General features: G+C 47.5%; 1 protein-coding gene across 1 annotated transcript; it reads right to left on the minus strand.

The window, feature by feature from the left end:
* Positions 1-26,623: 26,623 nt before the first annotated feature.
* Positions 26,624-37,374, minus strand: SOX7 (SRY-box transcription factor 7). Its single transcript, XM_069605724.1, has 2 exons — positions 36,973-37,374; positions 26,624-28,593 (listed from the first exon to the last, which is right to left on the minus strand). Exons 1-2 carry the CDS (start codon positions 37,211-37,213, stop codon positions 27,761-27,763), a joined length of 1,074 nt encoding a protein of 357 aa, XP_069461825.1. The 5' UTR covers positions 37,214-37,374; the 3' UTR covers positions 26,624-27,760.
* Positions 37,375-72,089: the final 34,715 nt, after the last annotated feature.

The following is a 72,089-nucleotide window of genomic DNA, read 5'->3' on the forward strand; positions in this document are numbered from 1 at the left end:
GCTACAATAATGCCGTATATGTACGAGCCCGAGTACACCGAGGAAGAACTACTGGAAAGGCAAGCACGCGAAAACGATGGGGATTCGGACGGCAGTTGGGAGGACCAGTCAACGGATGAAGAGCCTGGACCATGTCGCATGGACGGCGTCTCCACCTGGTGCACGTGCAATCGGTGCGAGCTAATGCCAACTGAGGAGGAGAACTGCTGCTGCCGAGAAAACGCGGGATGCCTGGCCTACATTTCGGAAGGCGAGCCAAGTCCGCAATGCATCACCGAGCTGCCAGAGTTCAGGGAAGCCTGCCTCTCACGGACCGTGTTGAGGATGATGATGGTGCTTATGCACGAACTTCGCGGCACTGTTCGTCCGCGTAATCCGAGTAACGAGTAAGTATACTCTGGTTGTGATGTCAGTGATGCCACTACTATGTCATGGTCGTCTCCCACATATAAAATTACATCTACATATCATTCGAATGCATGTAAATTGGTTCCATATTGTGCATTTTCTAGATAGAATTTTTTTCAAAGCAGAATGACATTTTTTACCTGAATCGACAGTGATAAGAAAGTTTTGTCATTTTAATACAGTTTGCATCTTTCATTTTCACAGGTGGTACAGGCTGGTGGCCTATCGTTGCTTCACTTGGTGGCTTCACGGGAGGCTCGGACACCGCGTTCGGAGAGTAATACCTGCCTGTGCGGTACTTGCCATTAGACAACATTTCCCCAGCGACAGTGGACAATACCGCGGATTTTCCCTGGATGTGCTGCAACCGCAAATTTACAATGTGTAATGTTTATTATTTATGTTCAATTGAAATTAAGATCCAAAATAAAACCCAATATATATTTTAACAATGGTTGTTTTGATTTGTTCAAGCGTTGGCAATAAAAGGAAGGCTGTTGTATTTTATTGATACAAAACATGGTTATAGGTAAATATGGTTGATCATAATAAATCATCCTTTTGGTCACCGGGTACAGAGATGACCACCTCTGGCCCGTGCCGCCTTGCCACCACAGGCCAGCCTGCTGCTGACTAACTGCCTAGGCATCCAGGGTCTCCAGGGTGAACTGCACCCATATATTCTCCTGGGAGGGTGAGGTATTTATAAACTCACCCCCCTGCCTTCCATGTACTAGATTCTGCAGCCAGCCTCTTACATGCAGTTAGATGGCCTCTCCTTGGTGAGGCCCTGCGGCAAACGAGTCTTGTCTGCACGACCACCGCCCCAATCCACCCCCCGCCCTATCAAAGGCAGTTCGCACCGGGGTACTTGTGCTGGTAACTGGAGCAGTCAGGGAGCGATAAAGGCCAAGACGTGCCAAAGACCATGTACACTTCAAAGTGGTCTACAGAGCATGGGTTGTTGTTCCCATGTCTACCTCCAGACCCCGTGTCTCCTGCCAAGCATCCCCCCTCACGCTGGACGGCCCCCTGCAATCCACATAAGTGTGTCTCCATTCACGAGTCTTCCTGTGTCTTGTCTGCACGACCACCGCCCCAATCCACCCCCCGCCCTATCAAAGGCAGTTCGCACCAGGCTACTTGTGCTGGTAACTGGAGCAGTCAGGGAGCGATAAAGGCCAAGACGTGCCAAAGACCATGTACACTTCAAAGTGGTCTACAGAGCATGGGTTGTTGTTCCCATGTCTACCTCCAGACCCCGTGTCTCCTGCCAAGCATCCCCCCTCATGCTGGACGGCCCCCTGCAATCCACATAATGCCACGTCATATACACGTCATTCATTCACAAACACACCCCTGTTTCGAATTCTTTATAACCCACTTCATATTTCTAATGAGCACTTCTTTGCGCTTTGCTAGTCAACCCGTGAAGGTGCTGGTTATCTGCTCTTCGTCTCTGTGAACTTCCGTGACCACTTCGAGGAAACTCGTCAGTTTGCAACCTGTGAACTGCTCCCTGTTCTACGACAAGAAACTACTCTGATCCCTGCATCTAACTGTTTGTTCGTCAAGGTAAGGCCATGTACCATAATCATTTTGCGTCCAATTTCTTTTCGTTCAAGACAGTACATGCAAGGAACTAGTCACATGTTCTGAGTTTACATTGGTATTCATAGAGAATTGTTGATCTTTTCTTTTCAGAACTTTCCACAATGCCTGCCTGTTCCATTGGCGGTTGTCCTTCGAAGACCCATAATAAATCAGAAGGTACTATAATGCATGTTTTCCCTAAGACAATAGATCAGATAAGAGAATGGGTCCGATATTGCGGATATCCACCGTCTGAGCTTGAAAGTAGAGTCCTAGAGGTCTTTGCGGACAAGAGGGGTGATCGATACCGCATCTGCAGCAGGCACTTTACCTCTGACATGTACTCCACATCATTGCTAATAAAGAAGAACACACCGCGAGCGAGGCGAAAATTGCTCTCAACCGCTATTCCCACTCTATTCGTCCACATCCCTCCACTGGTGAGTCAAGTTTACGTATTTATCTCTTGGCCTTGCGGTAGTGTGTAGCATTAGCTAACAATAATTTCCCCATTTATGTATCCACTCAATATGAAGGCGGAAGATTCTCCATCCGTGTCATTATTGCAGTCATCAGCCACTTCAAGCGCCTATCGGGTAATCTTACTTGGCTATTCTGCCACTGACTTGTTTTAGGCATGTAAATCAATAGTTTTAATTTATCGTGTAATTATGTTACCTAATGGTACACCCTTGTACTCGTCCTCTAGTCTTTGTTTTCAGTTATAATTATTGTTATCCAAAATAACGCAAGTACTGTCTTTCAGGGAGATGCTGAGGAGTCCAACGTATTGACGACTACCGTTGATGTCACTCAGATGCTCGAGGTACGTTTCAGGACAGTTCCGTCGCCCTCCTATGTGTCTTCTTTTTTCAATTTTGTGTTCATTACTAATGAAAGTCCTATGTTTCAGGGAGTCGATGGAGCATTAGTCCAAGAAGAAGGGGGAGCATGCAGTTACGGGTCGGCGCAACAGCTTGCAGAAGTGTGCACCGCAGTTACATCGTCCCTTGATGTTCTTATGCATTTCGAGGTATGGATACTGACAGTTCGATCAAGCGAAATCATATGACGTGATTACATCCGCTATACTTCCTTCTTTATTAACGCTAGTACTATGTTTCAGGGAGATGACGGAGCTTCTTCTACAAGAACATCACCCCTAGTAGTTGATGCAGATCTCTGGGTGGTGACACTTCCAACGATCAAGCAAATCGAATCATATTTACATATCCATTATTTATTTTAGACAACTGATCATTTGTGCAGGTCTATTTAGATGAGCCGTTCACGCCTGCACAAACTTTCTGTTCTTTTTATCAAAATAGAAAACCATACTAATGCAATTACTGTGTTTCAGGGAGTCACTGAAGCATCATCTTCAATAATATCATCAATGGAAGTCTATGAGGAGCCCGAGGTATGGATCTTGACAGTTCCATCTAACTAGATCAACAATGCGTGAATAATTGTCGTTTGAATGTTCTACACAAAGCGTTCATTCGTGTTTTGCTATTGAGATGTACGTGGGTATTGGTCCCCAAGTACATTTTGTGTTTTCAATATTATTATACATACTAATGAAAGTTCTATGTTTCAGGGAGTCGATGGAGCGTCAGTGCGTGATGGATGTGCTTATCATGAAAATGTAGTCGTTGCAGCGCAAGAGGAAGTGGAGACATGCACACACGAGTCGGAGCAACAGCGTCCTGATGTTGAAGTTCGAGGCAAGAAAGTTTCAAAGAAAAGAAAGCAAAAGAAGGTTAGTGTCCTGGTCACTATATTATGTTGTTTGTCACTGTTAATAGTTCAATACTGTAAGTTGTGTTTAAACTGAACATCCCTTTTCCAATCTGTCCTCTAGTTGCGAGTGGGTGTACGAACTAGATCTACACAGACAGTGAAGCGAACGAGAGATGTTGCTTGTCAAACCTTTTGGCAGGGACTTGAGACTGGAGATGCATCGTGCCAATGGGAAGAATATGAAGTGATTGACAACGGAGCTATACCACCACCAGCCATTGATAGTGAATGTCCTCCTGGTAGTTCGGATGCAGTTGGAGATAAATTCACAGAATCCACACCCGCAAAAACTAAGACCGCGAGAAAGTTGAAGAAATTGTCCTATTCACCCATTGCCGGAGAAGGAACAGATGTTGCAATGGAAGAGAATGAAGTGGACTACAATGAAACACCTTCAATATCACTGAACATAGCGGAAGACGATATCAGAGATTCTACCTTTCATGTGAGTGACATGTCCTCAACGTTACAGGCCGAACCAGCTGGGATGCAGAGTGACACTATAAGGAAAGAGGCCAAATTCATTGTATTCGATAGTTGTTTGATTGATATAATTATTCGGTTGAAATGTGGGCATTCGGTAGGTGGGGAAGTATGTGGGGAGCCATTGATTAATGTGACTCGTGCAATTCGAGGCACTAACCTTAAAATACATGCCACCTGTACAAAATATCATCCTTTCTCATGGTCTGCACAACCCATGCTGGGACAACTGCCAGCAGGCAATCTACTTTGTGCAGCGGCTGCACTTTTTAGTGGTTCAAGTTTTAAAAAATTAGAGTCTTTCTTTCAGTTTGTGGGAATCCGTTTCATTGCGAAAACTCAGTTCTACAAATACCAAACCGATTATCTATTTCCAGCCATTAGCGAAGCTTGGAGAATGGAAAAAATGTCTATTGATAGTACATTCGCGGGCAAACGGTTCAGGCTAGCCGGTGATGGACAGTGCGACAGCCCAGGATTTTCAGCCAAGTACTGCACCTACCACTTTCAGGACATGGAAAGTAAGAAAATTGTGAGTTCGGTGGTTGTGCAGGTGTCACAAAGTACATCCTCAGTGGCCATGGAGAAAGTTGGCTTTGTAGCATCATTGCAAGAACTACAATCGCGGGGAATGGTGATCGACCTGATAGCCACGGACAGACACGTTTCAATTGCCAAGACAATGAGAGAAGAGTACAAAAATATAAATCACCAATTTGACGTTTGGCATCTTGCAAAAACAATCAATAAAAAAATGTCTGCTGCAGGTAAAAAAAAAGAAACGCAAGGTATTTCACAGTGGTCCAAGTCAATCAGCAACCATCTTTGGTGGAGCTCAAAAACATGTGGAGGGTCGTTGGAAATTCTACTGGAAAAATGGCGGTCAGTAATGCCACACTGCACAAACGTTCATCGTTGGAACACAAACCGACATTTCCACAATTGTGAACATGGCCATTTGTCCACAGAGGAGGCACGGAAGAAGAAGTGGTTGATTCCTTCATCACCCACTCACAAAGCCATTGAAAAGATTGTATTTGATAAAACTATAACAAGAGATTTGAGGGGACTCACGGAATTCTGCCACACAGGAGATTTGGAGGTGTTCCACAATATGTGCCTAAAGTACAGGCCAAAACGATTGCATTTTGGCATGGAGGGCATGATAAATCGGACTCTTCTAGCGGTCTTGGCACATAACCATAACGTTGGACGTCAACAAAGTAGGACGACCGGAACTTTAGGGACGCTTCGCTACAATAAGGCCTTCACTAAAAGAAGTAAACAATGGGTGATCAAACCAGTGTTTGAGGATATGCAATATGAGTTTATTGAGAGACTTATTGTTGACGTCCTAGATAGGCACATAAATGGAGTTGTGAACGAACCTGTGCAGGTGACAACTGCATTGCCACCCAACATTGCCTCTGTTCCATGTCCACCTAAAGAAGAGCTCATTGAGAAATACACATCACGGTTTAAATGATTGTAATTTGATTGTCTGTTCTCTCGAGTTTCCTCATGTCGCAGGCCCATTGAATATGTTTATATATCGAACCTTGTTCATTTGCGCATTAAATTAAACCAAACAGTAATATAAATTATTTTTCCAAAAATATAGAATGTCTCCATATTTATGGTTCTGTGGGGCAGCAAAGCAAGCAGACAAAATGCAAAGATGGAGTGTAAATTTCAAGTCCTGTAAAACGGCCGTACACTGAATTTAGCTAACTAGGAATGTGTGTTCGTTCAAAGTGAAGGTCAGCTGCTTTGATTTTTTCTCGAGTGCCAGAATGGCCCACGACTCAGTATAAGGTTCTATTGTTATTTGACCTTGACAGGCCGGGACCACGTAAGAAACGATAATGAATATAATTTCAGAAACGAAAGCCATTTCATGTTCGTTCATTAGAAGAAATAAAACGTCGGCATAGAAGGAGTGGTATTTCGGGGCTGCCCTACGCACAGACACAATGGAAAATGCAAATATAATGTAAGTAACTCTTTAGATGAGTTTATACCGCAATTTAATTACTATACAGTAGCTTTAAAGACGGGTTAAGTTGTACTTGTTCATTCTATGTGGCATATTGTTTTGTACCGCGCACTATCTTGGGGAGAACCGTCTCCTTTTACGGAAGCACCTCCAAACCTTCCTCTTTGCTTCTGCTTTCTCTCTCCCTCTCCCCTGCTACAACTTGTCCACTGTCTGCGACCTCGGTCCTGGGCCCTTCCACTCTCCACCTGCACTCCCTGTCAACCCCTGCACTGGGGGACTGTCTCAGTATCCTACAGCCCCCCTTGACGTATAAAACCCAGTTGCACTGTCCTAGCTATGAAATAATTTCCAGACCTAATATATAAAATGAATAATTTTAATGAAGATCTGATGGTGAGACTAATTTCCTTTTTTTATGTTTTTCAAATAGATACATCGTGCATTACTGCATGTGTCACGAGTACCAGACACCGGCGGATGGCTTTTTCAATCGCCAGTTGCTTCTCCGCGTGAACAACGTTAGCACCCTGACCATTTTGTGGGACGATCGCCAAGTACAAGTATGCCCTTACGCGGTACTAGCGGCTAGATGCAACATACAGACCGTTGTGGTGCCCTAGTGCCTCGTTGTTGGAATAGCCATGCGATTATCAGTGCGACCGAAGAGCTTATTTTATCGTAAACCAACACCCTGTCTACTGCACACGAACATCGCTTGCCTCAAGACGAAATATTTTGGATCGAGAGCAAATAAAAATGCAAATCGCTGAATATTCTCAAAACATTTGATGTCAAATAAATGTACTTTGCCAAATGTACAATCTTGCCGTTTGCTTTTAAACCACTGTTTCATATTCCGAATTGTGGCGCTGTATTGTGAGATGATCTAAGACCCTGTGTACAGCAAAGGAACATTGTGTGCCTCGAAACGAACTTTTTGGAACGTGAGCAAATAAAAATGCAAATCGCTGAATATTCTCAAAACATTTTATGTCAAATAAATGTACTTTACCAAATTTACAATCTTGCGGTTTAATTTAAAAGTACAGTTTCATATTCCCAATTGTGGCGCACTGTGTTGTTTGAGCTCATCTGTGTTGATTTCCTGGTTCTGTGTGGAGTCGCGTAGAAGACGCCTGGGAGCGTTTGCCTACGCAGCTCAGTCACTTCACGGATAGAGGCGGGGAATATGAATGTTTTGATCAAGTCTGTTTCAGGGGCGGGGGATTTGATTTAGTGCCGCAAAAGCAGGTGAGCCAGGGCGATGCGGCAAGTGAGAGGATTATCATAAAATGGCGGATGTTTTCGAGTGCGTTAATGGACGAAAGGTCGGGTAAGGTCCATAGGAAAGTTTTCTACGATCTACCGATTTATGCTTAAAAACACATGGCCGAACCATAGGAACAATAAAAAAAAAGTCCCGGAACTATCCTTTAATGCAAATAGACAGATGGTGCTCTCTTCCCTCGAACCAATCATGACAGAGGGCGGAGAGAGGAATGGTAAACTGTCCTATCCGAGCGATAGGGAGTCATTACCGAGTACTCCGCCTAGTTTGTCAATTTGGTGATGTCATTTGGGCTATATAGGGGGGACTGTACTAAGTCAGAGGACAAAACAAATCCAGGGAAACAGGAGAAGGGGGACAGAGAGGAGGCGGCTAAACCATACCATCTTTGAGAGTGCAGAGACCAGACCCCTTGCCTAGCTGTCAGAGTGTCCTGAGATCAAGTTGGCTGTCCAGAATCCCAAACCAAGGCAGAGTGCAGTGACCAGACCCCTTGCCTAGCTGTCCAGAGTGTCCTGAGATCCAGCTGGCTTTCCAGAATCCCAAACCAAGGCTTACTTTATAAGTAGCAAATAATCCCAGCCCTAAGTAAGCACTTCCTTTTTGTAGCATTGCACCCAATGAAAACCCCATTGAAAACCTAATTGAAACCCTGATTGAAAACCCTGAATTGCCAGTGTAATTCAGTCACCTTCCCATAGAAAAATCTGTGTTTAGCCTGTGTAGGTTAGCATATTCCCTTTGGTAAACCTCTCCGTTTCTGTGTACATCCTTAGCATATTTTAAGTAAATCAATGAATTCCCCCATTGAAATTCACAGTATAAGTTGGTTGAAATTTGAAATTAACCACCTTGTCCCTGGTGTCTTTCTTTAATTATTATAGTCATTACCGTGTTGTCTCAAAAGAATGAGTTTCCTTGTAACTGAAAACCGAGCTTGTCCGTGTATTGTGTGAATCACCCCACAAATTCCTATTTGCATCTATCCTATTAAAACCACAAACCGTAGTCCCATTGAGAGGAATCCCTTTTGCCTACAAGTCTATCTGTTATGTGTCCCTGTCCTTGTCATTGAAAACCAATTTTCCTATTCTGACCTAAACCCCTTCCTTGCGCTGCCTGTCATTGTAAATCCTGTGTAAAACAAATTTCCATTTCCCATTGTATCTTTCCTTTTGCATTTGCTTCCTTCCAAAACCGATTTTCCTACTTTATTTCTATTGTTGCCCTGGTGTGCTGAATAGTAGTCTCTAAGCTTCTCTGTCTCTTCAAGTGTAAGCAACACAAATTTCCTTTCATTCTGTCCCCTAGCTGTTGTGAGTAATAATCAAAATCCAATTCTGCCATTTTGCTCCAAAAATGGGTTTTCACTTTCTTTGCTGGCCTCCCATCTTGGCTTTACTCAGAATCCGGTTTTCTCTTTCTATCCCTACTCCTTGCCAGTGCCTTTAATTCAAAGGAATCAAGTTAGCTGATGTTTGGCGGTGAGTGTTGCAGGGGGGGGAGTGCTAAACCGTTGGTGTTATCTCTTTCTAAAATTGCTCTTTTTGTTGTGTTGTCATTAAAGATTGTGAGAATTGTAACAGGATATCTTAACTTAATTGTTTTGGAGAGATAAGTGCAATTGTGTACAACAACATTTATGGCTGTAAAATTGTTTGATTTTCCTTTTTCATTAAGTAATAAATTAATAAATATTTTATTGATACACACCACCCTGATTCCTGGTCCATTGTGACACAGGGTGTTTGTGGAGGTTGGGTGCGAGACGGGTTGGAGGTCTACTCAAAAGAATCTGTAACATATTAAAGATAAAAGCACTTTATTGTACGCCACATTCATTGACGAGGAAGGTGTCCCTGGCTGGAGTGTGCTGTGTAATAAAACCGTGACAGGTTCATTAAGGTAGGCTTAGCCTACACCAATCACCGTGGCCAATTTGGCTTGAAAAGACTGTCAGGACCCTCTTTTGGGCAGGTCATCTGAAGACTTTGCAAGAAGTAGCAAGAACTCAGCACTGGACCCTGACTGAAGGTGCAGTCTGCCTTACAACTTCCGCTAGTGAAGGAAGGCAGGACCTTCAAGAGGAAATCAAGATCACTCCCCTAAACATCTCCCAAGGGAACAGGAGATATTGAATCCAGAGGACCCTCCAGCAGCTCCAGACTCCGGTACCCAGCCAGCACATCTTGTGCCCTGCTAGGTTCTGCAAGCAAGCTTCCTAGGTGGGAAGTGCGAGAGAGTCTCTGAAACAAAGCAAGGACAAGGCTGTTGCCTGCAACACTCTCCTCACCTTTGGACCGTCCGCCTTAAAGGACGACACAAGCACAGTGAAGAAGCTAGGAGGCGTGCATTGACAAGCATCAACCAGAGCCCCTCAAGCTGCAACCGACTGCACTGATGACTATTGCCACGCCGCAGTCGCTCATGCCGTCTGAGACGCCTCAACCAGTGCTTCAGACCCACAAACCAGCACTGAGATAACAATTCCTGACCCCGAGCCACCATGTGGGCCAGCCTGCAGCCGTCCGTCCAGCCTTGCTTGCTGAACTTCCTGCCGCCTCATACCCAAAGCTGTCTCCCATCTTGAACTATGTCGTAGAAACTGCAAAGCACCCTGAAACCAACTCGGCTCTGTCGGGCACCAAGAACTTCTACAAGCACAAGGTACATTGTGGTTCTGTCCCCCTCGTCCTTCTCCGAAGGCCCCTAGTGCTATTTTACGACCCATTGCTCCCGTTGTGCTGAAACCAAGTATCCTTGAACTATTGGGATTCATTACTTTACCGACTACTCTGCTGTCAGTATCCAGAGTGCATCCCCTTCCCGCTTGAATCTGTCTGTCCTCTGCATTCCTTTAAAGGGTGGGTTGTATTTTGCAGTGTGCTAGAACTGTCTGTTGTGATAATAATAAAGTAGATATTTGTATACAACCTTGACTGAACGGTTATCATTCCCTTTTATCATTGGGTAATAATTGTATTTTCGCTGTGTTGCAACTAACCAACGATCCACAACCTTGCGGAGATAAGCCTACCGTTCGGTCCATGTTACCAAAATTGAACAAGGAGATTTATAATTTGCTTGTGTTTAAAATCTGTTTGGACCCTTTCTGGTGTACTTGATGTGTGGGGACTGATTGATGGTTTGGAAACCGATATTCATCCATGGACCACTGGTGCCCTGAAAGCTGATTCACCACACTTCCCCAACACAGACCAAAAGTAGGGGGGGGGTTCTAAAAAATCCACTGCTAATACACCCTGTGTTTATTTATTGCTAGCCTTTCAAGCGCACAAGAAAATCGAAATTGCACAGTACTATATTTCTAATTGATTTGGTTCACTGACCAGCACTAATAACTTTTTTTATTGAAATTGAGATAAAGTACTGTGATTTGTGTTTTTCACAATTAATTTGTGTGATTTATTTGTGGAACAAGAAGTAAATTGTGAGCCACAAAGAAGGTGGCGTGTGTAGTTTAGTGTGATTTCTATTACTTCTAATTTAAATAAATACAAAAATATTGTACACCGGCCTGGTTCTTGGCTAAGAGAACCAACGGGCATGATATGAGGCTGAGATAGAGCTAAATAAAAGAACTGACATTAACTGTTTATTGTGTGACATTTGGGGAGGGAAGGAACTCCCTGTGTTGAGGGCAGCCTCTCAATCAACGGTTATAGCAGCCAGGGTCCCAGGTGCAACTAGCTAGCTCAGTGGGCAAGCAGGCATGCACATGTATATATACCAGCGTCAGCGTTGCTGTGTTTCTACAAGCAGGGGCACGTAGGACGGCACATGCAAGGCCTTTTCAAGCTGGGCACTTCCCCCTTTTCCTTCTGGTGTTCTGACAGAATGGTCTGTGCCAATGCACAGGGTGTACCAGGCCTCCACAAGCCTTGGGGCCCGATTCATGGAATTACCTGCACGGAAAATAGGGTACTTCCGCCTTTGTCGATTCATGGAATAGAATGCGTGATACTTTTCCTGGCCTTGCGTGGAGTTCGCGTTGGCGCCGCACGACTGTGCCAGCCGTCAAGGGCCTTGTGCGAGACTCCAAGCAGAACACGGGTGTGGCTTGCGCAGAGGGCTGGGAGGGGGGCGCAGTACCAAAAATGGGGAAGAACTTGTGGCAGTCCCTGGCACACCCACAATTGCACGAGACGTATTCATTGATTTGAACGTGCAACGTCTCAGGTGGGAAATGGCCACCCAAGTCCATCATACGATCCGCCACCTGAAGGCAGGCGTAGGTACACTTGTGTGTAGGATTTGCAGCGTGCAGGTGGGGTTGCATGGCGGATTTCGGGGTGCGTGTACTCAACCGGGCTTCCGATGTAACTTAGGATTGCGCGTAAGCAGTGTAGTGGGGTGCAGGAATGTTTTATGGGGTTTGCACCCAGATTTCCTGAGTTATTGCTGAGTTACGATTTCTTATACGCATGATGTTGGGGTGCTGGATATAATTACGGGGGTCCCCGAGTCACAGGCCTGCTTATGGGGGACCCCAGGAACTGTTTGAAGGGTGCGTGAATTTGCACCCAGGGGAGCCCGCAAAGGTAGCTGTTCTGGCTGTTTATGCTTTGCGTGTGGACGTGTCAGGGGTGTTCCGGGCATGACTTGCGAATACAGTTACTTTGCGCTATAAATTCCATGAATACGTGGGGCGCGCATTATTCTTTCTGTGTGCAAGCTCGTGCAATGTCCTTCTCAGCACGTGGCCCTTGCAGGATTTCTATGCAAATTTCCATGAATCGGGCACTACGTCTTAAACACACACTTGCACATGACTGAAAACTGTGCCATACCGTCACCAGGACCATAGAGGGGCACCTGGAATAGATAAGCCAAAAGGACAGTCATCACCCAACAGCCCTAGCAGTGAGACAAGCCCAGGGAAAAGGCCACATCCGAGCGTGAGCACCTGTGCTAAGGTTGCATGGCTTCTTCCTGTGCTGGGTGCTTATCTACAAAGGATATTTCTGGTGTTTGTCTGGTCAGTATTGATTTTATCTGGATGTGTCCATCCCCTCACTATACTATACAATTTTCTGTGGATAGATGGTCAACATGTTCATTCTGCCACGTATAGAATTAAGTGGATAACGGAGCAATTAAATATTTGGTGTCTCATTCCAATACACAACTACTATCTTATGTTATTTTGATTGGTATTTGTAAACCACACATCTGCCATGGCTAGTGCACACATCACACCCAATGAGCCAGTGGGAGTTGCAGCAGCAGCTCCAAATATATTGACACTGGGGGGGGCAGCAGCGGATGAGGGAAGCAGTGGTTGGCAAATTGCCCCCAACATGGCACAGGCAACCTCAAAAATATTTGGACCCTGGCACTTATTTATGTTATGTTAAAGGATATTTATACCATGAACTATCACCACTGTAGTGGTCCCCTGGCGCTATGGCGGATCTGAAAAGAAAAAAAAGGGCGGGAACTGTTAGTGAGGTTGAGCGGGCAAAGACCAAGAGAGCTGTGATGTGCTGTTGGCAGCCTCAGTTCGGTTAGCACCATTCGCTTAGCTTAGGTGTGCTTTTCGTTCGGTAGCCATCATGTGTTGTTGTGTGAGGCTATGTGTGTTGTGTTTTGTCGTTGCGATGTAGTGAAGTGCATGCAGTTTGCATAATTTTTTAGGTGTGGTTGCGTATGTTTTGAGTGTGAGAGGTGCATGCAGAGGGTTGAGATTGATTAGTGTGGTTGGTTAGTGGCATCGCTTTTTAGACACGCTGCATGCTAATCTTCATAATCCTGTCCAGATGTGGCGCAATGCCAATCTTTACAAATCTATCTAGATGCGACGCAGGCTGACATTCACAATTCTGTCTAGGTGTGACGCGAGCTAATCTTTACAGTTCTATCTGGATGTGACACAAGCTGATAGTGCAATTCTGTCTAGACGTGACGCAATGCTGATTTTCAGAATTCTGTCAAGATATGAAATCTGTCTAGAAATGACGCAATGCTATCTTCACAATTCTGTCTAGATGTGACACGTGCTAATCTTGACAATTCTATCTAGTTGTGATGCAATGCTATTCTACACGCTTCTGTATAGATTTGACACGGGCTAATATTACAATTATGTCTAGATATGAAGCAATGGCTGGCTTCACAATTCTATCTTCGCAGTTTTGTCTAGACGTGATGCAATGTTAATATTCATAATTGTGTCTAGATTTGACGCAATGCCAATCTTCACAATTCTGTCCAGATGTGACGCAATGCTATTCTTTACAATTCTGTCTGGATGTGACGTAATACTAATCTTCACAATTATGTTTGGGTGTGGCGCAAGCTAGTATAACAACTCTCTCTAGATCGGGAGTAGGTTCATCTTTACAATTCAGTCTGGGGATGACGCAGGCTAGTACTGCTTTTCTGCCTAGATGTGACGCAGTGTTAAATCTTCACAGTTCTGTCCAGATGTGGGTGCAAGCTGACATTCACAAATCAGGCTAGACGCAACGCAAGCTAATCTTTCCAGTCCTGTCTAGGTGTGGTGCAAGCGGTATTCGCAATTCTGTCTAGGTGTGAAGCAAGCTGACATTCACAGTTTGTCTAGATATGACTCAAGCTAGTGTTATATCTCTGGCTATCTATGACGCTGGCGAAGCATCACAATTCTGTCTGGATATGACGCAAGCTAGTGTTATAGTTATGTCAAGTTATGACACTAGTTAATCTTCACAATTTTGTGTAGATATGATGCAAGCTAGTATTACTGTTCTTTCTAGATATTGCGCAGGCTACTGCATAATTGTGTTCTGTCTAGCATTGTCTCCCTTTGTTCCTAGGGGAGGTCCTTCCACTATGGTTTCTGAGCGCTCCCTCTCATGTCGGGTGTTAGTGTTAACAGCTCCTTCGTCTCAAGCAATGGTCCCTATCCCTTGGGATTAGCCTAGCGAGGGGGCTTGGCTTGGAGGTGCTGGATTAATTCTAGTTCTGTGGCAAAGAGGCAGGTTTTGATTCGTTTCATGAATTTCTGGTGGTCCTGTTTGATATTTTGACCCATTCCAATGTGCCCCACTACATCACTTTACTGCAATGGTGAAGGAAACAGCCCAGAATGGATGTGCTGACTCCTGTGTGTGCCAGAATCTTGAAACTGCATTTTGTAATAACCAGAAAATGGCTGCACCACCCTACCAACCCGATTTCAGGTGGGGTAAAACAGAGTTCTCACTGCAGGAGCATGCCAGTGAGCTCTGCCACAATCAACATGGAGCAAAGTGGATGAAACAGCATCATTGTGCTGAAAACCCACAAATGCCTTTGAAAATGAAATTTTCCTAAACTTAAAAAGTGCTGTTTTTGGTATATTTCACCCGTTATTCTCAAAAACCGTTTAGTGAATTTTAGGTGGGAATTCACATATCTGCAAAAGTTTACACGTGTAGTTTTCAATTTCAATTATTTCCAAACTTCCATTATGATTCAAAGTGTGTACTGTTGCTCATACTAAAGCTTATGATTGTAAGCACCTTTTCGGTGTTGCTCCCATTGGAATTTATATTGATTTTGCTCAGCCATTTTCGAATGTCATTTTAAAAGTGTAAGATTTTCAAACTGTTTTTCTCTCTTGTTTGGGGAGGGAAGGTTGTATTCAAACCCTGTACACTGTTCTTTATTCCTGAATACCTGCTGCTCCCTTACATCTGTGTAGAATTCCTTATTTGTGAGTTGAGATATTTGCAGGGGGAAATCTTAACTTAAATGCTATCTTTAAAACAAGCCAAAACCGTTCTTTTCTCTTTGTTTTATATTCTGTGTTGCTATAAGTGAACTTAACTGCCTTACCTGCCTTTCTATCTGTTATTGTCACCACATTGGTGATTGCTGCCCCATATATTAAAGCATATGTTTGATTTGAATTTTAATAAATAAATAAATAAATATTACCTTTACCAACCAGCCTGATTCCTGGTCCATTGTGACATGGGGGTATTTTGAGAAGGGTGTGATATGAGTGGTATATCACTCAGAATATTGAACCTATAGACACAATCAAATAAGTATTTCATTTGCGCACTGCATGTTAGGCTGAGAACCGGGTGTATTGCCTGATTGAAATACTTAAAGGAATGGTTCACCCAAAAATGTTTAGCCTGAGAAACTTAGAAAGAAAAACCAATGAAGGAAAAGCCACCCAGTCGTAGCTTTTGTTTACTACAGCCGGCTGGCTTTTCCTACATTAGTGCCTCAAAAGCAAAAGCGAGCACAGGCGGGCATCGATTTCACAAAATGGATGCCCCCATGTGCTTGCTTTTGTAAATTTTGAGCTTCAATTGCTCAAAATTTTACATAGGAACTTAAAATAAATAAAGTGTGAGCATATTTGTTTTATTATTGCCCATCTTTTTGGGCAATAAACATTTTTGGGCAAACCATTCCTTTAAGAATTTGTGCTTAGATTGGAAATAGCCCTTTCTGGAGGGCCAGGGTTGGGATGGAGGTCGTGGACGATATGTGGGGAAAATGGAACATGACTGGAAAAGGTGGCGACTCGGTCTAATGCCCCAGGCCTCGGACCGTATGAAATACGGGACGATAGAGGGCCTGGGAGTTTAGGCGCAGCGTGGGGGGGAAACGGCGCGGAAGCAGTAGGGAGGGGCGTCCAAATGGCGCCCTGCAACACAAAAGGAGCAGGAAGGGCAGGAAATGGCACCTGGGGAAGGTGCAAGAAGTAACGGCAGGGGGCCGGGGTAAGCCCGGCCCCCAGGGGCGGAACAAAAGGGCTCAGGGGTATAAGTAACCCCAGGAAAGGAGAAACAGGACAAAACCAGGTAAGGAGCTCACCTCTCTCGGGCAAGCTCCTAGGACCTGGACAAGGGGAAAGAAGGAACATTTACTCTTGGGGGTGATCGTTCAAATTTCCCTTTTTCCTTCTGTTTTGCAAGCAAGGGCGGCCAAACTCCCGTTAGTCGTACAACTTGTACAACTCGTGGAGCAGCCTTAACTCGATACTGGTCAGCGTCGTCCAGGAGGCTCCGGCCGGAGCAGGGGGAGCAGCGGATCATCGTGGGAGGCAGTCGGAGGAACGCCGTGCAGAAGGAGCCGCAGCAGGACCAGCCAAATCAGGAAGACCGCCGTCAGCAAAGCCGCCAGAAGAAAAGCAAGGCGGCGGCCCGCTTCGGAGCACAGCTTTGTCATAACGGGTGCAGGGTGAGAGGCCGTGCACTGAAGAAAGCCCGCGAAACGGTGGACGAGCAGAAGGGCGGGCCTTGTGCTGGCACGAAGGATTCGGAGGGAGCAGCAATGCTTTTGCGCGGCCGCGAGAAAACCTGTTTCCTTCTTAAAGGGACAGGCGAACAGCACGCGCAAACAGGGCTTGGCTGGGAAGGGCATAACATTTCTTAAAGGGGCAGAGCGCACTGTGCCCGAATAGCTCACGTCAGTAGAGCATCAGTATTGGCAGCAACATTATTGACAAGGCACGGCCAGGAGGAGACTTGTAGGGCAAAGGAGCAAGAAAAAATCTAACACAGGGTGGAATCACAACTGGCAGCCAGCCAGGAGGAGAAAGCAAAGAGCAGAGCGCAGAAGAGAAAAAGCTCGAGTTCAAAGGAGCAGCAAGAAAGAAGTGCAGAAGACAACACCAGCACTTAGAAAACATTCAAACAAGGAGAATGGTAGAAGAGAGGGCAAAGAGGGCGCAAGAATTCAGTGAATGGGCAAAGAAGGCAGAAAAGGAGTTTGGGGCACAATGGGTGTTGGAAGTAATGCAAAAAGTGGAAAGGGCAAAGGCAATGTCACCTTTGTTGTTTGTGGAACCCAGCAGCAGCGAAGGAGAGGACGAAGCGCCCCAAGGACAGAAGAGGAGCAGAGAAGAGCCAAGGAAATCGCAGGACCAGACAGAGACACCCAGGAAGAAGAAGAACAAGAAAAACAAAGGTACTGTGAATGTTGATGTGGGTAGAAAAATTGTGAAAATGTTGAAAACGTGTCATGGGTAAGGGTAAGTCGCCCAGAACCAATGGCAGAAGGGGCAGAGGCAATAGGGGACCCAGGGAGGAGCAGGGGTATTCGTCATCAGCGGAAGGGAGTAGCGAGGATGAGGAGAGGGATCATCTGAAGGCATGGGTAAAATGGAAGGGGGTGGTGAGAAAGGAGAAGCAGAAAGGGGCAGGGGGGGCAGGGGCGGAACCTGCAGAAATCCCGGTCCCAACGCCACAGGGGGCACCGGCAGTACCAAAAGCAGGAGAGGTGCCTCAGGGTACCAATCCACAACCAGTTGCACCAGTGGCAGGCAGCCAACCGCAGGGAGTGGCACCACCAGTGGCACCATTAGCACCAAACCCCGGAGAGATACCACAGGGTACCAATCCAGTTCTGGCAGCATCGCAAGGGGTACCACCACCAACAGGAGCAGCAGCAGCTGCATTAGACAAAGAGGTGGTCCCGGTCATGACAAAATATGGGAGACGTACAACAGCTAAGGATGCCCAAGGCAGGTCCATGAAGGCGATGGATTGGTACATCAATGACAAAGTAAAGGAAAAGATATGGAGAAAGGAGTTTATCGACATTTTTTCTCTATTAGGCTGCCAGAAAAGGGGGATGGATGTGTCTATAGAGGACATAAAAGAAGATGAGAAATGGCTGCTAAGGATGGCTACCTTCCAGATAATGTCAACAATCATATTACAAAAATTCCCCGAGGATGGGGTATCATTGGTGGCCTATCAGCAGAGGGTACTAAAGGTATATAAGGCATTCGGGGGGGATGCATGGCAAGAATATGACCACAAGTTCAGAAAAGAAATAGATTGTTTTCCAGACATGGGATGAGGAAAATTTCAACCTCTACAAATTTAATGTATTGAAAGAAAAATGGGAGAACAGGGAGCGGAACTCAGGAGGCCAACAGAAGAGGCAGTATTGGCAGAATGATTACAGATCAGAGTATAGATACAACAACAGAAGATACGAAAGCAGTTATGACAGATCTAGGGATCAAAGCTTTCGGAGTAGGCAATATGGTTCACAGAGAGGTTGGCAGAACAATTTGCCATGACACGGCACAGGGATGTGGCAGCGGGAGCACGTGGGCAGCACGGGCAGAGCCAGGGAAATGTCAACATTTTGAAAAAGGGGTACCATGCAGTTGGGGCTGGAAGTGTAAGTTCAGCCACAAGTGTGGGATTTGTAAGGGAGACCATAGCAGCTCCAATTGCACAAGGGCGACAGCACCCAACATCAGAAACAACGAGAAGCGGATATAGGGGCTGGGGAGGGAAGGGGGCTACACCGGTAAGAATTGATAGAATGGAAGGGTGGCTTCAAATATTCCCAGACCAGGAAGTGGCAAAAATGATCAGACAAGGTTTTCAAGGTTTTAACATCCCATTTTCAGGGCAAGGATCACAAATTATCCCCGGAAACCTAAAATCCGCTATAGAAAACAAAGAGATAGTAACCAGAAAAATCCAGAAAGAGGTGGAACTAGGTAGGATCGGGGGCCCTTTTCAGTATTACCATATGACAATTTCATATGCTCACCACTGGAGTTAGTCCCGAAAAAGGAGGAGGGGGAATACGGACTGATTCACCATTTATCATATCCCCCGGGGGCGTCAGTCAATGACGGCATTCCACAGGAGGAAACTGCAGTAACCTACTCAGACTTCCAGGAAGCAGTGGAATTAGTCAGGAAAGCCGGATAAGGGGCATGGATGGCAAAAGCGGACATTAAGTTAGCATTCCGGCTGTTGCCAGTCAACAGCAAATCTCAGAAGTGGTTGTGCATGCATTGGGAGGGGCAGTACTTCATAGACAAATGTCTGCCGATGGGTTGCGCCATATCATGCGCATACTTTGAGAGGGTAAGCTCATTTTTGCATTGGGCAGTCACAAAAAAAATGGGGGAGGCCAAGATCGTGCACTACCTGGATGATTTTTTGTTCGTAGGGCCCACCGGGTCAAAACTATGCAAAACAACGCTGGACAAATTTGTAGAGATAACAAATGAGTGGGGTTTTCCATTGGCAGGGGAAAAAACAATGGGCCCAACACAGGTTATCCAATTCCTTGGAATGGAAATTGACTCAAGAAAGGGGGTATGCCGGATCCCTCAGGACAAGGTAACAGACCTGCTGGAAACAATAAAAGGGCTAAAAGGGAGGAAAAAGGCTACGTTGAAAGAACTGCAAGCACTAGCAGGGAAACGTAATTTCGCGGGACGGGTCATACCGCAAGGAAAAGTATTCCAAAGAAGCATCGAGCTGAGGACAAGAGGGGAAAAGATGGAGCACCACAGGGTGAGGATAGGGGGAGGAATTAAGAGGGACATCGAAATTTTGGCAGAATTCCTGAGGTCTTTCAATGGGGCAGTCATCTGGCGATCACCTATAAACAATGAAGAGAAAAGGGTGCTGTTCACCGATGCGGCGGGGGGTTTCGGTTTTGGCGCAATACTGGGGAAAAGTTGGTGCACGGAAAAATGGCCAGAAACATGGCAGGAGGAAGAATGGACAAAGACCATAACGCTGCTGGAACTCTTTCCAATCTGGGTAGCATTATGCGCATGGGGGAAGAGCTAAAGGACAAAGAGCTGGCAATATGGTCGGATAATATGGCAGTAGTGCATGTGTTAAACAAAGGTAGCGCATCTTGTCCGATAGTATTGGAATTGATGAAAGCCATCACACTGGAATGTCTAAAAATGAATGCCTGCATAAGGGCGAGGCACATCGCCGGAGAAGCAAATATGGTAGCTGATGCATTATCTCGTTTTCAGTGGGGAAGATTCAGGGAACTGAGACCGGACGCCGACAGGGAACAAACGCCCACGCCACGGAAGGCATGGGTCCCGCTAAAAGCATTGGAAAGGAAAGAACGGTTGGCCTCAAGGTCTACCCTAAAGAAATTGGAGAACCACAGAGAACAGAGCGGGTCATAGACAAGCTGACCAGGAACGCCCTAACGTACAAAACGGGTAAGCAGTACGAAAAGCATGTGGAAGGTGTGTTGTTGGAAACAAAGGTGCAAGATGTGGGGGATATTTCATCAGAGAAAATGTGTGAATTTTTGGAAAAAGCATTTGCCAAGGGAAAAAAGAAAAGCTGGGCGGCAGCACACCTGGCCGCAGTGGCATACACAGCAAAGATAACCGGGGTACCAGATCCAACCAACAGCCCAAGAATAAAGTTTGCAATGAAAGGTTGGGCTAAGTTGGAGGGGAAGAAACCAGACAGCAGAAGGCCGCTAAACTTTGGGAAGCTAGTGATCTTATTAAAAGTATTACAAAGTACATGCAGTAGCATATATGAGACAGCCCTGTTCAGGGCAGCATTTGCAGTGGCATACTACGGGGCCTTCAGGGTGGGGGAACTAGTAGTCCGGAACACGGTAGCAGGCGACGGCCTGGCAAAAAGAGATATTAGTATGGGAAGCAAGGGTATGACCATAATGTTGAGGAAATCTAAAACAGACCAAGCAGGGAAAGGGAGAGCAATAGACCTCAATTACATCAAAGAGAAGGACCACTGTCCCAGATATATCACTGAAGAATTCCTAGATATACGACCGGAGGGCGGAGGGCAACTGTTAATACATAGGGACGGTAGTGCACTCAGCAGATACCAATTTCAGGCGGTACTGAAACAAGCAGTGGCCAAAGCGGGATGGGATCCAGCTGAGTTTGGAACACACTCATGCAGGATAGGAGCAGCAACCTCGGTATGGGCAGGGGGCTTGTGGGCAAAAAGGGTATAATACATAAGAGAGGATCTGATATGAAACACCCCATTTCCCCTTTTTTCAACAGAGACATGCCCCTACAAATCAGCATGGTTAGTAGGGCACTCCCTCGTGACACGGACAGGCAGATGGATTGAGGAGGTAAAGCAAAGTCTCCACTTCAAGGACACCATTACGTCATGGTGGGGCCTCCCGGGGATGCATTGGGAGGACATCCACGACAGGTTGTCAGACCTGATCGGCTTCAGGGAGCCCCCTGAGTACCTGGTTATACACCTTGGTGGGAATGATTTGGTCAGCACGAATAGGGGAGAGTTACAAAGGAGCATCTGCGAGTCCCTGCATAGCATAGCACACTGCTGGTGGAAAACTGAACTCTTTATGTCCGAGGTAATTACACGGAGAGTCTGGTATGGGGCGCATCGGAGGTAGGCAATTGAGACAGCGAGAAGGAAGTTGAATAAGGCAGTAGAGAAATACTGTAAGAGCACAGGGCTTAATTTCATAAAGCATGGTCTCTCACAAAACAATCTGGACATGTTTCATCACGACGGGGTACACCTGCCAACCAGGGGGATGGGGGGTTTTGTAGACAACATTTTCAGGGCGCTGCAGGAACGGGGGTGCAGGTAGAAGCGCTTTTGGGGGGACCTGAGCGGGCGTGGCAACGCCCTCTCAGGTGTGGCGGCATGTGCCCAGGAACGGAGGCCCAAGGGTAACAATGGCTCAGGAGGAGCCTTGGGCAACTCCAAAACTAGACACAAGGTGCCCAAAAGCTAATGACGGTGTTATGGTTTTTTGTTATTTATTTTCTGTAAGAAAATAAAAAATGCCTACGGCCTATAATTTTTGCACAACAAAACTGGTATGCTATGTTATTTACTTAGGTAGGGGTCAGGTAGAGGGAGCAAAGGGAGCCCAGACTACTCAGCCTATGCCCCAGGCCCCGGACCGTATGAAATACGGGACGATAGAGGGCCTGGGAGTTTAGGCGCAGGGTGGGGGGGAAACGGCGCGGAAGCAGTAGGGAGGGGCGTCCAAATGGCGCCCCGCAACACAAAAGGAGCAGGAAGGGCAGGAAATGGCACCTGGGGAAGGTGCGAGAAGTAACGGAAGGGGGCCGGGTAAGCCCGGCCCCCAAGGGCGGAACAAAAGGGCTCAGGGGTATAAGTAACCCCAGGAAAGGAGAAACAGGACAAAACCAGGTAAGGAGCTCACCTCTCTCGGGCAAGCTCTTAGGACCTGGACAAGGGGAAAGAAGGAACATTTACCACCCAACCCACCCTACAAGGATAAGGGACGAAGGAGGAAGCAGGCAGGAGCCAGAACGCTGAGTACTTTCTTTCGGTACATGGTCCAAATAAGTCATAGGCGGCATGTGCCCAGGAACGGAGGCCCAAGGGTAGCAAAGGCTCGGGAGGAGCCTTGGCCAACTCCAAAACTGGACACAAGGTGCCCAAAAGCTAATGATGGTGTTATTGTTTTTTGTTATGTATTTTCTGTAAGAAAATAAAAAATGCCTACGGCCTATAATTTTTCCACAACAAAACTGGTCTGCTATGTTATTTACTCAGGTAGGGGTCAGATAGAGGGAGCAAAGGGAGCCCACACTACTCAGCCTAAAGACAAGTGACTGACTGCTCCCCCACTCCACTGGCTCCACCTGGCACGCGAGCATGCTCGGAGCAGCTGTCCGCGCAGTCCTCTGGCTGCGACTGAGACTGACTCTACCCCGCTCCCCGGGTACCCCAGTATGCGAAGGACCCGAGCTATCCCGTGCTCCATATTATCGAGGTGCCACATCGTCCCCAGCCACTGGTGACGAGGAGCACGCACATCCCGCGCACCTGCCCCGCATGCTTGCATGTTAAACACTGCGGAACTGCGAGTATTCATAATTATGGGGTATTGAGCGCTGTGCCTGTACTCGGGACAAGCCTCGTGAATGCGACCTGGACGCGCTACAGACAAAGCAAACAGCCGTTCTTTTATTTTCTAGCACGTTTACAAATTCTATCAATTGAGTTGCCGTGGACGGTACGTATTAACCTATCATACATTGAAATGATTGCATTACTGTTCAAAGCAAATCAAATAGAATTGCAATCGTATTTTTCTACATGCACATGTGACGACGTTGAGCCATTGGGAACGTTAGATAGCAGCGCAGTCATTCCTTCAAGCAGAATATTTCAAAATATACATACATACCCCTTTACAATATATTCTTTATTTTAACAGTGCCCACGGTCTGCACGTGAATAGTGTTCAGCACATATACATCTTTCTTATCAATTTTATTTCCAGGCACATATCCTCTACCATCTGTAAACATAAAGAGAATGGCTCAGGGGGTTGAGTGGCTGCTGCTTAGATCCGCGCAACTAGTGCATAGATTGAGTTAAGGTTCGCAGAGCCTATATAAAATGCGATTTTGAGTTAGGATAATAAAAAAAAACTGGGTATTTCCAGCGCGCTGGCACTGCAATCAAGAACCTCTAAATGCTGGTTAGAATGTTTGCTGCACTGCTACTTCTGCAGCGCACAGAACCCGAATCACTGGCAGGAGACTCCACGCACACCCCAGAAGCAAGACTCGGTCGCTGGCTGTAGGCGTGGGTGGTTCCCATTGTATAGCACCCAGTTGCTTCTCAGATAGGTTGGCGCTTTGTAAATCCCACATATAATGATGCCTAAGTGATTCCAAGCAAAAGCCGTGAACTATGTTATAATGTAAAGACAGGGGGCCCAATTCAAGTATTTTACAAAGGTACTGCGCCATTGTAAGACGCTTTTGTAAATCAGGACCAGTGTTGCTGAAGGAGACAAGGTATGCTTCTGGGAAATTTGAAATCCATAAAAAATGTTTCTTTGCTACTCCAAGGGGCTTAAAAAGGCAGCACATGAGATAATTAATGTGGGCCTATGGAAACATGCTTTGAGATCCCGAAAGCTTGAGGTGGGATAATACAATTCCCCCTCAAGAATATGGTGAATTAAAAAAAAAACACCCCGACCCTCTTACTGCAGCACACATGTTCACTCCCACGCCCGCCCCCCCCCCCCACACACACCACACGCCCACATATACTCTCACCACACTCCGACATTAATCAAGGAATTCACCCCAGGTTCAAGAAACAGACAAGCACACCTCCAGCTACCAGGAGCAGGTCTCAACGGCCTACTTTATTATTTGTTTTATTTGCATTCTGGGACTTGTAGTCCACCATTTGTTATAGAAATACATATGCACCATCGCAAATTAACAAAACAGGGCTGGATGGCATATCCACACCTGTGGCAGAGCGTATGGACAGTCAAAAGTCTCGGAACGTAAGCTGAATCCATCATTGATCGCCCATGTTGTCTCTGCCTCCTGTGTGCATCTCCTGGGTGTCTGACACTCCCAGGATCCTACCCCTTGGTCTCTACTAAATCCCACACCTCCACCCTCATTCTTTTCCAAACCACCTGACTTACCTGCTTGCCTCCCATCAACTTTGGGCCGAGGTCGTCCGTCCACCAGCATCCTAGCTATGGAAACAGTAAAGCTACAAAGTCACTTTACTAATTCCATGTCGGCCTTCTTTTTTTAGGAAAATTGGGCACACACAGGGCATTAATCATAAATTGTGAATGCTGTTATTTGCAGGTCTCCTTATTTGAACATTCTGGGCGTGTTTCCAAAAAAACGTTTTACAAAGGCGCATCACATTGAAAAAGGTTTTGTAAATGAGGCCCCCTGTGTACAATTTTAAATCATGTCTTTTTTAATCTAAATTATCTTGTTTTCTGTCCAGAATGCACCGTTTTAGTGAGGTGTCTTTCAGGAGGACAGGAACTCTTTTTTTTATTAGGAAAGATATTTAACACTAATCAAAGTAGGATTAATTGTTTAGAAATTAAAATGAAAACGATGTTTTAATATATGGGGCCTGTGTTGCCTAATATGGACATTCTTGTACTGCATATGTATCACCTACACACCTTTCCTTTTTCCGTTTCACAGGCTGGAACATTTTGTTAAATACAATCACCAGTGTGTGCTTATAGTTTGCGATCGCTTCTAAGCGCTGTAATAATGGCTGTTTATGGTATCTCAGTCAGTGTATTGGTAGGATGAAGTGCTGATCTGGTGTCCTACGAAGGTGCACGTCTGGAGATAGCGCTTAAACCCTCTTTGATGTAACCATTGCTTGCGATTGTTTCGTGGCAGTCCTCTGCTTTTAATGCAGCCTTGTGGTGGAATGCTTTGCAATTCTTGGTAAATAGGAGTCCAAAGTAAGGGCCTGGATCATGGAATTTCTTGCACGAAGCAAAGTGACTTTTCACTTTTGCAAAATGACTTTGCAGTACCAACAAATCCTGATTCATGGAACTGTGCAAAGTGTATTTTTGCAGTCCAAAGTCAGTGCAAAGTCAGTTTTGCAGTACAAATCACTTTGAATGGACTTTGCACTGCAACAATACGCTTTGTACAATTCTATTAATCGGGTTTTGTGTCGGCAAAGTCACTTTGAACCGTGCAAAACATTCTATGAATCGTGGCCGAAGTTTACTGAAATCAGTTTTTGCATTCAACGTGGACGGGCGGAGGGGCGGGAGAGGCGAGAGGAAAAGGGGGACGGGTGCTGAGAGGGCGCAGAAAGAGCGAGGGGGGAGAACAAGAGGGGGACACCACTGAGTGGATGTGAAGCAGACGGATAGATGGGTATGCAGGCCCTGTGAGGAAGCGAGGCAAGGAGACGTGTGGGGGCAGATGGTGAGTGGGGGTGGAGGGAAACAGAAAAGAACTGGGAGCTTGGAAGAGTGGGGTGAGACCGCCAGCAGTGGAGAGGGGGCGAGAGAGAAGATTGACTAATGGATGGAGGGACAGACTCAGGATGGTGGGTGGGTGGAGGGTCGGGCAGGCAGTCAAGCAGAGAGGCGAACACAGAGAGACAGGTGCAAAGGCTGAAGTCCAAAGGAAGTCACCCCAACCGGACGACTGACCACCGGAGCCGTACTCAGTCGCTTCATATCTTTCTTATTATCGGACTATGACCCCAGGCCCTCTGGCTATTTCGTTGTTGATGTTCGTGATTGGGTAGCTTTCTTTCTGTATGGTTTGCCCGAGATATGCTAATCGCCATCGGGTTCTTGCTGGACCCATTCGCGACATCATCTCAGAATGTGCGGAAATGTCACGACATTTTTCAATTGCGCCGTAAATCCGCCCAAGTAACTGGACTTGACTTCCTTTACGTCGCTCCCTGGTCGCCGACGGCTGGTGTAAAAGTAGTCGTTCAAAAGGATATTGCACCATGAAAAAAAAGTCACTCTGCTTATTTACAAAAGACATATTTATTTAAATTAAATATTTTAGGCAACGTCATATGTACAGCCATTCAAAATGAACAAAAGGGGGAAGCGTTGAATGTATGGAATTGTGCCAGACCTGGAAAAAGTTGTATTCTAAAAGAGGCTCTTGCAATCATTGTTTCTATTATTATTTTCGTGGCGTTTAGGATGGTGCAAGTCACTGTTCGCCGACCTCACGCTTTTCCAGTAATCCCAGGGTAGAGCCAGCGTTAATCAGGTTTTATAACTGATTTCAATAAGACTTCATCCTTATTCATACAAGACTTTTAGCATAACATAATGCGGAGCGCCGGGGTTCGCGAACATCACTTCCGCGAGGCGGTTCCAGGCTGGTACATGCACGGGTGTCAGGTGGGAGCGTGTACCGCTGTGTGCTCTGGCGGCCGCATCCTCATTCGCCCATGGCAATGCCCTGTCAGTTCATCGTAGGCAACGCAGTTCGTGTTAAGTATATTTTACATTCCTTCTGCACAGCTGACAAAAGTACACTTAAGAAAATGAAATTTGTAAAGATGACATGAGATGTTCTTTCCTGATTCAGAATTGTACGTTTAGGAAGACATGGTATGTGTGTGTGTAGTATGTGTTTGCTTGGAGGTGTATACCTTTATGTGCAGGAGGGGTGTGTGACTGAGTGACTGTAGTGTATATGTCGATAGGTGGGGGAGAGTGTGTGTGGATACACATCCACGCCTGTGTATGGGGGTCTGATGCGAGGTCTTGCAAACTACGCTCATAGGCCAGACCCCATTTAACACTCATGCATTCCGTTTTAAGTGCTCACTGGGGCATCCCTTGTCAGACGTGCTCGTTGTGCCACGCTTTGGCATCCACAATATATTCTGCATTTGTTGCCTCTTAAACAACAGGTAATGCATGTTGCCCTGTTGGGATTAAAAAAGCCATGGGCTATCGAATAGTCTATCTTTTTCTCAGCTCCATTCCAAAGTTGTAGGCCCCATCTCTTTTAAATCACACATATCTCAGTCATAGTGCGAGAAGTGTGTTCCGGCCCATTTCCAGCCAGGTCGCCTACATGTCCGTGGCTCCGTGTGCCCTTAATACTACTCGGTAGCTGTCCTTGGGGGCCGGGGCCTGGACTACGACACACTGTAGCTGTTGTAGTATGCGGCTGTGGCGTCTGCTAAGACCGAGATGAGGCTTCCCTCTGAGGGTCTGGCCTCGTGCTGGAGCTGCATGTGGGCGCTGATTGTCAGCGGCCCGGTCTGCTCTAGGTCGTGGTGCTGCTGCTGATGTCCTGCAGAGTTCAGGTACTGGTCGAACTCGTTCCTGTCCATCTCTAGCAGCTCGGCATGGCTCAGCTGTTCCATGGCGTCGTAGTGCTGGTGGTCGGGAGGCGGGGAGAGCTGGCCCAAGGGGGTGTGCATGGAGGGGAATCCTGCAGGGGTGTAGTACGGGGGAGGGCAGCCGGGAACGTGCTGCATCAGGTGCGGCTGTGGCGACAGGCCCATGTGGCCGCGGTGCATGGCGTACTCCGAGGGGTATGAGGCGCTCATGTGCGGGCGCTGCTCCTCCTGGCACGGGGGCTGGTAGAAGCCCTGCTCCGAGTCCAGTGGGGACAGCTCGGGCGGGGTGGGCAGCCCGTACGGGTAGGAGTCCAGGTGGGTGACGGCGGCGGCCTGCTGGTCCCTGTAGTCCCGCTGGGCCTGGTAGGCTGCGCGCTTGTCCTTCTCTGCCGCCGAGGCCCGGCTGCAGCTGCGAGCCTCGTGTCCGAGTTGGTTCTGGTCCTGCGAGGGCAGGCCGCCCAGCATGAAGCCGGGCTCTACCCGCTTGCAGAGCCGCTTGACTTGCTTCTTGCGTCGGGGCCTGTACTTGTAATTGGGGTAGTCTTGCATGTGCTGCACCCGCAGCCGCTCGGCCTCCTCCACGTAGGGCCGCTTCTGGAGAGGAGAGAGAGCCTTCCACGACTTCCCTGTGAGGGGGCGACAAAAGCAAAACTTTAGACACGTCCTGCAGTCACCCCTCTGAACAGCAGCCAGTAACCCACAACTGACGACTTAAACTGTTGGGAAAACTGAACATAATATGACAAAGGGGTACACGACCACCATGCTTGCTTCTCGTGGTTTATAGTATATATAGTTATAGGTATATATTCTACCGGATCCCATTGCTAACACATCATTTTGGTTTATCTACTCAACGACGATTAAAACAGTTCTCTTAATTCTAGTTGCATTATTAGAATTGTCTATTGTGTGAGGGGTTGAGACTGGTACTAGCTATACGTTTCAGATGGTATTTATATATGACTGGATCCAGTAGAAACGATTTAAAACTGACAAACGGCAATTTCCCCCACGGTCAACGTTTGGTAATGAGCAGATCACAGTGGGCATAGGTGAGAACGTGCCTGGCATAGCATAGTGCCGCCTTTGCAATCTCACCTTTTACACATATTGAAGACACATGTAGGTATAATCTGTGAATATAAAATCTTAATACGGGTTTAAGATTGCCTCAAACCTCTTCATTTTGCAGTACTTTTATTTAAGAAATGTGTCATGTTCTAGCTCCGTTTATCTCGGACAACCAAATTATTATCATTGAGTGAGAGAGATTGAAGGGTTTCTCAGTGAGTGGGCAGGGATTGGTAGGTGAGAAGTTTGGAGGGTGTCTAGTGAGTTTAGGAGGTTGATGAGTGAGTGGGTTGAGAGGGTTAGTACCCGAGTCAAATGAGAGGGTTGGTGAGTGGGATGAGGGTGCTAGTAAGCAAGTGAATGGAGAGGTTTGGACAGTGACTTTGGGGGGTTAATAAATACACGAGTGAGTGTTGTGAGGAGTGCATTGTGAGGGTTTGCAAGTTCAGAGGGTTGTCTGGGTGAACGAGTTACAACATATAAAACGTGTTCACTACCACATCATGCTAGGTCAAATTCACTTGTATAGTGCCAAGTTTCCCCTCAGGAAGATATCTTGGCACAAGAGAAATGTGTCACCCTAACTCAGAAGTATTGAAACTTTTTACTATTTAAAAACATTTTTTTAAAAGGGGAGGAAAGAAAAAGCAGGGCAGTGGCGGCTTATTCATAATGGGCGAGCGGGCGTTGACTCAGTGACCCCCTCACCCATTAGCCGAGGAGCCAGCCCAGTGAAACACTGAGCGCTCCCCCTGTTGCTTTTTCCAGCTGGGGAAGCACTCCTGGGCTGGCTGAACTGTCAAAGGGAAATATTGTTTCCCTTTGACAGTTCAGTTCCCCAGCTGCACATGCTCAATGAACCATGAAAGGCTGGGGGCGTTTTGCTTTGTCAGCCTTGCATATCTCATTGGAAATGCTGGCTGGGGAACTGCATGTCTGTATGTGCGAGGGGGAGCTCCTGCACATCCTCGCACACACACAGACAGAGCAAGCTGGAGCAGGGTGTTTCAGCAACCACACTCAGGCCCCTGCATGCATGTGCAGGAACCAGGAAGCTCTTGCTTCCCGATTCCTGTTCATGATGCAGGAGTTGGAGGGCTGGGGAGGTAACTTCAGGACCGGGGCAGAAGGTACGTTTATGTACATTTAGTTTTTCTTTAAACATGTTTATGGATGCGTGTACACTTGTGTCATGAGTGAGTGTATGATGATGGGTGCTTGTATGAATGATAGATGCATGCTGTGTGAATGTGAGTGTGTGTGTTTGCGTTGGTCCGTGGAGCTGATTTTGGCAGGTGAGGGGAGGGTTGTACAACAAAGGCATTTTAAAAATGCCTTTGTTGCACAATCCTCCTACCCACCTGCCAAAAGCTGCTCTCCTTCTGAGGTGCGGTGGAGCCCAGGGAACAGGGATGGTATATTTTTTACTGGACATTTATCATAGATGCCGTAAAAAGGACCATGCCTGCCACCTGGACCCCCAGCGCCTCGCATACACACACAATCACGTTGATTGTTTGAGTGTGTTAGAGCCTTTGGGGCCCAGAGGATAGGGATGATATTTTTTTACTGGACATCTGTGACAGATGTCCAGTAACAAAATATAACATGCCTACCCCCATGGGCCCCGATGGGCAATTGTAAACTGTTTAGCTTTTTACTCCATTTTTTTTAAGTATGCTCTAAAATGCAGTATTTTAACCCAGTATTTTAAAAAAAATCCTGGGGGAGACCCCCTGAAGCCCCCTTCATTCATTCGGGCTCCCTCGCTATGCTCGGTTGCTATGGCGTATCTGTGAGAAATATGTATGCCCCTCCACTTAAAAAATTCACCAGCCGCCACTTGCCCAGGGACTGTGCTGGGAGCTTGGTGGGGGAGCTCAGAGACTGTGGTGGGAGCGGGATGGGGAGAGCCATGGGATAGTGGTGGGAGCAGGGTGTGGAGATGCCAGGGACATTTAGTGGGACCAGAGTGGGGAGAGCCCAGTGTCTGTGGTGGGGAGAGCCCAGTGACAGGGTTAGGAGTGGGATGAGGGAGCCTAGAGACTGGGATGGGAACAGGTGGGGAGCCCAGGGACTTTACAGGAAGTAGTGTGAGGTGACGGCACGCAAAAGTTTATAGCCATTTGGACTTACTGTCCATTCGGCATTTTTGGGGGGCCCAGTTTGAAGACCACTGCCCTAACTGGTCTGAAGTATGATTATGGGTCAGGGAAAAGATGAGTTTTCAACTTCTGTCTGAACTGCAAACGGCGAACCATGTGTCTGTGCTCAGTAAAATAATGCTCTGTAAGATGCCGACTGCGCTGAACGCAGTGCCCGCAGCCCCCATAGCTGGCCACTATGATAATGTTTTCTGTGTTTTTTTTATGCAACGTCTTTTGCACAATGCATAGTGCTAGAAGTGATGCTTTTGGATACAAGCAGCACTTGGCGCTTGAGTAACACCTTCTCTAAAGCTGTATACCATGAAGAGCCCGGGCACTTTTCCGTCACCCCGCCATCTTTAATTTAGCACTCCCTCCATTTCTTCTGTTCTCGTCTATGGTTTATGTTCCCACCTTCCCCTGCAACATCTGGTCTTCAAGTCACATTCTCTCGCCCCATTGTCAGGGACCCATGTCCCCTGCGCTGTTATCAATGTTAAATTATGTACGCGTTTTTGTTCCAAAAATGTATTGCTTTCCCTGTGATTTCTATGAATAAATAAATGAACGTAATTTTTGGATGATGGTTTGGAAGAGAGGGTAGATGGGGTTACAAGAATGTAGGCGACTTGAGCTGTGAAATAAGCCTGCAAGTCTCCGAAGAGACCTCAATTAATTGTAAGTATGTTGCAAGTTGTGCCTTTACCAGTGCCCCTGCAGTTGGAAGTTTTAACCCCTTAAGTGCCAAGGACGAGTATGCTCGTATTTTTTGCATAGACTTGCATAATAGCCTGGCACTTACAAAGAAACGTATGGGACCTTTGAAGGCACTGGTGCAAGTGTCCCATGTAATTGACCAGCAGTGAAGCAATGAGCAGTTATTCAGGGACGTGTATAAGGCGCCAACTATGAGCAAAGTCACTGTGTGGCATCTAAAAAGAGAGTGACAACAAAATAAAACGTCTTGATCCCGGGAAAAAAGGGGAACGCGTAACATTTAAAGGACTCTACATTGGAACGTTCGCTTGGTCAGCGCTTATGACTGGGCTTCTCGGGGCTGGCGTAAGTGGGGGAAACATCCTGTTAACCAAGAAATGGCCACGCCTAGTGACGGGAACAGGACGGCCCTGCAGTGCGCAGTCACCGTGGCTTTGCAGTCATACGCGTGAAGGCCCTGCCCCTCCCGTGCGTGATCTCAGGCGCACCTAGCACGGTGCCTGGGGCGCGTACACGCTGGTACCTTTGGAACGCGCACGAGCACGAGATAAACCGATCCCACACTTTCTCCATTTCAGAAGAATGTATACTGAGAATGTTTTTTTAATCTACTTTTAACATTGAATGATTTAAAGAAGAGAACCGTGATATAATATATATATATATATATATATATATATATATATATATATATATATATATCATCAAGAAAGTAATGGTGGGATATATATTATATATACATATGGAACCCAGAATTAAATATGGCATCAAATGACGCTTCCGTTAACAGAGGGTAGATGGGCCGCCCTGGGTTTCAGTCACTGTCGGGGGTGGGATTAACAGTGGCGCAGGAGTCAGGGCACAGCCATTGTCAGGCCCTTGCACCATGTCACCCCTCACCCACTCCGGGCCTCCGGGAGGGGAAACCAAACCTGGGGCGTTACACCAACCACGCAGAGCTGACCTCTTACAAACACGAGTGCAGGATGTGTTCCGTTGCCCATTACATCCCCAAATCCGTCATTCCGGGGAATTAGAGAAAGCCACTTCCATAATTGACGGGCCCTTTCCTTTGAAATTTCTACTTGTTTTACAAAATAGGAGGGGAGGAGGGAGTTGTTTCGACAACCAGATGGAAAAAAATACTTTCCAATACCAACGAGACCAGGGTTCTATTCCCAGCTTCACGACTATCTGTGATCTTGGACAAATCAACCAACTAGTGTAACTAGTAAAATGATAAGCTCTTTACAAACTAAATGCAGGTAGGAAGCGCTACACAAATAACTAAACAACGTATCAGGATAGCGGATGTTTGTGGTTTTCCCTTTAAATGTACATCATGAAACTCAGCAAAAGTACCAGTTATCCGAATGAAGTATCGTCCGCGTGCTGTTACGTGTTCTTTTATAGGAGGATTCCATAAACCTGTCTCTGTGGGGGTTCATATACGTGAGTTTAAAGTATAGGGGCATTTCTACTTACTGCTTTCCGATATGCCCTCCTTACACATCATGTACTGCAAATTTACTACAGCAGAAATGCTGCCATGTCGTCGCCGCTCTTAGCGTGTTAATAATATATCATCTTGTACACCCCAACGTACCAAACTATATAAAGAACGGGGCATTGGCACATTTCACTTGCGGTTTCTCTATTGGCCGTTTTATATATCAGTCTCCCGAATGCTTGAGTATTTTGTATAATAATAATCATTTGCGTGAGGGTTTGCGTTATGGGCATTCGATTGTGTGTGCAGACTCCATTTGCTGTTGTCAATACATGTTCGCTTAAAGAGAAAAATAAAACCACTGCATGATGTCCTAATTCAGACGATACTGGATTGTGGGAAGTTATTCCCCGGCAGCATTTAACGCCTGGCGAGGCCATACATTGTGGCCGGGCTCTTACGTTCCATTGCCATAGGAAGCGCTTTCAGTGTGAGCGCATTTTCTGGCGTGTTCTGTTTGTCAGAACGGTAACACATTCTCCCACCAAACTTGCAAGTTGTGGACGTTTTGTCTGGAGCAGACGCCGTCTGCATCGCGCACTGGCGGACCAATACAAGGGCTCGTGTGGGGATTGCAACGAGAGGTTTGTGGAGGCTGGGTGCGGTGCCTTTGCCAGCTCAGTGTGCAGCAAAGCGCCGTAAACAGAAAAGAAAGAAATACCGCTACTTCATTGAGGGTTTTTTCTGCACTGGCTTCCCAAAATGTGCATGGCTCAAAAGTTGGAGAAAAAAAAGGTTGGAGGTGAACTAGAAGTTACGCGATATTTTCAGGATAGGATAAAAGGATTAGGATAGACCAGTGGTAGCCGCGTGAGGGGTGGGGGGATGATGGGGGGTTATGTGTGGAGAAACGTTTTGAGGCTCTTTCTGACAGTGATAATGGAGGGTGCAGTGCATATTTGCAGAGGTAGGGTGTGCCATGCCCTGGGTGCCCAGTGGGCAAATGCTTGCGTTTGTGTGCATGTGAGTCTGCAGAGTGTAATGTGTAGGGCATGCTGGCTTGCTTGTCTGGTGTTTGTATGGGTGATGGATTTGAGTTTGTCGTGAAGATAAGACATGGTTTTGTAGTGTAGCTATGTTTTATAGGTAGGGGTGGGCGGCCGCATAACACAAGCAGATGTGTAATGTACACTGTACTGTGCTTCGTGAATAAGGCAAGTACGTGTGAAAAAGTGTGCGCGCGCGTAAAGGAGGCACAGGTGCGTCAGATAATATCGCAGAATCAGTGCACTTTAGCACAGTCCGCAGTGCCATTTTGCATGTGGAGCAGGTGCAGAGTAAGCAATGATGTGGTGCTTAAGTAAGACACACTCACAGGGCAAGTGATGCCACTGGCCTGGCCTCTGGCTGTCCACTCAACAGTTCATTGGGCCTCGGCATCATGGGCCTCTTAGGTGGTGGCTCCCCTGGTTTTCTGCCCCTCTTGCCCTTTCTCCCATGCACCTTGCCCCTTCCTGCCTTGTCTCCGCCTTACCACATTCCTTTGAGGAAAACTTGTTATACAGCTTCCCGTGCGTTGTTCCTCACTCTTAACTCGTTTTTTTGTGTGTTCAATTTTTTTGTATGTTAGGTACATTTTAATCTCCAACATCTGCTTTAAAATTCACTATTTCGACACATTTTTGTTTCAAATTGTCTTGCGGGGCAACACTCATCCCTTCTTGGGTTGGGCTCACTCAAAAGGTGCAATATTGGGCCATTTTCAAAAACATTTGCTGAACCACTTTTGGTTGCCAGTGCACCCCTGTGTCCACGGAACTATGAGGGTGCAGGGGGTAGGGGCCACGTTGTTTTCCCGGGAGACTAGACATCGAAACACTTGTTTCTGGAAACTTTCGGGTGAGGGAGACTCCGAGAAAACCGCAGCTCCCGAAGTAGACAATATTTGATCCTGGGTAGTTGTGTGTTGGGGGTGGGGAGGGGGCAAAAAGGGGGAGTGGCAGGACTAATGAGGGCATACACTGTGAGCAGAGTTCTGCACAAAGCGACCAACGTGAAGGCTTGGGCCTCATTCATAGAGCGTTTTCCAATGGGGTTTTGTTATTATAAAACGCTTCTGTGAATTAGGCCCTCAAAATATAAATGGTTTCAGCATTCGAGTGCGTGCATGTGTACGTGTTTAGTAGGTCAAGTGGAGCGATGCATGTGCGCGCGTTTGTATCTGTGTGGAATTTGTCTGTGCGTGCATCTTGTTTTTATCTCTACATCCCTCTTCGCATCTGCGTCTAGCGGGTACAAACATCACACACACGCGCGCGTTCTCCTTGACTACACGTACGATGCAGATCGGTGGAGGACGCCTGCGTGGGGGGTGCGTGATTTGACTTGCCCTCAATCGCAGGTGTGGGACTGGGAGGACACTATCCTTCCTGCCCATCACTCAGGTCAGGTAGTGCGGCGTCACTTCGTGTACTTGTCACTAACTGGCGCCTGAAGTGTACACAGCAGCTACCAAACGTGTACTATCCAGTACCTGGAAACTTCTAGAATCCAATACCCATGAAGATCCCTGGCCTGGAAATAGTTCTTGAGCAAAGTGGTCAAGATATAACTGTGTACTGAGCATTGCCCTAGCCCTGGAAAGCAAGGGGGCTGTGCATCAGTGGGGGTTACAGCTTACAGGTACTCGATAGATGGTCGGGCCGGTGGGTTTGGTGGTCTTACAGGGTGCGGAGAAAGTGGACCTTGAATATAATAATGTCTGGTTTTTAAAGTGCTTTCTGGCGAAATCCCCTCTTCAGAGCACTGTAACAATAAGTGGTGTTACATTTATCAGTGGTAGAAGTAATCACACCGATAGCAATCTCTGCTGCAATAGTGTTAACATTATTAATCTACAATGATTCTAGTCTCATTACTTATTTTGTTACTTTTAATTATCATCAACGTTCTTGTAAACTGCCATTCTTAGTCCTTCCACATAACATACAAATTGTGTCTCAACTAAAATAAGTAAACCTCGAACCACAAAAGTAGCACAACTGGTATTCCGGCCCTATTAATTTGACGGTGTTGTGGAAGAAGACCACAGATTTGTAAAACCACATTAACACAAGTGTGTTTTGATACAACTCGTTTTGTCACTGGAAGTGCGGTGCTGGTAAAACAGGCCTGACGATTGCTAAACTCATTGGTACTCACCCCAAGAAGAGGAGTTAAGAGTTCAGCAGCAGGTGCACTAACCACCTGAGCTAGCCCATCCGTTGAAATAGTAAAAGTAATATAGAGCTGGGGAACAACAAACTGCTCAAATGCGGTGGGCAGGTTACTGACACGATGGAGATTTAACAAACCGTGACGATCCTTTAAAGCAGTTGGCTGTTTCGGCGCATAGCTCCCAGCGGCAGAAGACAATAAGCCACTGAGCTACCACAGAGGCACAAAACTAGGATGCGATTTAAACTGCCTGAGAGAGGTGGTTAAGTTACTGGCACGACCCGAGGTCTGGACAAGACGATCATTGTCGCTGCCCCCCTCAACCCCCGACCCCCGTCGGAACGAGTTTAATACTTTCCACATAGGGCAATAACTAGTGACAGTGGCCCCGGCGCGCTTACCAAGCATCTTGCTGAGCTCGGCGTTGTGCAGGTCTGGGTTCTGCACGGCCAGCCGCTTCCTCTCGTCCTTGGCCCACACCATGAAGGCGTTCATGGGTCTCCGGATGCGAGTCTCCGCCGCTTTGTCGCCACCCGGAGCGGGGGACCGATGAGGCGAGAGGCCGTCCGATAACTCGCCGTCCAGGGAGGAGCAGTCCAGGCCCTCGGGGGGCCAGGGGTAGGAGCCCAGGAGGGAGGCCATGGAGGGATCAGCTGCGGCAATAAGTCCAAGGAAGGTCCCTCTTAGAGCCTGCACCTCTACAGCGGTCGCTCTGCACCTCCTTTCTTCACCCCCTGTCTGCCTATTTGTCTGTCTGTGAAGTCTCCGGGCAGGGTAGCAGCAGCACGCGCTCCTGAGCCGGTCTGCCTCGCAGTTCCTGTTACCCGTCTGTATTTATCAGCTCCTTAGAGCAGGTTCCTCCAATGACACCAGAGGCGCCTCAGCCCTGCAGCTCCTCCTAGTTTCTCTAACTTGGGAGGATCCCGTGCAAGGACTCGCGAGCGCTTCCTGTAAGGACGGCTCAGCTCCTGCCCCAGGCGGCAGACTAGCCCCCAAGCTGCCTCTCACCGACAAGTGCCCTAAACGCACTGCTTTTCTCTGACACCCCACCCAAACCCGGGTGTCACCCTTTGTTCACTACCCTTCAATGTGTTCGTTTGTTTTTCTATTCCTATACCACCATCTCCATTCTTATTCCGTTTTTTTCGTTAAAAAGTTTTTAATTTCATATTTTTGTATCTCACTGTTTATTGCCCATCCCCATGTTAATCAACTTCTTGTTCACATACCCCCTTAAACCACTGTCGCGCCTCGTCACGCTTTTGCTTTGTATTTCTTTACTTTGATACTGTTGCCGTAGCAGTGGGCGGATGTGGCCGAGGCAGACATTTGCATGGAATCTCCTGGGCGCGACCGGTTCAGCCTTTCATCCTTCCTCGTTTGATAAAATGAGTACCATTGAGTTGAAATAATAATCCAACGTGTATTAAAGCATCAACAACCTATTCAGTTGCTGCAGATAAATGGCCATAGTCGTTTCTAAATTCCCCCATATTTATCTAAGGAGACATAGATGCTGCTCGGATGTCGTGCAATCAGTTATTTGTTGTCTTCAATATGAGTTTTTATTTCATTTGTACCCGCGTTCTTTTTGCCCAGCAAGCTTTTATTGGCATCCCCCCTTCTGCATACGAAAGAACGTATACTTGGCTCCATGAGAGCACCGCAGCAGAATCCACAGGATCATACCAGATTTCGTGAGCTAGTAAAGAACACTGTTGCAAACGGATATACACGAGGAGTGCAGACGCCACTTTCCTGCGTTTTAGTAGCAAAAGCGGGTCGAGTACATGCTGCCGCATTGCTGTAAATAACAGGTGTTTCTCGCGTTCATGTTTGCATTCGTCTTTTCATCAACTCCTGCAGGGTACAACTTATGTAAGTGTCACGCACTCAGCTCTATGCAGCAGGCACGTTTACCCCATAAGCTAGGCGAACGTCTACCGTTGGGGCTGTGCAGCAAACTGCCTCTAGAAGCCGGGCAGAGCCACTTTGCCTCTCCATTTCCACCCCTCGCAGCACAGGGCTGTACAGACAGGGAAGGTGGGCGCCGTGTTTATATAACGTTAAACCAATACTGTTGATTTAGTGGACGTCGTGGTGCAGAAGGCACAGCGTCACCTCACATAAACAAATTCCATGAATCGGGCCGAGTCCTTGTAGCCTTCACCCAGTGCCGTTTACCCCGCCGCCGTGGGTTCACAGGGGGTCCTCTCTCCTTGCAATTTTCCAGTCGATTTCAAGTAATTTCTGCCACCCAAACACCACAACAACACCACTGTTTATTGCCACGCCCACAAGGCCCTGCTGAATGCACCTGTAATGTACGGTATATATGGGTGTTCTCAAGACACCAGTGCTGCCGCAGTCTCGCTGCCAACAGCTTTTGTTTGTATAATTTTGTTTCCCTTTTTCTTTTCCGTGTGTAAATTGCCAAGTAAAGGGGCGGTCACGATTTCTGCAGCCACTAAATGACAACGAGGGATCTCACCTAAGAGTAAATCTGTATATTATTTCATGTTGTTGGGCAGGCGGCACAGTTCCCAGGTGGGATAAGACAATAAAACGCGAGGCCGCGGGGCGCAAAAGGCAAGATGGGAAGAGGGGAAGTTAACTGGGTCTAACCGAGCTTAGCAAGTTCACGGCTGAACGTCACGTGTAAATGCTTGTATACCTCCCTCCCCCCATTCCATCGTTGAAAGGGGACTAAGTGGAATGGCAGCGGCTGCATCACAGTTAAGATTACCTCATTTTTATTTATTTATTTATTCGCATTTGTAGAGCGCACATCAGCCCTTAGGCATCGTGGTGCTTGTTACATAGGTGAGCAAAGCTTAGTTACAGTAGCAGCATGTATACATTTTGAACACATTTTTTTTCAAATTATTTTTGCATGTCATTTGGAGGCTGCATTCCAGCCCTTGGTAGCCTTTTACACTTGAAGATATACATAATTAAAAATGGTTTGCTCTCCAATATACACTTGTGAACAGTGCTCAGCCTGAGCTGTAAATGTGAGTTATTTACATTTGAGGGTCTGGTTCAGAAAGGCTACATATTATCTCTGGGCTTTATGCGGTCAGGTGTATCAGAGTGGGGGTCTGAGGTTGTGGACATCCCGGTCAACGAGATCCGGGCGTTCTCCACAGGAAGGGCGAGTTTCTGGTGCTTAAGGCCAATACGCTCGAAACTAAAACTACCAGAGTGCAATCGGGTAAATAAATGGGTGGACGACTGTGCAACGATTAGGGCATGGAGTCATCGGATCTCAGTGGACGCGTTCCGTCTCTTCTTGACTTCCCTATCACTCGTGTGATTTGGGCACAAGAACAACAGTAACATGATGCCAATGGCCGAGTCTCTTCCTGGAGTGTAGGTGTGGTCACATGCCCTTTCCCAGTGGTCTCCGTCTGTCCCATGTCATGCCAGCGGGCCAGTCCTGAACTCCCAACGAGGAAGACCAACATACAAGTGCCAGGCTGCTTGTGGAAAACAAGAATGGGCGAGCCACTCAAAGAGGACATAGGGCCAAGTAACGTCTTTACTTCACCCGTACCCACGCTCTCTCCCCTCCGCTCATTTTCATCTACCCCACTGTCCAGGTTGTCAACGAAATGTTGTGAACGCCCCTTTCATCGAACAGAGATTCCTGCGTGAAGGTGGGAGTGACCGCCCCTTTGAGTTCTAGGGTTTTCAGAGTACCTTTTCCTCATTCCAACAGGTGGCTCGGAACGTGCTCACTCGTAGGAATGCAGCCGGCGCCCACCCACTAAGAAAGAGGGACATTTGCCCATACCCACTCCAAGTGGCACAGGTGCATTGTGTCTGCTAACACGCTTAGTGCGTTTGGCATTTCGTTGGATGGATCTAAGTTTGATGCCAAAGGGCTTTGTCTGAGGACTATTTCTAACCAACGCCATATAATGGAAAGAGGTCTTGTGCAAATCGACCCCAACCCTTTTGGCGGGCTGTATGCAAGCACTGTCCTTTTTACTGTCACTGAAACCAGGGGCTGGGTGTCTTCTTATCACGATCCCCACACTGACGACACAGTGTGATCCTGGGCAAATAGCACCCATCACATTTACCTCGTCCTATCATCGCGGATACTTGGAAGCAGCAAACCGGCCAGGATTTTGCTTTCTGAATGCCCTCTCAACTAGTATGTGGTGATACGCAGGGAGGTCACTTACACGCATTTGCGGGGTTAAAAGGTCACCGGGTTTAGCCTTGCCCATGATTGCTGCTAGGCACTGGGCCTTTCCCTAACTGTACCCGCGGCACCCTGAGTCACCCAGAGTGAGAACATGCCATGCACACCTGCCCAGTGAGATCAGTCTTTCAGTGTGCCAGCAAATCCACTGTCAAAACAATGTCAACATCCACAGGTTGTAAACAGAGAATTCAGATTCAGGCCAAGTGCGGATTAGGGGAAGCAGAGAGATGCAGTGTGCATTGCCACGTGAGTATAAATGGCACTACGGACAGCAATGCTGCTTGTAGCCACCTCCAGGGCACTAGAGCCAGCGTGCAGTACCACCGGAGCATAAATAACACAAAAAGCAATTCTGCCTGGTAACCTGAGGCATCAGACCTAGAGTGAAATGCCAGGAGTATAAATACCACAAATAACACGGATGGCAAGTGAGCCCAGGCAGCAGGACCAGTGTGCAATGGCACTGGAGTATAAATAACACCACAAACGGCACTGCTGCAAGTGACCCCAAGCAACGGGACCAGTGTGAAATGGTACTGGAGTATAAATAACATCACAAACGGAACCTCTGCAAGTGACCCCAAGCAACAGGACCAGTGTGCAATGGCACTGGAGTATAAATAACACCACAAACGGCACCGCTGCAAGTGGCTCCAGGCAAAAGAACCAGTGTTTAATGGCACGGGAGTATAAATAGCACCACAAACGGCACCGCTGCAAGTGACCCCAAGCAACAGGACCAGTGTGCAATGGCACTGGAGTATAAATAACACCACAAACGGCGGCACCGCACCAAGTGACCCCAAGCAACAGGACCAGTGTGCAATGGCACTGGAGTATACATAACACCACAAACGGCACCGCTGCAAGTGACCCCAAGCAACAGGACCAGTGTGCAATGGCCCCGGAGTATAAATAACATCAAAAACGGCACTGCTGCAAGTGACCCCAAGCAACAGGACCAGTGTGCAATGGCACTGGAGTATAAATAACACCACAAACAGCGCCGCTGCAAGTGGCCCCAGGCAGCAGGACCAGTGTGCAATGGCACTGGAGTATAAATAACACCACAACCAGCACTGCAGTAAAACTAACACCACAAACAGCACTGCTGTCAAGTGAGCCCAGGCAACAGGACCAGTGTGCACTGGCGCTGGAGTATAACTAACATCACCAACAGCACTGCTGTCAAGTGACCCCAGGAAGCAGGATCAGTGTGTAAAACCACCAGTGTATAAATAAAACCACAAAGAGTAATACTGCCTGGTAACCTGAGGTATAAATACCACAAATAACACTGCTGTCAAGTGAGCCCAGGCAGCAGGGCCAGTGTGCAATGCCCCTAGAGTATACATAACACCACAAACAGCACTACTGCAAGTGACCCAAAGCAATAGGACCAGTGCACAATTTCACTGGAGTATAAATAATACCACATAAAGCACTGAAGTCAAGCGACCCCAGGAAGCAGCACCTGTTTGCAATGCCACTGAAGTATAAATAACACCACAAACAGCACTGCTGGCAAGTGAGCCCAGGACCAGTGTGCAATGCCACAGAAGTATAAATAACACCACAAAAAGCAGTGCTGCAAGTGACCCAGGCATCAGGATCTGCGTGAAATGCCACATGATTATAAACACCACAGACAGCACTGCTGCCAAGTGGCCTTAGCCATAAGGATCTGCGTGAAATGCCACAGGAGTATAAACACCACCGACAGCACTGCTGTCAAGTGGTCTCAGCCGTGGCATCAGCCATCAGGATCTGCAGAAATGCCACGGGAGTAAAATATCACAGACAGCACTGCTGCCACGTGGCCTCAGCCATCAGGATCTGCGTGAAATGCCACAGGAGTAAACTGTTGCAGACAGCACTGCTGCCAAGTGACCTCAGCCATCAGGATGTCTGTGAAATGCCACAGGAGTAAAATACCACAGACAGCACAGTTGCCAAGTGACCTCAGCCATCAAGATATGCGTGAAATGCCACAGGAGTAAAATAGCACAGACAGAACAGTTGCCAAGTGGCCTCAGGCATCAGGATCTGTGTGAAATGCCACAGGAGTAAAATATCACAGACAGCACTGCTGCCAAGTGGCCTCAGCCATCAGGATCTGCGTGAACTGCCACAGGAGTAAAATATCACAGACAGCACTGCTGCTAAGTGACCTCAGCCATCAGGATCTGCGTGAAATGCCACAGGAGTAAAATATCACAGACAGCACTGGTGCCAAGTGACCTCAGCCATCAGGATCTGCGTGAAATGCCACAGGAGTAAAACATCACAGACATCACTGCTGCCAAGTGACCTCAGCCATCAGAATCTGCGGGAAATGCCACAGGAGTAAACTGTTGCAGACAGCACTGCTGCCAAGTGACCTCAGCCATCAGGATCTCTGTGAAATGCCACAGGAGTAAAATACCACAGACAGCACAGTTGCCAAGTGACCTCAGCCATCAAGATATGCGTGAAATGCCACAGGAGTAAAATAGCACAGACAGAACAGTTGCCAAGTGGCCTCAGGCATCAGGATCTGTGTGAAATGCCACAGGAGTAAAATATCACAGACAGCACTGCTGCCAAGTGGCCTCAGGCATCAGGATCTGCGTGAACTGCCACAGGAGTAAAATATCACAGACAGCACTGCTGCTAAGTGACCTCAGCCATCAGGATCTGCGTGAAATGCCACAGGAGTAAAATATTACAGACAGCACTGCTGCCAAGTGACCTCAGTCATCAGGATCTGCGTGAAATGCCAAAGGAGTAAAATGTGGCCTCGGCCATCAGGATCTGCGTGAAATGCCACATGAGTAAAATATCACAGACAGCACTGCTGCCAAGTGACCTCAGCCATCAGGATCTGCGTGAAATGCCACAGGAGTAAAATACCACAAACAGCACTGCTGCCAAGTGACCTCAGCCATCAGGATCTGCGTGAAATGCCACAGGAGTAAAATACCACAGACAGCACTGCTGCCAAGTGACCTCAGCCATCAGGATCTGCACGATATGCCACAGGAGTAAAATATGGCAGACAGCACTGCTGCCAAGTGACCTCAGCCATCAGGATCTGCATGAAATGTCACAGGAGTGTAAGCACCACAGACAGCACTGCTGCCAAGTGGCCTCAGCCATCAGGATCTGCGTGAAATGCCACTGGAGTATAAACACCACAGACAGCACTGCTGCCAAGTGACCTCAGCCATCAGGATCTGCGGGAAATGCCACAGGAGTAAACTGTTGCAGACAGCACTGCTGCCAAGTGACCTTAGCCATCAGGATCTCTGTGAAATGCCACAGGAGTAAAATACCACAGACAGCACAGTTGCCAAGTGACCTCAGCCATCAAGATATGCGTGAAATGCCACAGGAGTAAAATAGCACAGACAGAACAGTTGCCAAGTGGCCTCAGGCATCATGATCTGTGTGAAATGCCACAGGAGTAAAATATCACAGACAGCACTGCTGCCAAGTGGCCCCAGCCATCAGGATCTGCGTGAACTGCCACAGGAGTAAAATATCACAGACAGCACTGCTGCTAAGCAACCTCAGCCATCAGGATCTGCGTGAAATGCCACAGGAGTAAAATATCACAGACAGCACTGCTGCCAAGTGACCTCAGCCATCAGGATCTGCTTGAAATGCCAAAGGAGTAAAATGTGGCCTCGGCCATCAGGATCTGCGTAAAATGCCACATGAGTAAAATATCACAGACAGCACTGCTGCCAAGTGACCTCAGCCATCAGGATCTGCGTGAAATGGCACAGGAGTAAAATATCACAGACAGTACTGCTGCCAAGTGGCCTCAGCCATCAGGATCTGCGTGAAATGCCACAGGAGTATAAACACCACAGACAGCACTGCTGCCAAGTGGCCTCAGCCGTGGCCTCAGCCATCAGGATCTGCGTGAAATGCCACAGGAGTAAAATATCACAGACAGCACTGCTGCCAAGTGGCCTCAGCCATCAGGATCTGCGTGAAATACCACAGAAGTAAAACATCAGACAGCACTGCTGCCAAGTGACCTCAGCCATCAGGATCTGCGGGAAATGCCACAGGAGTAAAATACCCCAAACAGCACTGCTGCCAAGTGACCTCAGCCATCAGGATCTGCGCAAAAATGCCACAGGAGTAAAATATCACAGACATCACTGCTGCCAAGTGGCCTCAGCCATCAGAATCTGCGGGAAATGCCACATGAGTAAAATACCACAAACAGCACTGCTGCCAAGTGACCTCAGCCATCAGGATCTGCGTGAAATGCCACAGGAGTAAAATACCACAGACAGCACTGCTTCCAAGTGACCTCAGCCATCAGGATCTGCGTGAAATGCCACAGGAGTAAAATACCACAGACAGCACAGCTGCCAAGTGACCTCAGCCATCAAGATATATGCGTGAAATGCCACAGGAGTAAAATAGCACAGACAGCACAGTTGCCAAGTGACCTCAGCCATCAGGATCTGCGTGAAATGCCACAGGAGTAAAATATCACAGACAACACTGCTGCCAAGTGACCTCAGCCATCAGGATCTGCGTGAAATGCCAAAGGAGTAAAATGTGGCCTCGGCCATCAGGATCTGCGTGAAAAGCCACAGGAGTAAAATATCACAGACAGCACTGCTGCCAAGTGACCTCAGCTATCAGGATCTGCGTGAAATGCCACAGGAGCAAAATATCACAGACAACACTGCTGCCAAGTGGCCTCAGCCATCAGGATCTGCGTGACATGCCACAGGAGTATAAACACCACAGACTGCACTGCTGCCAAGTGGCCTCAGCTGTGGCCTCAGCCATCAGGATCTGCGTGAAATGCCACAGGAGTAAAATATCACAGACAGCACTGCTGCCAAGTGACCTCAGCCATCAGGATCTGCATGAAATGCCACAGGAGTATAAGCACCACAGACAGCACTGCTGCCAAGTGGCCTCAGCCATCAGGATCTGCGTGAAATGCCACAGGAGTATAAACACCACAGACAGCACTGCTGCCAAGTGACCTCAGCCATCAGGATCTGCGTGAAATGCCACAGGAGTAAAATATCGCAGACAGCACTGCTGACAAGTGACCTCAGCCATCAGGATCTCCATGAAATGCCACAGGAGTATAAGCACCACAGACAGCACTGCTGCCAAGTGGCCTCAGCCATCAGGATCTGTGTGAAATGCCACAGGAGTATAAACACCACAGAAAGCACTGCTGCCAAGTGACCTCAGCCATCAGGATCTGCGTGAAATGCCACAGGAGTAAAATATCACAGACAGCACTGCTGCCAAGTGGCCTCCGCCATCAGGATCTGCGTGAAATGCCACAGGAGTATAAACACCACAGACAGCACTGCTGCCAGGTGGCCTCAGCTGTGGCCTCAGCCATCAGGATCTGCGTGAAATGCCACAGGAGTAAAATATCACAGACAGCACTGCTGCCAAGTGACCTCAGCCATCAGGATCTGCGCGAAATGCCACAGGAGTAAAATATCGCAGACAGCACTGCTGCCAAGTGACCTCAGCCATCAGGATCTGCATGAAATGCCACAGAAGTATAAGCACCACAGACAGCACTGCTGCCAAGTGGACTCAGCCATCAGGATCTGTGTGAAATGCCACAGGAGTAACATACCACAGACAGCACCACTGCAAAGTGACCTCAGCCATCAGGATATGCGTGAAATGCCACAGGAGTAAAATATCACAGACAGCACAGCTGTCAAGTGACCTCAGGCATCAGGATCTGTGTGAAATGCCACAGGAGTAACATACCACAGACAGCACCACTGCAAAGTGACCTCAGCCATCAGGATCTGTGTGAAATGCCACAGGAGTAAAATATCACAGACAGCACTGCTGCCAAGTGGCCTCAGCCATCAGGATCTGCGTGAACTGCCACAGGAGTAAAATATCACAGACAGCACTGCTGCCAAGTGACCTCAGCCATCAGGATCTGCGTGAAATGCCACAGGAGTAAAATACCACAGACAGCACTGCTTCCAAGTGACCTCAGCCATCAGGATCTGCGTGAAATGCCACAGGAGTAAAATACCACAGACAGCACAGCTGCCAAGTGACCTCAGCCATCAAGATATGCGTGAAATGCCACAGGAGTAAAATAGCACAGACAGCACAGTTGCCAAGTGACCTCAGCCATCAGGATCAGCGTGAAATGCCAAAGGAGTAAAATGTGGCCTCGGCCATCAGGATCTGCGTGAAATGCCACAGGAGTAAAATATCACAGACAGCACTGCTGCCAAGTGACCTCAGCTATCAGGATCTGCGTGAAATGCCACAGGAGCGAAATATCTCAGACAACACTGCTGCCAAGTGGCCTCGGCCATCAGGATCTGCGTGAAATGCCACAGGAGTAAAATATCACAGACAGCACTGCTGCCAAGTGACCTCAGCTATCAGGATCTGCGTGAAATGCCACAGGAGCAAAATATCACAGACAACACTGCTGCCAAGTGGCCTCAGCCATCAGGATCTGCGTGAAATGCCACAGGAGTATAAACACCACAGACTGCACTGCTGCCAAGTGGCCTCAGCTGTGGCCTCAGCCATCAGGATCTGCGTGAAATGCCACAGGAGTAAAATATCACAGACAGCACTGCTGCCAAGTGACCTCAGCCATCAGGATCTGCATGAAATGCCACAGGAGTATAAGCACCACAGACAGCACTGCTGCCAAGTGGCCTCAGCCATCAGGATCTGCGTGAAATGCCACAGGAGTATAAACACCACAGACAGCACTGCTGCCAAGTGACTTCAGCCATCAGGATCTGCACGAAATGCCACAGGAGTAAAATATCGCAGACAGCACTGATGACAAGTGACCTCAGCCATCAGGATCTCCATGAAATGCCACAGGAGTATAAGCACCACAGACAGCACTGCTGCCAAGTGGCCTCAGCCATCAGGATCTGTGTGAAATGCCACAGGAGTATAAACACCACAGACAGCACTGCTGCCAAGTGACCTCAGCCATCAGGATCTGCGTGAAATGCCACAGGAGTAAAATATCACAGACAGCACTGCTGCCAAGTGGCCTCCGCCATCAGGATCTGCGTGAAATGCCACAGGAGTATAAACACCACAGACAGCACTGCTGCCAAGTGGCCTCAGCTGTGGCCTCAGCCATCAGGATCTGCGTGAAATGCCACAGGAGTAAAATAACACAGACAGCACTGCTGCCAAGTGACCTCAGCCATCAGGATTTGCGCGAAATGCCACAGGAGTAAAATATCGCAGACAGCACTGCTGCCAAGTGATCTCAGCCATCAGGATCTGCATGAAATGCCACAGAAGTATAAGCACCACAGACAGCACTGCTGCCAAGTGGACTCAGCCATCAGGATCTGTGTGAAATGCCACAGGAGTAACATACCACAGACAGCACCACTGCAAAGTGACCTCAGCCATCAGGATATGCGTGAAATGCCACAGGAGTAAAATATCACAGACAGCACATCCGCCAAGTGACCTCAGGCATCAGGATCTGTGTGAAATGCCACAGGAGTAAAATATCACAGACAGCACTGCTGCCAAGTGGCCTCAGCCATCAGGATCTGCGTGAACTGCCACAGGAGTAAAATATCACAGACAGCACTGCTGCCAAGTGACCTCAGCCATCAGGATCTGCCTGAAATGCCACAGGAGTAAAATATCACAGACAGCACTTCCGCCAAGTGACCTCAGCCATCAGGATCTGCGTGAAATGCCAAAGGAGTAAAATGTGGCCTCAGCCATTAGGATCTGCGTGAAATGCCACAGGAGTAAAATATCACAGACAGCACTGCTGCCAAGTGACCTCAGCCATCAGGATCTGCGCGAAATGCCACAGGAGTAAAATATCACAGACAGCACTGCTGCCAAGTGGCCTCTGCCATCAGGATCTGCGTGAAATGCCACAGGAGTACAATATCACAGACAGTACTGCTGCCAAGTGGCCTCAGCCATCAGGATCTGCGTGAAATGCCACAGGAGTATAAACACCACAGACAGCACTGCTGCCAAGTGGCCTCAGCCGTGGCCTCAGCCATCAGGATCTGCGTGAAATGCCACAGGAGTAAAATATCACAGACAGCACTGCTGCCAAGTGGCCTCAGCCATCAGGATCTGCGTGAAATACCACAGAAGTAAAACATCAGACAGCACTGCTGCCAAGTGACCTCAGCCATCAGGATCTGCGGGAAATGCCACAGGAGTAAAATACCCCAAACAGCACTGCTGCCAAGTGACCTCAGCCTTCAGGATCTGCGCAAAAATGCCACAGGAGTAAAATATCACAGACATCACTGCTGCCAAGTGACCTCAGCCATCAGAATCTGGGGGAAATGCCACATGAGTAAAATACCACAAACAGCACTGCTGCCAAGTGACCTCAGCCATCAGGATCTGCGTGAAATGCCACAGGAGTAAAATACCACAGACAGCACTGCTTCCAAGTGACCTCAGCCATCAGGATCTGCGTGAAATGCCACAGGAGTAAAATACCACAGACAGCACAGCTGCCAAGTGACCTCAGCCATCAAGATATATGCGTGAAATGCCACAGGAGTAAAATAGCACAGACAGCACAGTTGCCAAGTGACCTCAGCCATCAGGATCTGCGTGAAATGCCACAGGAGTAAAATATCACAGACAACACTGCTGCCAAGTGACCTCAGCCATCAGGATCTGCGTGAAATGCCAAAGGAGTAAAATGTGGCCTCGGCCATCAGGATCTGCGTGAAAAGCCACAGGAGTAAAATATCACAGACAGCACTGCTGCCAAGTGACCTCAGCTATCAGGATCTGCGTGAAATGCCACAGGAGCAAAATATCACAGACAACACTGCTGCCAAGTGGCCTCAGCCATCAGGATCTGCGTGACATGCCACAGGAGTATAAACACCACAGACTGCACTGCTGCCAAGTGGCCTCAGCTGTGGCCTCAGCCATCAGGATCTGCGTGAAATGCCACAGGAGTAAAATATCACAGACAGCACTGCTGCCAAGTGACCTCAGCCATCAGGATCTGCATGAAATGCCACAGGAGTATAAGCACCACAGACAGCACTGCTGCCAAGTGGCCTCAGCCATCAGGATCTGCGTGAAATGCCACAGGAGTATAAACACCACAGACAGCACTGCTGCCAAGTGACCTCAGCCATCAGGATCTGCGCGAAATGCCACAGGAGTAAAATATCGCAGACAGCACTGCTGACAAGTGACCTCAGCCATCAGGATCTCCATGAAATGCCACAGGAGTATAAGCACCACAGACAGCACTGCTGCCAAGTGGCCTCAGCCATCAGGATCTGTGTGAAATGCCACAGGAGTATAAACACCACAGAAAGCACTGCTGCCAAGTGACCTCAGCCATCAGGATCTGCGTGAAATGCCACAGGAGTAAAATATCACAGACAGCACTGCTGCCAAGTGGCCTCCGCCATCAGGATCTGCGTGAAATGCCACAGGAGTATAAACACCACAGACAGCACTGCTGCCAGGTGGCCTCAGCTGTGGCCTCAGCCATCAGGATCTGCGTGAAATGCCACAGGAGTAAAATATCACAGACAGCACTGCTGCCAAGTGACCTCTGCCATCAGGATCTACGCGAAATGCCACAGGAGTAAAATATCGCAGACAGCACTGCTGCCAAGTGACCTCAGCCATCAGGATCTGCATGAAATGCCACAGAAGTATAAGCACCACAGACAGCACTGCTGCCAAGTGGACTCAGCCATCAGGATCTGTGTGAAATGCAACAGGAGTAACATACCACAGACAGCACCACTGCAAAGTGACCTCAGCCATCAGGATATGCGTGAAATCCCACAGGAGTAAAATATCACAGACAGCACAGCTGTCAAGTGACCTCAGGCATCAGGATCTGTGTGAAATGCCACAGGAGTAACATACCACAGACAGCACCACTGCAAAGTGACCTCAGCCATCAGGATCTGCGTGAACTGCCACAGGAGTAAAATATCACAGACAGCACTGCTGCCAAGTGACCTCAGCCATCAGGATCTGCGTGAAATGCCACAGGAGTAAAATACCACAGACAGCACTGCTTCCAAGTGACTTCAGCCATCAGGATCTGCGTGAAATGCCACAGGAGTAAAATACCACAGACAGCACAGCTGCCAAGTGACCTCAGCCATCAAGATATGCGTGAAATGCCACAGGAGTAAAATAGCACAGACAGCACAGTTGCCAAGTGACCTAGGCCATCAGGATCTGCGTGAAATGCCACAGGAGTAAAATATCACAGACAACACTGCTGCCAAGTGACCTCAGCCATCAGGATCAGCGTGAAATGCCAAAGGAGTAAAATGTGGCCTCGGCCATCAGGATCTGCGTGAAATGCCACAGGAGTAAAATATCACAGACAGCACTGCTGCCAAGTGACCTCAGCTATCAGGATCTGCGTGAAATGCCACAGGAGCAAAATATCACAGACAACACTGCTGCCAAGTGGCCTCAGCCATCAGGATCTGCGTGAAATGCCACAGGAGTATAAACACCACAGACTGCACTGCTGCCAAGTGGCCTCAGCTGTGGCCTCAGCCATCAGGATCTGCGTGAAATGCCACAGGAGTAAAATATCACAGACAGCACTGCTGCCAAGTGACCTCAGCCATCAGGATCTGCATGAAATGCCACAGGAGTATAAGCACCACAGACAGCACTGCTGCCAAGTTGCCTCAGCCATCAGGATCTGCGTGAAATGCCACAGGAGTATAAACACCACAGACAGCACTGCTGCCAAGTGACCTCAGCCATCAGGATCTGCACGAAATGCCACAGGAGTAAAATATCGCAGACAGCACTGATGACAAGTGACCTCAGCCATCAGGATCTCCATGAAATGCCACAGGAGTATAAGCACCACAGACAGCACTGCTGCCAAGTGGCCTCAGCCATCAGGATCTGTGTGAAATGCCACAGGAGTATAAACACCACAGACAGCACTGCTGCCAAGTGACCTCAGCCATCAGGATCTGCGTGAAATGCCACAGGAGTAAAATATCACAAAGCACTGCTGCCAAGTGGCCTCCGCCATCAGGATCTGCGTGAAATGCCACAGGAGTATAAACACCACAGACAGCACTGCTGCCAAGTGGCCTCAGCTGTGGCCTCAGCCATCAGGATCTGCGTGAAATGCCACAGGAGTAAAATAACACAGACAGCACTGCTGCCAAGTGACCTCAGCCATCAGGATTTGCGCGAAATGCCACAGGAGTAAAATATCGCAGACAGCACTGCTGCCAAGTGATCTCAGCCATCAGGATCTGCATGAAATGCCACAGAAGTATAAGCACCACAGACAGCACTGCTGCCAAGTGGACTCAGCCATCAGGATCTGTGTGAAATGCCACAGGAGTAACATACCACAGACAGCACCACTGCAAAGTGACCTCAGCCATCAGGATATGCGTGAAATGCCACAGGAGTAAAATATCACAGACAGCACATCTGCCAAGTGACCTCAGGCATCAGGATCTGTGTGAAATGCCACAGGAGTAAAATATCACAGACAGCACTGCTGCCATGTGGCCTCAGCCATCAGGATCTGCGTGAACTGCCACAGGAGTAAAATATCACAGACAGCACTGCTGCCAAGTGACCTCAGCCATCAGGATCTGCCTGAAATGCCACAGGAGTAAAATATCACAGACAGCACTTCCGCCAAGTGACCTCAGCCATCAGGATCTGCGTGAAATGCCAAAGGAGTAAAATGTGGCCTCAGCCATTAGGATCTGCGTGAAATGCCACAGGAGTAAAATATCACAGACAGCACTGCTGCCAAGTGACCTCAGCCATCAGGATCTGCGCGAAATGCCACAGGAGTAAAATATCACAGACAGCACTGCTGCCAAGTGGCCTCTGCCATCAGGATCTGCGTGAAATGCCACAGGAGTAAAATATCACAGACAGCACTGCTGCCAAGTGACCTCAGCCATCAGGATCTGTGCAAAATGCCACAGGAGTAAAATATAGCAGACAGCACTGCTGCCAAGTGACCTCAGCCATCAGGATCTGCATGAAATGCCACAGGAGTATAAGCACCACAGACAGCACTGCTGCCAAGTGACCTCAGCCATCAGGATCTGCGTGAAATGCCACAGGAGTAAACTTTTGCAGACAGCACTGCTGCCAAGTGACCTCAGCCATCAGGATCTGCGTGAATGCCACAGGAGTAAAATACCACAAACAGCACAGCTGCCAAGTGACCGCAGCCATCAAGATATGCGTGAACTGCCACAGGAGTAAAATATCACAGACAGCACTGCTGCCAAGTGACCTCAGCCATCAGGATCTGCGTGAAATGCCACAGGAGTAAAATATCACAGACAGCACTGCTGCCAAGTGACCTCAGCCATCAGGATCTGCATGAAATGCCACAGGAGTAAAATGTGGCCTCGCCCATTAGGATCTGCGTGAAATGCCACAGGAGTAAAATACCACAGACAGGACAGCTGCCAAGTGGCCTCAGGCATCAGGATCTGCGTGAAATGCCCCAGGAGTAAAATGTCGCAGACAGCACTGCTGCCAAGTGACCTCAGCCATCAGGATCTGCATGAAATGCCACAGGAGTATAAGCACCACAGACAGCACTGCTGCCAAGTGGCCTCAGCCATCAGGATCTGCGTGAAATGCCACTGGAGTATAAACACCACAGACAGCACTGCTGCCAAGTGACCTCAGCCATCAGGATCTGCGGGAAATGCCACAGGAGTAAACTGTTGCAGACAGCACTGCTGCCAAGTGACCTCAGCCATCAGGATCTCTGTGAAATGCCACAGGAGTAAAATACCACAGACAGCACAGTTGCCAAGTGACCTCAGCCATCAAGATATGCGTGAAATGCCACAGGAGTAAAATAGCACAGACAGAACAGTTGCCAAGTGGCCTCAGGCATCAGGATCTGTGTGAAATGCCACAGGAGTAAAATATCACAGACAGCACTGCTGAAAAGTGGCCTCAGCCATCAGGATCTGCGTGAACTGCCACAGGAGTAAAATATCACAGACAGCACTGCTGCTAAGTGACCTCAGCCATCAGGATCTGCGTGAAATGCCACAGGAGTAAAATATCACAGACAGCACTGCTGCCAAGTGACCTCGGCCATCAGGATCTGCGTGAAATGCCAAAGGAGTAAAATGTGGCCTCGGCCATCAGGATCTGCGTGAAATGCCACATGAGTAAAATATCACAGACAGCACTGCTGCCAAGTGGCCTCAGCCATCAGGATCTGCGTGAAATGCCACAGGAGTAAAATATCACAGACAGCACTGCTGCCAAGTGGCCTCAGCCATCAGGATCTGCTTGAAATGCCACAGGAGTATAAACACCACAGACAGCACTGCTGCCAAGTGGCCTCAGCCGTGGCCTCAGCCATCAGGATCTGCATGAAATGCCACAGGAGTACAATATCACAGACAGCACTGCTGCCAAGTGGCCTCAGCCATCAGGATCTGCGTGAAATGCCACAGGAGTAAAACATCACAGACAGCACTGCTGCCAAGTGACCTCAGCCATCAGGATCTACGGGAAATGCCACAGGAGTAAAATACCACAAACAGCACTGCTGCCAAGTGACCTCAGCCATCAGGATCTGCGTGAATGCCACAGGAGTAAAATACCACAAACAGCACAGCTGCCAAGTGACCGCAGCCATCAAGATATGCGTGAAATGCCACAGGAGTAAAATACCACAGACAGCACAGCTGCCAAGTGGCCTCAGGCATCAGGATCTGCGTGAAATGCCACAGGAGTAAAATATCACAGACAGCACTGCTGCCAAGTGACCTCAGCCATCAGGATCTGTGTGAACTGCCACAGGAGTAAAATATCACAGACAGCACTGCTGCCAAGTGACCTCAGCCATCAGGATCTGCGTGAAATGCCACAGGAGTAAAATATCACAGACAGCACTGCTGCCAAGTGACCTCAGCCATCAGGATCTGCATGAAATGCCACAGGAGTAAAATGTGGCCTCGCCCATCAGGATCTGCGTGAAATGCCACAGGAGTAAAATACCACAGACAGGACAGCTGCCAAGTGGCCTCAGGCATCAGGATCTGCGTGAAATGCCCCAGGAGTAAAATGTCACAGACAGCACTGCTGCCAAGTGACCTCAGCCATCAGGATCTGCATGAAATGCCACAGGAGTATAAGCACCACAGACAGCACTGCTGCCAAGTGGCCTCAGCCATCAGGATCTGCGTGAAATGCCACTGGAGTATAAACACCACAGACAGCACTGCTGCCAAGTGACCTCAGCCATCAGGATCTGCGGGAAATGCCACAGGAGTAAACTGTTGCAGACAGCACTGCTGCCAAGTGACCTCAGCCATCAGGATCTCTGTGAAATGCCACAGGAGTAAAATACCACAGACAGCACTGCTGCTAAGTGACCTCAGCCATCAGGATCTGCGTGAAATGCCACAGGAGTAAAATACCACAGACAGCACTGCTGCCAAGTGACCTCAGCCATCAAGATATGCGTGAAATGCCACAGGAGTAAAATAGCACAGACAGAACAGTTGCCAAGTGGCCTCAGGCATCAGGATCTGTGTGAAATGCCACAGGAGTAAAATATCACAGACAGCACTGCTGAAAAGTGGCCTCAGCCATCAGGATCTGCGTGAACTGCCACAGGAGTAAAATATCACAGACAGCACTGCTGCTAAGTGACCTCAGCCATCAGGATCTGCGTGAAATGCCACAGGAGTAAAATATCACAGACAGCACTGCTGCCAAGTGACCTCGGCCATCAGGATCTGCGTGAAATGCCAAAGGAGTAAAATGTGGCCTCAGCCATCAGGATCTGCGTGAAATGCCACATGAGTAAAATATCACAGACAGCACTGCTGCCAAGTGGCCTCAGCCATCAGGATCTGCGTGAAATGCCACAGGAGTAAAATATCACAGACAGCACTGCTGCCAAGTGGCCTCAGCCATCAGGATCTGCTTGAAATGCCACAGGAGTATAAACACCACAGACAGCACTGCTGCCAAGTGGCCTCAGCCGTGGCCTCAGCCATCAGGATCTGCGTGAAATGCCACAGGAGTAAAATATCACAGACAGCACTGCTGCCAAGTGGCCTCAGCCATCAGGATCTGCGTGAAATGCCACAGGAGTAAAACATCACAGACAGCACTGCTGCCAAGTGACCTCAGCCATCAGGATCTACGGGAAATGCCACAGGAGTAAAATATCACAGACAGCACTGCTGCTAAGTGACCTCAGCCATCAGGATCTGCGTGAAATGCCACAGGAGTAAAATATCACAGACAGCACTGCTGCCAAGTGACCTCGGCCATCAGGATCTGCGTGAAATGCCAAAGGAGTAAAATGTGGCCTCAGCCATCAGGATCTGCGTGAAATGCCACAGGAGTAAAATACCACAGACAGGACAGCTGCCAAGTGGCCTCAGGCATCAGGATCTGCGTGAAATGCCCCAGGAGTAAAATGTCACAGACAGCACTGCTGCCAAGTGACCTCAGCCATCAGGATCTGCATGAAATGCCACAGGAGTATAAGCACCACAGACAGCACTGCTGCCAAGTGGCCTCAGCCATCAGGATCTGCGTGAAATGCCACTGGAGTATAAACACCACAGACAGCACTGCTGCCATGTGACCTCAGCCATCAGGATCTGCGGGAAATGCCACAGGAGTAAACTGTTGCAGATAGCACTGCTGCCAAGTGACCTCAGCCATCAGGATCTCTGTGAAATGCCACAGGAGTAAAATACCACAGACAGCACTGCTGCTAAGTGACCTCAGCCATCAGGATCTGCGTGAAATGCCACAGGAGTAAAATACCACAGACAGCACTGCTGCCAAGTGACCTCAGCCATCAAGATATGCGTGAAATGCCACAGGAGTAAAATAGCACAGACAGAACAGTTGCCAAGTGGCCTCAGGCATCAGGATCTGTGTGAAATGCCACAGGAGTAAAATATCACAGACAGCACTGCTGAAAAGTGGCCTCAGCCATCAGGATCTGCGTGAACTGCCACAGGAGTAAAATATCACAGACAGCACTGCTGCTAAGTGACCTCAGCCATCAGGATCTGCGTGAAATGCCACAGGAGTAAAATATCACAGACAGCACTGCTGCCAAGTGACCTCGGCCATCAGGATCTGCGTGAAATGCCAAAGGGGTAAAATGTGGCCTCAGCCATCAGGATCTGCGTGAAATGCCACATGAGTAAAATATCACAGACAGCACTGCTGCCAAGTGGCCTCAGCCATCAGGATCTGCGTGAAATGCCACAGGAGTAAAATATCACAGACAGCACTGCTGCCAAGTGGCCTCAGCCATCAGGATCTGCTTGAAATGCCACAGGAGTATAAACACCACAGACAGCACTGCTGCCAAGTGGCCTCAGCCGTGGCCTCAGCCATCAGGATCTGCGTGAAATGCCACAGGAGTAAAATATCACAGACAGCACTGCTGCCAAGTGGCCTCAGCCATCAGGATCTGCGTGAAATGCCACAGGAGTAAAACATCACAGACAGCACTGCTGCCAAGTGACCTCAGCCATCAGGATCTACGGGAAATGCCACAGGAGTAAAATACCACAAACAGCACTGCTGCCAAGTGACCTCAGCCATCAGGATCTGCGCAAAAATGCCACAGGAGTAAAATATCACAGACATCACCGCTGCCAAGTGACCTCAGCCATCAGAATCTGCGGGAAATGCCACATGAGTAAAATACCACAAACAGCACTGCTGCCAAGTGACCTCAGCCATCAGGATCTGCATGAAATGCCACAGGAGTAAAATACCACAGACAGCACAGCTTCGAAGTGACCTCAGCCATCAGGATCTGCGTGAAATGCCACAGGAGTAAAATACCACAGACAGCACAGCTGCCAAGTGACCTCAGCCATCAAGATATGCGTGAAATGCCACAGGAGTAAAATAGCACAGACAGCACAGTTGCCTAGTGACCTCAGCCATCCGGATCTGCGTGAAATGCCACAGGAGTAAAATAGCACAGACAGCACTGCTGCCAAGTGACCTCAGCCATCAGGATCTGCTTGAAATGCCAAAGGAGTAGAATGTGGCCTCGGCCATCAGGATCTGCGTGAAATGCCACAGGAGTAAAATATCACAGACAGCACTGCTGCCAAGTGACCTCAGCTATCAGGATCTGCGTGAAATGCCACAGGAGCAAAATATCACAGACAACACTGCTGCCAAGTGGCCTCAGCCATCAGGATCTGTGTGAAATGCCACAGGAGTATAAACACCACAGACTGCACTGCTGCCAAGTGACCTCAGCCATCAGGATCTGCATGAAATGCCACAGGAGTATAAGCACCACAGACAGCACTGCTGCCAAGTGGCCTCAGCCATCAGGATCTGCGTGAAATGCCACAGGAGTATAAACACCACAGACAGCACTGCTGCCAAGTGACCTCAGCCATCAGGATCTGCACGAAATGCCACAGGAGTAAAATATCGCAGACAGCACTGCTGACAAGTTACCTCAGCCATCAGGATCTCCATGAAATGCCACAGGAGTATAAGCACCACAGACAGCACTGCTGCCAAGTGGCCTCAGCCATCAGGATCTGTGTAAAATGCCACAGGAGTATAAACACCACAGACAGCACCGCTGCCAAGTGACCTCAGCCATCAGGATCTGCGTGAAATGCCACAGGAGTAAAATATCACAGACAGCACTCCTGCCAAGTGGCCTCCGCCATCAGGATCTGCGTGAAATGCCACAGGAGTATAATCACCACAGACAGCACTGCTGCCAAGTGGTCTCAGCTGTGGCCTCAGCCATCAGGATCTGCGTGAAATGCCACAGGAGTAAAATATCACAGACAGCACTGCTGCCAAGTGACCTCAGCCATCAGGATCTGCGCGAAATGCCACAGGAGTAAAATATCGCAGACAGCACTGCTGCCAAGTGACCTCAGCCATCAGGATCTGCATGAAATGCCACAGAAGTATAAGCACCACAGACAGCACTGCTGCCAAGTGGACTCAGCCATCAGGATCTGCGTGAAATGCCACTGGAGTATAAACACCACAGACAGTACTGCTGGCAAGTGACCTCAGCCATCAGGATCTGCGTGAAATGCCACAGGAGTAACATACCACAGACGGCACCACTGCAAAGTGACCTCAGCCATCAGGATATGCGTGAAATGCCACAGGAGTAAAATACCACAGACAGCACAGCTGACAAGTGACCTCAGGCATCAGGATCTGTGTGAAATGCCACAGGAGTAAAATATCACAGACAGCACTGCTGCCAAGTGGCCTCAGCCATCAGGATCTGCGTGAACTGCCACAGGAGTAAAATATCACAGACAGCACTGCTGCCAAGTGACCTCAGCCATCAGGATCTGCGTGAAATGCCACAGGAGTAAAATATCACAGACAGCACTTCTGCCAAGTGACCTCAGCCATCAGGATCTGCGTGAAATGCCAAAGGAGTAAAATGTGGCCTCAGCCATCAGGATCTGCGTGAAATGCCACAGGAGTAAAATATCACAGACAGCACTGCTGCCAAGTGACCTCAGCCATCAGGATCTGCGCGAAATGCCACAGGAGTAAAATTTTGCAGACAGCACTGCTGCCAAGTGACCTCAGCCATCAGGATCTGTGCAAAATGCCACAGGAGTAAAATATTGCAGACAGCACTGCTGCCAAGTGACCTCAGCCATCAGGATCTGCATGAAATGCCACAGGAGTATAAGCACCACAGACAGCACTGCTGCCAAGTGGCCTCAGCCATCAGGATCTGCGTAAAATGTCACAGGAGTATAAACACCACAGACAGCACTGCTGCCAAGTGACCTCAGCCATCAGGATCTGCGTGAAATGCCACAGGAGTAAACTTTTGCAGACAGCACTGCTGCCAAGTGAACTCAGCCATCAGGATCTGCGTGAAATGCCACAGGAGTAAAATACCACAGACAGCACAGCTGCCAAGTGACCTCACCCATCAGGATATGCGTGAAATGCCACAGGAGTATAATACCACAGACAGCACAGCTGCCAAGTGGCCTCAGGCATCAGGATCTGCGTGAAATGCCACAGGAGTAAAATATCACAGACAGCACTGCTGCCAAGTGACCTCAGCCATCAGGATCTGCGTGAACTGCCACAGGAGTAAAATATCACAGACAGCACTGCTGCCAAGTGACCTCAGCCATCAGGATCTGCGTGAAATGCCACAGGAGTAAAATATCACAGACAGCACTGCTGCCAAGTGACCTCAGCCATCAGGATCTGCATGAAATGCCACAGGAGTAAAATGTGGCCTCGCCCATCAGGATCTGCGTGAAATGCCACAGGAGTAAAATACCACAGACAGCACAGCTGCCAAGTGGCCTCAGGCATCAGGATCTGCGTGAAATGCCCCAGGAGTAAAATGTCACAGACAGCACTGCTGCCAAGTGACCTCAGCCATCAGGATCTGCGTGAAATGCCACAGGAGTAAAATGTGGCCTTGGCCATCAGGATCTGCGTGAAATGCCACAGGAGTAAACTATCACAGACAGCACTGCTGCCAAGTGGCCTCAGCCATCGGGATCTGCGTGAAATGCCACAGGAGTAAAATATCACAAAAAGCACTGCTGCCAAGTGACCTCAGCCATCAGGATCTGCGTGAAATGCCAGAGGAGTAAAATATCACAGACAGCACTGTGCCAAGTGGCCTCAGCCATCATGATCTGCGTGAAATGCCACAGGAGTAAAATATCACAAACAGCACTGCTGCCAAGTGGCCTCAGCCATCTGGATCTGCGTGAAATGCCACAGGAGTAAAATATCACAGACAGCCCTGCTGTCAAGTGGCCTCAGCCATCAGGATCTGCGTGAAATGCCTGAGGAGTAAAATATCACAGACAGCACTGCTGCCAAGTGGCCTCAGACATCAGTATCTGCGTGAAATGCCACAGGAGTATAAACACCACAGACAGCACTGCTGCCTGGTGACCCGAGGTATGAGGACCAGCGTGTAGTGCCACTGGAGTATACATAAGACCTTGAACAACAATACCGCCAAGTGACCTAGGAATCTGGACCAATGTGCAATGCCACAGGAGTATAAACAACACCACGACCAGCAATGCTCCAAGTATCTCAGTCAACAGGACCAGTGCCCAATGTCAGTGGAGTATAAATAACACCACAAGCTGCATTGCTACCAAGTGACCTCGGGCATCAGGTTCAGAGTGAAATGCCACAAGAGTATAAACAGCACTGATCAGGGCCAGCGTGTAGTGCCACTAGAGCAGCACTGCCGCCAAGAGACCTGGGAATCAGGACCAGTGTGTAGTGCTGTATAGCACTATAAACAACACCATGTTCAGCACTGCTGCCAAGTGGCCTCAGCCATCAGGATCTGTGTGAAATGCCACAGGATTAAAATATCACAGGCAGCACTGCTGCCAAGTGTCCTCAGCCATCAGGATCCGTGTGAAATGCCACAATAGTAAAATATCACAGACAGCACTGCTGCCAAGTGGCCTCAGCCATCGGGATCTGCGTGAAATGCCACAGGAGTCAAATATCACAGGCAGCACTGCTGCCAAGTGTGACCCGAGGTATCAGGACTAGCGTGTAGTGCCACTGGAGTATGCATAAGACCTCGAGTCCCGCTTTGCCGCGTTACTCTGCTCCCGAGCCCTGAACTTTTGTGGAGCTTGAATCACTGTGGACTACTGTGGACTTTTGTACTGCATTTACCAGCAGGCCATTGGTAACCTTGTTGGAGGCGGGCCCATAAAAGAACGAGGTCGCGCGCACCGCGCGCGCGCACCCAAGCGAGTCCCGTGGAGTCCCGCTTTGCCGCTTCGCCGCGGCGTCCGGGGCTCACACTCACACAGGGTTTACCGACAGGGCCGAGTGCTTACTTCGTAATACTGCTCCCCGTCTGAAACTAAGATTTGAGCAATTACGATTTTACGTTACAACTCACTGAGTTTCACTTGTGTCCATGTCCATTTGCCCTAACGGCTTTCTCCGGTTGACATCGGGCATGCCGGTCAATACAAGACAAAGAATTATGTCTGAGATCCATCCTGACCGCGAAAGCCCCATCCTAAACGCTGTTCCATCCACCTTGTGTTCTACACCAGTTCAACAAAATTCTCGACAAAAATCTAAAATACCATATCACAAAAAGGATCGGAAGGACCGTAACACAGACATACGGAAATATGGGTTTGGAGCTTTGAGACATGCTGAAGTGGCAAGTATTGCGGCACGTACGGAATCTCCGATAACCCCCTCCACCAATGAGGTACAAATCTCTTGTAACAATCAAACAGCTGATCCTAATGTTCAGATCGTATGTAATGCATCTTTAATGACTGACAATGAAAAGCTGTCCGCATCAATGTCTGATAGCATGTTGTTAAGAAATGCCCTGTCTGGAGTACCGTACACAGGTCCTCCTGTGAATGAAATTGTAGAAGCAGCCATAATTGACCTAGATTCGATTAACTCTTCCTTTTCAGCCAGTCTAGAAAGGTCGAACCTCTCACAATCCCCTGACATGTTCCAACAATCCAGTGGAAGCACTGCAGTTGAGATCTCATTTATCCCTCCAACTCCTCGCAGAGTTCAAGATGGTCATCAAGCCTCAACTCCTAACTTGACGGACATATCTAAACCCGCTAATCTAACCTTAGAGGTTATGAATATAGCACTTATGTCTCTTGCCAAGTTATTTGAATCCACTGATGGCACACTTAGAGTGCTCACAGAAAAGTTTGATCTGCTTAACTCCGAAATATTTAAACTTAGATCTGAATTGGCATCCTTCCGAAAGGACTCTGCTAAAAAACACACTCAAGAATTTGAGTTCCAAAAAAAGATGTCTATATTTCTTAATAAAAAGCTCCCAGAAACAGTAAGCAAAACCTTAGCTCTCATAGATGCGCACACACAAACAAAGAAAGATCCAAATATTCAGAATGTAGAAATTAAGGCCAAGATGGGACACACACAACAAGAATTACAGACCACCCCACCCGCTGAAACGTATGTTCAGCTACCGTTTGTAAACGGCATCATTACAGATAACTTTATCCCAGCCCAGTCTCATGATCTAACTCAAGCTTCCTCTATGATAACCTTACCTGAGGAAGCGAACAGAGCGGTAGCACCTGAGAAGTCTATATACCCTGTTTTCGATGCCAGAGTCAACAAAAATATAGCGGGAAAAAATGTCAAACCTAAAAAACTGCCATCTCAAAAAAAATCCAAAAATGTCAAAATGGCAAAAATGACAGTCTCATCGTCAACGAGACATTTTATTAACAATCTATCACGTGCCAACACCACCACCCAAGTGGTCTCTGGGATTATAACAAAAAAATATGATGCATTAACCAAATTGAGGAAATCTAAATATTTAGAGTCCTGCCAGTCCCCTCGAGTAATTATAGATCATCCTCCTCTTGATGAGTTAATAAAACTTGCTGAAGGTCATCACTCCACTCACCTCTTGACATCTCAAGACAATGGTGAAAAGGCTAGTCAAACTCCATTACATCCAGTAAAAAATAGCTTGAGCGAAACAACTGACGACACGCTTGTATCAAGGCAAAACTTGAGACGAGAGATTGATCTCTACTTAGAGAACCGAAAATTTGAACCCCCCAGGTTACCCATTACAGCTAATGGACCTGCGAAATGCTCCGTTGCTAACATCATGGTTGCGCAGAGCATAGAATCGAACAAGACTACTCTCAAACGAGTATCTTTTGCTGACTCAGTACTCCCAGATCAGCATAATTTAGCACAGGACTCAGTAAATAACAATATTAACAGACAAAAAGACATTGATGAAATAAAAGGGTCCATTGCGCGACTATGGATGATAAATTCGGAATCGCAGCGCATGTTGCCTCAAAAAAAAAATGATGACAACAATATAAAACAAACAAGGCCATCACAGGTTGATACAGACAAATCCTGTGAAGTGAGCAGCAGCAAACCAGACAAGTACATGAACATGACATTTAAAAAGGTACAAGGCAAAATTGTAACAAGACATGCCTTGCTACTAGGGTGTCGTCAGGCTCATCAATATATTTTGAACCGCCAGAGTGTGCTCAATCTGTTCTCTGATATATCAACACTCAGAGACATTCAATCACAAGATATTGATCAAATCGAATTCCAAAACGAAAATGACTTAGGTGTGGTACTTGTGTGGACGACTTCTCTGATTGTACATAATGTGATATGGGCAGCGCGAGAAGCCCTATTTGAAATGGGCTTTAAACTTTCACGATCTGATGCTGCAAAACATCCTCTGAAGTCATGTCTCAAAACACTGCAAAAATCACAATACCCCACCTCAATTCATAACATCGGGGAGCGAAAAGAGTATCCACAAGAACAAACCAAGATCACGAGAGTATAGCTAGATACAACCAATAAACAAGTATGTCTATCCCTAGTCAGCTGGAATACTCGAGGCCATAACCATTTGATTAACAACCATAAGAGTATACTCCAAGACTTTGACATCATACTGCTACAGGAAACCTGGCTCACCACCATCCCAAGCTGGAATAATTTTGAAATGCTTCTGGAGCCGGCCATACGAGCAGACAAAGGCCGACCTATGTCCGGATTACTTACTGCTATTAACACACGAGCAAATTTACATCTAACTGCATTACCGGCGATAAATCCATTTATACAATGTACCCTCGTTGTTGTTAAATCTTGCAAGATTGCATGCTTAAATGTGTATTGGAATCCCTTGAGTATCACAGTTGCCATGTTTTTTAAAAATCTCACAACTGCTCTTGAAAACATTATGTTGAACAATGGCATTATACACATCATTCTTGCAGGTGATTTGAATCTACATCTATTACGAGGCGACTCTGCTAAAAAAAATGAACGGGCTGATCTTTGGACTAAGTTTGCGAAAGCATGGAACTTAATTATGCTAAATGGTACCAGCACAGCTGATTCTCCACCTCTTCCGACGTGGCGGAGCAGAAACTATACTGCTATCATTGATTACATATTTGTCACTAGATGTCTTTTTGACCATATAACTGACTTTGCAGTTAAAACCTCTGAGTATAGTGATCACCAGCCACTTACATGCAATCTCATGTTAAATCTTGATAGAAATGCGCCAAGACAAACTTACAGTGGGTCAGCTAATATTAACAACTCTTTAAATCGGCTGAAATGGACTAAGCAATCCTTAACACGTTACCGTGATCACTTACAAACGTTTGAGAATGATCAGTCCCAAAATATTAGCATAAATGAACCAGAACCGTTTCAGCTGATGCAATTATATGCAACGCATCACAAATCCTATGGGAAAAGAACTCAGGTATGCGATAATGTAGTTCGCCTAAGGAAAGCACTGTTTCGCAAACAAAAGAGACAAATCCAACATCTAGCAGAACTAGATAAAGCCTCAAAATTGAGAACCATTAAAACCGCATATAGAAATTGGATGCGGGAACATAAGATCACCAACTATCAAAAAAATGGCGAGTTAATGCTAAATCAAGTGCTAAGAAAGAACTCAGCACAAAGCTGGAAATTAATTAATTCGGTCACGTCAGCACCACAGCTTGCCTCTCAGATAAATGGGGTATCAGAAAATGACTGGGTATCTCATTTCTCAGGGATATATGCAGCTCCTCTTGGGTCCGGATCATTAGACATGCCTTGCTCCAACTTTAAGCTTGATTTTGATGAAGATGATATTCGAAATCTCATCAAAAATGCCAGCATGTCACGTGCCCCAGGCCCGGATGGACTTTCGAACGCAGTAATAAAAGAAAATGTGGACGAGTGGACTTCCATACTTTACACGTTATTTCGATTAATTATACAACATCAAAACATTCCAAGATCTTGGTCCCACTCAATCATTGTTCCAATCTTCAAAAAGGGCAACAGACAAAATCCGATGAGCTATCGCCCAATAGCCTTGCTGGACGTTTCCGGCAAAATCTTCTGCAGATTAGTGCTACGCGATTTGAATGCCTGGATTCTCGCAACTTACCATAGAGACCCTTTTCAATCTGGGTTTGTCTCAGGATTAGGAACCTCAATAAATCTTACAATCCTGAATGCACTCAAGATGTCTTACGCCCAACGAAAACAACCTCTCTACTTAGCATTCATTGATTTTCGTATGGCCTTCGATTCAGTAGACCGAAATCTACTAATCAGAAAACTGATAAAATACAACTGTCCTGAATCTCTAGTTAAGATCGTGGGTCTTCTTCACTCTAACACCTCTATACAAATCAAGCTGAGTATGGAAGGTACCCTATCCAAACGGATAATAACAGCTAGAGGTCTAAAACAAGGGTGCATCTTGGCATCCACCTTATTCAATTTATTTCTGCTAGATTTAGCTGATGAATTTGCCGCAGTTCACTCAGATTCACCTAAACTAGGCAAACAAGTGATAGCATGGCTCCTCTATGCTGATGACTTGGTTCTTATCTCCCAGACGCCTTTTGGCTTACAAATTTTGTTGGATGTACTTGACCAGTATACCTTTAGAAACAATCTTATTGTGAACCAAAAAAAGACCCAAGTCATCATTTTGGGTAAACCGAAAGCGACCTTGTATAACAAATTTTACTGGACAATCTCTAACCATAAACTTGAAGTGGTCTCGGAGTATAAATACTTGGGGACCAACTTCACTAACTCAACTCTCGATAATCCCTTTGAATTGTCGGTGCGAGCTAAATTATTAATGCTCACCTCGCAAGCAAGAATCATCCATGCAAAATTCGGGAAATTCTCTTGTGCCCCTCTCATGTCATTCTACCAGCAGAAAATTATACCAGTCATCACATATGGACTTGAATCTATGTTACCCAAACCTGTTATATTCTGGGATCGCATAGAAGCAAAATTTTGGAAAACAGTCTTAAATCTACCGAGAAGTACACCTAACATGCTTCTGAGATTTGAACTGGGGCTTATATCAATCCAAGCCCAAATAACTTGGAAAATATGCAGTTTGCTCAGAAAATGTATGATGGGAATTTCGATGAGAAATAGCCTTGCAGTATTAGCTGATTATTTAACATCTTCTGATCACATTTTTCCACAACAATGGAGAAATCATGCTATAAACGCGTTGGCTAAAGCGGATATCTCACTTGACATCTTGGTAACAAATCCAAATAGAGCTAAAACTAAGCTCTTTCAGATGGATTGGGTGATAACTCAGGAGAAATGTCTCAATCTCAAAGACTTTGATAGACTTCTCTTTGGTCATAAACACTTTCGAACATTGGCTGATTACCTGACGAAATGTCCCTCTCCTCAACTAAGATCGAAAATTTTAAGATTCCGCTTTAACCAATGGCCAGTCAATGAAATATTATTAAGACGAGGCATGATCAAAAAAGAAGCGGGTCACTGCCGATTTTGCAATGACATCACCACCACAGAAACACTACAACATATAATTATGAAATGTAGAGCCTTTGATTTCCATCGTGGCAAGCTAATCAAATGTATGAATATGAAATATCATGTGCGCACAGATACTGAAATATGGGCAGCCATCTTTAACTCTTCGAAAACATCTGTGCGAATAGCAACCATTGCAATCCTAGATGCAGCATTCCCAGAAGAGCAAAAAAAAGGTCATATTAACCATTAATGGAACAAATCTTGCACAATGGATCAGTGAAAGTGAAACAGATAAACAATAACAATTTGCCACATGTATAGTTTAAAAATATGTAGCTTTTAAATTCCCAGGACTTATTCTCCTCCCTATTTCTTTGGGTTTTATAATGTATTACTTATTTACTGTCAAAATTTGTTCACTAATCTTCTAATCTCTTAATATGCTACCATTTTGTACTGTTTGCATGGAAGAAAAGAAAAATATTTGTAAAGTTGATGTTTCAACTAAATCAAATAATAAAAAAAAAAAAAAAAAAAAAAAAAAATAAGACCTCGAACAACAATGCCGCCAAGTGACCTGGGAATCTGGACCAGTGTGCAATGCCACAGGAGTATAAACAACGCCATGACCAGCACTGCTCCAAGTATCCCAGGCAACAGGACCAGTGCGCAATGTCACTGGAGTATAAATAACACCACAAGCTGCACTGCTGCCAAGTGACCTCGGGCATCAGGATCAGAGTGAAATGCCACAAGAGTATAAACAGCACTGATCAGGGCCAGCGTGTAGTGCCACTAGAGCAGCACTGCCGCCAAGAGACCTGGGAATCACAACCAGTGTGTAGTGCCACAGCAGTATAAACAACACCATGATCAGCACTGTTGCCAAGTGACCCCAGAAAGCAGGACCAGTGTGCAATGCCACAGGAGTATAAGCAACACCACAAACGGCACTGCTGCAAGTGACTCCAGAAAGCAGGACCAGTGTGCAATTCCATTGAAGTAGAAATCACACCACAAACAGCGCTGCTACCAAGTGACCCCCAAGCAGCAGGACCAGTGCGCAATGGCAATGCAGTATAAATAACACCACAAACAGCACTGCTTCCGAGTGAGCTCAGGACCAGTGTGAAATTTCACAGGAGTATGTGACAAACAACACCTCTGCAAGTGGCCCCAGGCAGCAGGACCAGTGTGCAATGCCGTTTTAGACCCACGCCACTTTAGATTCTGGGAATTGTATGCCCATGTCTAAAAAGAAGAAAAAGAAAGTACAAGTCCAAAAGTACTCATTTCTGTAAAACCAGGACTAACTGAAGGTGTGTCACACCACCCCCATCGCCCTTTTATAATTTAATAATAATGTGTGTTCTTATCTAGTGTTCCATGCCGGATTCCTCCTGCTTTATAATAATAGCTGTTATTATTAGTCCAATTAATGGTACACCATTTATGATATGACATTTATAACGCGCCTGTACACAAATGTTTCTAGCTGCGACAAGGACCTCAGAAGGATGAAAGGATGAGTCAGCTCTGTCCGGGGTAACCTTTGTTGTACATTCAGGCAGGCCGCGTTTGAGAGACAAGCGTAAATCATATTTCATCTTCGATGTTTCTCAACGAATGAGACCGGGTTCATTAAAACTCTGGTAATTCCGGCTGCCTGGTCATGTGTATCGGCAAGTCTCGTTCGCTTAAGTGGGCATAGGAAGTGGCGGTCTGGAAAGGAAGCAGCGGTTCACAATGAAATTAACAACCGGGACACAGACTACCCAGCTTTCTATACATCTATGCAGCGCACTCAAATTGCCCCGTGGCAGAGCAGAGGAGGCGCCCATTCCTACGCTTTGATTTTGCACGGTGGGATTTGAATTGAATTGATGTTTTATTTATATCGAGCTGGTACACAAGTATTTCAGAGCGTACATGCGTTTTCCTTTTAGAAATGCAGGACCCCACGAAACAGAATGCAGAGGGAAAAACGAAACGGATGAGCTCCTGATTAGCGCCATTATCCGTGCACCCGAGCTCTATTTTATCGGTGTGTGCCTGTGTGGGAGCATTTCACTCAAACCCTTTGCAAATCTTTGCTCACGGGTAATTTTAGCTCTTCCCTTTGCATTATAAATATAAGACTGCGAACACCACGTTTCAAAGAGTGAATGAGCGGTGACGTAGGAGGAACGCCCGAGACCTACTGGTCTACATGTTACACGCAGAGCACTGCAGCAGGCGTGTAACCCACCGAACCTTCCCAAGTCCATGGAGCATGGAGCCTTAGGCCTGTCACATATCATGTATAAATGTAGCAACACAGGCTGGTGAGGGGTTAAAGGTCCGATGGGGGCTAAACTTTGTACACCACACCGAGTACGCAGCTATCAAGTGGGCATCCAAAGTAAATGACAGAGTTGAGGACGTTACACAGACTAAAACGTGTCACTAGTTTATATCCCTTCGCTCCTTCCCTCGGTTATGTTTGTATCTACTCCTAGTTATATATCAGTGCCACCCGGATTTGTTCTGCATTGCTTTTGTATTTAAAGGTGCGCGCCTTTAATTCAGATTACCCGACCTCCTTCTTGATTGTGTACACTGTGCGAAGCGAAGGCAAAGAGACATTGAGTTATTCCGCCTTTTCCATGAATGACACGGATCCTGAGATTTTCTTGGCGGCGAGTGCTGGGAGTTATCTGATGGTCACGACGTGCGTGCACGCCTTGGGACAGTTCCGTTTGCATTTTGTCCAATAAAAAGCCTCCCAGCTTTCTAAATCTGGCTTTCACACTGAGCTAGGAAATGGCCAATAAAACGAGACGCTGCAAACAAAAGATTTGACCTAGTACAATGAATGCAGATAGGCGTAGGCGGCCTCTGAAGATAACAGCACAACCCAATAAATGGTGAACCAGACCAATAGATAGGATCAGATAGCCCTCACTGGGTGTTAGAAAAGATAGCCTCCCCACAGCCTTCTGCACGGGGTGGGGGTGTAATGGGCATCTACACATGGGACTGTGCAGTGGGCATCTGTACAGGGGGCCGACATGTGGACATCTGTACAAGGGGCTGTGATATGGGCATTTGCAGATGGGGATGTGCAGTGGGGGGTTGTGCAATGGGCAGATTTACAGGGGGCTGTGCAGTGGGCATCTGCACATGGGGCTGTGAGATGGGCATTTGCACAGAGGACAATGCAGTGGGCATCTGTACATAGGATTGTGAGATGGGCATTTGCACAGGGGGCTGTGCAGTGGGCATCTGCACATGGGGCTGTGAGATGGGCATTAACCCATCCCACCTCCTCGTTTACAGATCCGCCAGAGCGCCTGGGACCAATTCCATTGGTGATGGTGCGCTATATAATAACATAACATTTGCACAGGGGCCGTGAGATGGGCATTTGCACAGGGGCATGTGCGCTGAGCATCTATACAGGGGGCTGCGCAGTGTGGTCGTATATTTTGGATCCACATATAGCCCAAGTGGATGATAACCTACTACGTGTTTTACTTGCCATGTAATTGAGGCGCGTTGAGGCACAGTCATGGCCGGCCTTGGGTTTCCTTTTCCCGCTGTCAGGGACTCAGTAAAAACAATCCGTTTCCTATTTTTAGAACGCCTGAGATCACCGGGGAGTGGGCGTACAGCGGAGTGCGTGCATGCAGAGGAGGGGCTCAGTCAGATGCGCGAACTTGGAGTCCAGAGACCGAAGCCATCACGATTGCCACTGGAGAGGTGGGAAGTGGTAAGTGGCAAGGAATCAGAAAAGCGTGTGTGCGCACGTATGCATCTCTCAATAGTGACCCCAGAAGCCTCCAGCAAACTTTTAAAACTGGAAGTAATACGAGTAAGCAAAACCCACCAGTGATATATAAGTTAGTCCTTTTCCCATAAATATTCTAGGAGTGTATACTTTAATATTCCAGCTGTTGTCTGTTGTAGTTATCATTGTTTGGAACGCACTGTATCGTGGCATCAGGTCATCTTTGATTCCACCCAGAATGCCGACTCCTGCAATGCCCAGAATTCTGAACTGAACAGTAGATGGAACAGTTGTTGCAGGCCTGGCTGAATGGTGACTTCAATAAAAACCTCCTGCCACCAAGGTAGCTCAATTGACTTAATTACCACACAGTCCTAGAAAACGTGGCATCTGGTTTTCATCTTTTGATTTGACAGCTTATCATCCGATAGCGCTACATGAAGAATCTCGCCCTCTTGCGTCATTCGTGACCCCATTTGGCACATATGGGTTATTTTGTATGCCGTTCGGGATAGCGTCAGCACCTGCTGTCTTCCAACGTTTGATGCTGGCGTTGTTCAGCAACAGTTGCTTCCAAGGTGGCATTGAGGTGCGGGGATGGAGTGTGCAAGAGCATGGAAACAGAGTACATGTAGTGTTGAAGGTATTGCAGGACAAGGGTTTAACCATCAAATAGACGAAGTGTCGAATAGGAGTACAGAGGGTAGTGTTAAGGGTTACTATGAGCACTCATGGAGCCCCAGGGGCAGGCCCTCCCACGCCGTGAATAACTACGCGGACACAGGTCTGCTGCCGTTGGGCTACGGGCACGCTGTGCTTGCCAGGCGGTGGAACGCCCCCTTTATTGTATAGCGTGCGACGGCTCAACGTAGCCGTCTCACCATCCTGTGACCACATTACACTCCTCCAGACGCGCTTACTCGGACATCACATAATCCTCAAAACGAGTGGTTCACCTTCTACTTTCCCGACAGGGGTACCAGCCACCTCCGCCTTCTCCAAATTTGTCTGTTCAATTACCAGGACTGGGGCATCAAGCTTTCGGGCGGGTCCTGGGTCGTCATCACTCTCAGGGCTCTGGGCATCTCTCCCCTCCCTTACCTCTCCAGATAGCATGCTACCCT

Source organism: Ambystoma mexicanum, chromosome 4p, assembly GCF_040938575.1.
Source record: "Ambystoma mexicanum isolate Mex_15411 chromosome 4p, UKY_AmexF1_1, whole genome shotgun sequence".
NCBI classification, from domain to species: Eukaryota; Metazoa; Chordata; class Amphibia; order Caudata; family Ambystomatidae; genus Ambystoma; species Ambystoma mexicanum.

Coding starts and splice junctions, on each gene's coding strand:
- SOX7 (XM_069605724.1), bottom strand. CDS start 37,213: ATGGCCTCCCTCCTGGGCTCCTACCCCTGGCCCCCCGAGGGCCTGGAC. Junction 28,594..36,972: donor CGAGCTCAGCAAGATGCTTG/GTAAGCGCGCCG, acceptor GCCCCCTCACAG/GGAAGTCGTGGAAGGCTCTC.